Raw genomic sequence first — 69,201 nt, forward strand, 5'->3', positions numbered from 1 at the left:
TATATATATATATATATATATATATATATATATATATATATATGCGTTTTATCTTTAATAATTTGCATGTTAAAGATAAAGAGTGAAACTACACCGTTTAAATTTTAAGTAATGGTTTATAACATCTAGCAACACTTTCTATGAGAAATGTGTGTACCATATCTTAAGTTTGTAACCCTCTATATCCATTTAGCAATAAGTGTTCTATATGAAACCATACACTTAATTTTGACATTAATTTAATGACTTTTTTCTTCATTTTTTTAATCAAAATCTTTATATTATTCAATATTAACAATAAGAGGTTCTTATAGTATAAAGGAGATTATATATATGTGTGTGTTGAAAATTGGGCCAATTAGAGAAAAGAAAAGATAGAAAAACATTTATCTCATTCTAGTCTGTACATTTAGTATTTGATACTAAATAATTACGAGGTTTAATATGTGCGCATGCCCATCATTCTTAAATCCCATCTGCTCCTTATCCTTATCTAAATTTGTGAGTCATTTTGTAGCTTTCCAACAAGTGGCACTACTTTTCAGTCAATCATACATCTCAAAGAGTTCATCTAATACTTAAGTTGACAATTGAAACATTTCATTTTCATAAGAAAAAAAAATACTACTTCTCTTACTTAAAACTTTACATTGATAATAAAATATAAGTTTATATATATTTTGCTCAATAAATTCAGGTCATTTTATTTAGTATCAAATAAGCTGATACAAAACTTGACTAGAACAAGGGGTGTGGTCAAGACCTAGAAAACAGACAGGAAACAAACAATTCACTGTCAACATAAAACACGCTTAGACCAGCCTGACACCTTAACTCACAACAACATATGCTGGACACCATACAAAAGAAATAACAGGACATTCTCCTGCACACCGTACTAACAAAAGCATTATAAATATCACTACACCATACAAACCACAAAAATATATGACATAGCATAAAAACATCACTACGAACATAAAGACCTCTTCCAGTGTACAGTGACATTAATTCAATTAGTGAGGCTAGACCACCTCTTTTAGTGGGAGTGAGAGAGCATGAGGAAGGTGTGACAAAAAGAGGGAGAGATTCTTTAGATGAAGTCTAGTGATGGGTACCAGCTAGTTATGTAATGGAAAGGTGTTAGTGAGAGAGACAGTTATTGGTCTCTCTTGGGATGACCTTTATGCCTCTTAAACCTTTTGGAATGAGCATAAATAATAGATAGAGGGCGGAACACGTGTTCTTCAGCATGGGTATGGCCTAGACTTTGAGTCTGGTCCTCAATAATAATACATATAAATTTTTATAAAAGAAATTGTGAGAAAAAGGTCAACTTTATAAATATATTTTAAAAATAATTTTAATATAAAGTTAATTATTTTTATTCAATTTTAATCATGAAATGATAAAAATGCTCTTGAAATTATTTCAGACAAATTAAGCTCCGATTTCTCCCTTTCACCATCCACTCAAATTAAATGCTTTGTCAACCTTTTCTTGCCATCCAGGTCTCTCAGCTCACTCAACTCTCTTTAATTTTACCAGCATCACCATCACTCTCTGATCTATCTCTAGCAATCTTGGCATATCGTCATCGATCTATAAACCAAAAAGTAGAGATGACATCAAGGTATGGTATTGAATTACTTGGTTTACATTTACGGAACCCCAAAGTTGATGGACAATTGACGGAGAAAGAAACTTCCACCTACTTGATAAAATGGAGGTGCGAACTGCATATTTTGTGGGAAGTAAGGTTAGGATGTCAGATAGAATTGAACCAATAAAGCATTGATTCTTTAAATGTTGCTATTGCCTTCAAGCCGTCGAGTGGTGGTTTTGGTGTGCTGGGGGCGACTAGCCATTTGGGGATTTTGATTTTGAGTTGTTTTCGATGAAACTCAAACGGTTGAACTGATCACAAAGATTTGTAATTTCAAAATTCGAGCCTTAAGCTCGAATAAACTCAAGAATTTGAAAATTTTAAACTTAGGGTTTCATAAGGGAATTTTTTCTATTTTTAGACGAAACAAGTATTTTCGATACGAAAAAAATTACGTTTTGATTTATGAAATATGTCAAAAACACTTCAATCGGTGCCCATTCTTCAAAAAAATAAAAAGACATGGAAAGAGTCGAGAGAATTTGAAGATTTGCTCCTCGAGTTGTCTTAAAATGACTCCTTAGAGTGTTTAAAACCCCATGCAGAGTAATTTAAATGTTCTTACATGCCATACGAAGTTATTACACACCATGTCTAAATATCCTCAGTTGCTATACGCCAACCCTAACAATATTTAGTTCAAACACACAATGCATCATCACTAAGTTGCTACATGCCATGCGTAATCACTAAATTGTTATACTACATGCCTAAAAATCAATGATTGATACATGGCGTGTAACAATAACATTTGTCACCAGATCCTATATGCCATGCTTATATTACCAAATGTTGCTACACATCATGCCAACAAATAGAGTTATTACATGCCATGCATAACAACTAACAGTTGGCCTACATGTTCATGTGTTTGATCGAAAGCATCTTCTTAAGAAGCACTTGCATTCATCCAACAACTTTAAATTCAGATGCAAAGTTTTGAGACATTAAATCCGGAGTCTTGATACCCATTACTATGGATAAATGTATAAAGACTAAATGTCTCTTCAACCGCCTTCTTGGAAAATTGTTTCATTTTGTAGTTGCTCCATTTTGAATATTCATTTAATTATATGTTTTCTATCTAGATTCATCCTTTCAACTAGTATAAATAGCTATGTAATTCAGCACATAAGTGAAGTCATTTGTAAGTCATTTTCAAAATACAGTAAAGTTATATTAATTCCAGTTCACTAATATTTAGTGAATTCTAGTTCTTTCATATGATTTCTCATGTAAACCATAAACCATAAACCTTAAACACTCAACCTTAAACCAATGCAACGATGCAAAAATGGACACATGTCCAAATGATTAATCTTTTTGTCTCCTATTCCCACTTCTTCAAGCTTAAAGTAGTAATAGGAGACATGAAGATTAATCTTAGACATTGCGTCCATTTTGGCTTCGTTCTACTGGTTACCCTATATTAATGCTCCATTGCGTTGGTTCATTGATTCTGCGAAGCATTATTTTGTGCAAGAGATCGACGAAGAAGTGGCATTTGGGGATTTCTGGTTTCACATCTTCCTCCTTTGGAGTCACCATGATCAGTTCCTCCTTTTGTTTCACATTAGGGTTCTCGTACTCTTTAAAATTCATTTGCAATAAAATACAGATTATACTTACAATTTTGTTAATTTTTGGACAAAGACAATAAAATTAGAATATTTCATGAAATATTTTGTTAATACGTGTGATAAATTTATCCGTAAATTTCATCATTTTTATTTAGAAATCAATAAAATTAAAAGTACAGTAACAAATTCAATGAAATTGAAATATAATGATAAAATTAAATATTAACCTATAGTATAATTGCAAATTTAGCCTCAATCTCTCAGAACAAAAGAGGTTGGATGAAATAGCAATTTTTTTATTTAAAATCACTTTTGTTTTCATTTTCAATTTAAAAAGAGTAATAATGACAAGGCTCTGTCATTCTATGCTTGATTGAGGTAAGTTGTGGAAAATGCTGTAGCAAGATTGAAACCTTTCACTTCACTAGCTGTCCTCTTAGCTATCATACGTTTAGTGGGAAAAAGAAAGCTGTTATAACCGATGAGAATGCCGAAAGTAAATTCTTAAAGCAAGATCCATCCATTATCACTAATGAAAATTAACATGAAACTTACAAAGTATCTTTCGAGCTCTTTTTTTTGTCTCTATCTTTTGCTTAATCAACACGATTTGGTAAGTGCTAAGCACTAATTTCCTCCAGATTTTCCCCCTTTTCCCACTTTTTGTATGCACTGAAAATGACGAGCAGAATAAAGAATATTATCAAGAAATGATGGAAATAATTGAGCTTTGATAATGACTAAGCTTTACTTGATTAAAAGTACCATTTTGCACGACTATTAAAATTAAAATTTCAAAGTTAGTGGTGTTGAAATTGATCCTCTGTATGTAATGTTACACATTGAACACCGCCTTAAGATTGAGATGAGAAAAGCTTGTAATTTCCAAAAAAAATTATTCTTATAAAAAGTTCGATACAATAGATGCTTAACACGTTGGTTAAAGATTATTAAAGATATAATATTTAAAAAAAATTCTTAAATTAATAAAAAAATTCAAATAAGTGTTAAAAAGGTGCTGCCTGGAGCAGATGACTTACAAAATTGAAGTTAAAGGAGAGCAGAGCGGCACACCCAAAAGCATAAGTTGTGATTGCTGACGGTGGTGAAATTCCTCCGTAATTGTTTTGCTTATGTTCTAGTGACATAAAACTCGAGTGTCCTGTTATTCCTACTTAGGCTGTGATGAAAACTCGAAAATGAACAATTTTTGTAATTGTGAGTGTTTCGTTTTAATTAATTTAAGGTGATTTCATTTTTTTAAAGATAAAGGTGACTTCATTTAACTAATACTTTTTTTATTTTTTATTATATTCAATCAAATTTTTATATTTTTATTTTAAATCGAATAAATTTTTATAATTAATGATTGAATATATGTTGTTAGTAAAAATGTTATTTATTATTTTATATCATGTGACGTGTTATGCTGACAAGACATAATGGATGATGATAGGACATTTTGATGTCATATTTAAAGATTTAAATTTAAATTTATATTTATGAGACATCTTTTATGAATAAAATCATATAATTCGTTTCAGATTGGATTTTAATTTTTATAATAATATTAATAATAATCACTAGAGTTCAACTAAAATATTTTGATATTATGACAATGTCCGAAATTTTCACGTAAACCAAAGATATTTTATCGATAACTATAAAACTTAAAATAAAGGGACTAAAATATGGTTTATTTTAGCTTTAATGGCTTTCTTGAATGGAGAAAAATGTCTCCTGGATACGTGAGAGCAACGTATATACTTGTGATAGAAACAGTTGAAAGTTGTAAGGTCCAACATTGGATTCAACCATAACTAATAATTAATATGATGAGGCAAACAAGAACTCTGCCTATTTTTATTCTAGCAGTACAATTACACGCATAGCGTCATGAGTTAATTTTGTATAGGGTTATCACAAGGTAGAATTGCTTAAGAGATTAAATCTTTTATATCTCCAAGGGAGATGTTTCACTTTCAAATATTGTAATGACACTTGGTGACATTTTTAGAAATACTTGTTAAATCTTTAAGGGGAAGATCTTTTAGGAAATGAATGTCTTTATTTCATGCATTGTAATGGCTGTTGGTGAAATATTTATAAAATCTCATAAACTCTTTATAGAAGGTGAGCAATCAGTAGATTGTTGCGCTACCTCACTAGTAAACAGAGGCGGAGCCTCCTTATAGGATGACCCTCCAAAATTTTAAAATTTTTTTACATATTGTATAATATTTTTCAAATTTTTTATAAATTTTCTTAATGGCCCCCCAAAATAATTTTTTATTTAATAATTAATACAAATAAAGAATAACAAAATAATTTTATATGCTTGACTCAGTTTTAATTTTTTTAATTTTTTCTTTTAATTTATATTATTATTTATGTTTATTTATTTATATTTTATTTACTCATATGTTATAAATCTCTATGGATTTTTTTTTACAAATTTCTATGAATCATCAATCATGTTCTTTTTCTTTCTTTTTTATTATGTCATATGTAAATTTTATTTTCTACTTGTCATGATTTTCATTTTTCTGTTATATGGATTTTATTTTCTATGATTTTAATCTTTAAAAAAAAATAAATTATTATGTAATTCTCAAATATAAATTGCAGTGTTGCACTGTTGCTTAGAATTTCATCAATATATTATTTTTTATTCAAAATAACCAATTCATTCTAGCATGTATGTTATAAACTTTAAGTAACAAGGATATACATATAAATTAATAGAATGAAATAATTGTATTTCTTTCACTATAATTTTATTTATTATATATATATATATTTTATGGCTTTCAAAATAATTTTTTTTTAGTAATTAGTTTCAATACAATTTTTTTATTATATATATTTTCAATGGCTCTTAAAATAATTTTTTATTTAATAATTAGTTTTATTTTTCAAACTGTTTGATAAAATTATAGTCATTATGGTTAACATATTACTAGTTAAGCCCAACAAATAAATTCTAAATTAATATGTTAAACCTATCAATTTTTTTTTTTAAAGTTGGTTTACTAATTTAAACCTATTAAGTAGTAATATAAATCTAAGCCTATCATAACATATTATATTTTAACAGTCCAACCTAATAGCCTATCCTAATATATTATATCTCAATAGTTCAATCCAATGACCCAATATGTTAATTAGTAATTTAAGAGGCAAATAAAAAAAAAAAAGCGAGCTAGAACAAACAAAGTAAAGACGTAAGTCATTTGAGTTTAAAAAATTATTTTCTCTTTTACTCTTGTGAGCAAAGAATAAGAGAGCCTCCTTTTATAGTTTTACTCAGTCATATATATAAATGACACCAGCATTATAGTTAATGTTCATTTTTTTGTATGTCCAATATCTTTTGAATTTTATTTAATTTTTTAGATTAGTGATAATTGAATTATATATAAAGTTCTCTTTAACTATTTAACATCTCTTTCTGTTTGGCCCCCCTTTTGAAAATGCTCTAGCTAGCCTCTACTGGTAAAGGTACGTTTGTAACGAATCATCTAGAGCTATCCCTATGGCCGGACGATGGCTCATGTTGGTCCTTTTGTATTTATTTTAATATTAATAAAATATTTTTCTTTATGCGGCTCTTGTGATTGTGTATATGGCATTTTTTATGCTCTATAATTTCCCTGTGCATTGCCTTAATCTAATTTGTGGTTGTTATTAATGTTTATTAAGATATAATCGAGTTATTGGTTGGCTTGTGTGTAAATGTCCACTCAAGTGTTGCACGGACTATCACATACTTAAGCGAAGGAGTGTAGTTTATGATAGTTGGTATTAGAGCATGGGTGAGACGTGCTGAGTGAAACAACAAACATGATGACCACGTGGAGTGCACCAAAAGACCATCAAAGAATTGATGAGTTAGAGGTCGCGGTGGTGGCAATAAAAGCTTAGATGGTCTCGCGTGAGCAAATAGATGAAATTGAGACATTCTAGTGAGAATTGTTCGAGATGATGAATACCTTGAGTGATGAGACCAAGTATGTGTTGAGCAATTTGCAAGGCAAAATTGGAGAGTTAAAAGCTTAGGTAAACCTCTTGATTATTATTGAAAGTAATAATAGTGCAAACCTAAGAGATTGAGGGAAAAGGGCGAAAGTGCCAAAACCTAAGCGATACGAAGCGGCTAACGATGCATATGAGCTGGAGAACTTCCTTTTTGATATTGAATAGTGCTTTTGAGTTGTGCATATAGAATCGAAGGAAGATAAGGTGGCGATGACCGTAATGTACCTTGTAAGGGATGTAAGATTATGGTGGCGTTCCAAATTTGTCAATGGCGAGTGCCATATCCAGAAGTGGGCAGACCTTAAGCAAGAACTGAAGAACCAGTTTTTCCCTAAGAATGTAGAGTACATGGCTTTGCAGAAATTGCGAGAACTAATGCAAACCAGGGTCAGTACGAGAATTTGTGAGAAACTTCTTTACCTTAATGTTGGATATTAGGGGCATGATTGAGAAAGATAAGTTGTTTTATTTTCTCGAGGGTTTAAAGCCATGGGCAAGGACAGAGTTATACCAACAAAAGGTACAGAATTTGACTTCAGCAATGGTGGCTGCTGAACATCTTATTGATTATAGTAATAGTTCACATAAACGAAAAACCTTTCCATTGAGAATCACTAGCTCGAGCTCCAACAGTGGGGCGAAGTTCTTGAGAGTTAATAGACCTTAAGTGGGGGAGGAGAAAAGAGACCACTCATGAGGGACACACCACAAATTGAGACTGTAGGGTCAAATTGAGATTTTTTTTTTAAAATAGACAGATTACAGAAAATCATAAGGAAGGTTGTTTTCATTTGTACTTTTAAAGAAGCTAATTGTTTTGCAGATTCTTTAACCCAGCTAGGTACTGATCTATCTAGTGGTAAGAGAGAATGTAAATTGTTTCCCTTTTTTGAAACTGTTTGGTAATTTTTGGATGATGTTTAGCATTGAATGTTATGACTATCTTATGTCATTGAGATATCAAAACTTGTGAAGCTTAAACCTATAAATTATGTTAATTGAGAAAAAAAATATAGTTGAGCACTTTGATAACTATGCGAATAATGGTACGTTAAATTCAATGGCTCAACCCTTTGAACTCTTTAGTTTTTGTTGGTGCAAATGGGGTTTAGATGAAATTCAAGGAATCGAAAAAAATTGATTTCAAGGTGAGTCTTTCAATAGACGTTATCTTTAAGACTTATTTTACCCTTATCACTTAGTATGCAAAGGAGAATAATGAGAATAAATTTAGGGATACAATGAAGTCAACGTCTAATTTTGCTTTGCACTTTATGAGAGTAGACCACTAGATATATTCGAGGGTTTGCAAAGTTGATCGATCTTAGAGCTTACTTTTTATAGCAAGTAGATTATAAGGAATTTGAATTCTTTTGATGGATAATGGGAACTCAAGTGTTTATATTTATTTTCAAAACATAACACTTCTATTACGTTTTATTTTTTTGCTCTTATCTTATTTATTTTTAGTGTGTCAAAATGGTTTGTAGCAAGTCCTTTATGTAAACTTGCAAGTGTCTCTTCTCAAGACACAACCCTTTCATCAAAGCACCTTTTTGTCTTAAAGACACTTTTTTATTTTACAAGATACAACTTTTGGATAAAAGTATTGTTTCAAGAATTACCTTGTGAAAGGACTAACATACATTTCATAAGACACAATATTACAATATGAAAAGATAACTTTCCATTTAGAGAGAAAACTTTTTATTTTGGAAATACACTAACAGTTTTCCCCATATGCATGCTTATGGAAGATTGCGTTATCATACAATTAAATAATTTTTTTCCTAGCTCTTTCCAACAGAGGTCCTTTAATTTGATGAACATGGAAATAAGTGACTAAAGGTAAAAGGCTACAAAACAAAAAAAAAAAATTGGGTAAAGATTTCAAAAGTAGGATTTATATTATAGCCATTAGTTGGTACAACCTCATCAAACTTTTGATGTCATTGTTTAGGTGCTTGTTTTATTCACACAAGGATTTTATAAGCTTACTTACTTTCATTTCTTGACCAGGAAAGACAAACCCTTCCAATTGTTCCATATACATCTCTTCATCTAATTCACCATTTAGGAATGCCGCTTTAACATCCATTTGGTGAATTACAATCTTATGTATAGATGCAAGTGCTATAAGCACTCTAATTGTAGCTATTTTTACGTCCAATGCATATATATCAAAATAATCAATACCTTCCTTTTGTTTAAAGCCTTTGGCCATTAGCCTTGCTTTAAACTTATCTATGGTTCCATTAGCTTTCATTTTCTTTTTGAAAATCCATTTATAGGCTATTGGCTTGGGATTTGATGGAAGGTCTACCAATTTTCAAGTTTTGTTTCCCATTATCAAGTCCATTCATCTTGTATTGCTTCTCTCCAAAATGAAGCATCTCGAAACCTTATTGCCTTTTCATAATTTGAGCTTCATCTTCTACATTAAAGTAGTAAGGTAAGTATTCACATATTTCTTCTTTTGTAACTTCTACTAAGTACATGAGGAAATCAGGTCCATATATCTTTACCTTTCTAATTCTTTTACTTCTTTGAAGCTCAATAGTTTCCTCATCATTTTTCGAAAGTTTATCACTTTTCGTTACTAGTTCTTTGGATCTTGGGATTAAATTGAACCTTGTTTCATAAAAAATAGCATCCCTTGATTCTATGACTGTATTAATGGAATATGAATCATTGGGCTTCATCACAATGAAATGATATGTATCACTATGCTCAGCATGTCTTATAAATATACATTTAATTCTTCTTTCATCCAATTTCCTTTTCTTTGGTTCCAAAACTTTTACTATGGCTCAACATCCCCTAATTCTTAAATAATTAAGGTTTAGCTTTCTTTTTTTTCATAACTCATAAAATGTAGTTTTACTCATTTGTTTGGGATTATATTTAGTATATGGCAAACCATTAATAAAGTTTCATCCTAAAATCCTTTTCCCAAACTTGAATTAGAAAGCAAAACAGTGACCATTTTCGTAAAAACTCAATTCTTACGTTCTACTACACCATTTTATTTCGGTGTGTGTGGAGTTGTAATCTCATGAATAATACTAGTGGACTTGAAATACTTGGGATCATAATATTCACCTCCTCTATCACCTCATAAACATTTGATATACAATTCAAAATGCAATTCAATTTCATTTTTATATATTCTAAATTTTCCCATTATTTCATCTTTAGCATGCAATAAGTAAACATTGCAATATCTAAAGAAGTCATCTATAAATGTTACAAAGTATTTCTTTCCACCAATAGATGGAGTACTACACATGTCATAAACATCGAAATGTATTAATGCAAGCAATTTGGAGTTTCCTTCTACTTTAGGAAAAAAGCTTTTTGTGATTTTAATAACCATGCATGTCTTGCACATATAATTTTTTCCATCAATATTAGGTATCAACTTTAATTTTGCCATATCATGCATTTTTCATGAACATGACCTAATCTATTATGCCATAAGCTAGACAATGTTGCTTTACTATCATGAACATTAAATGAGTCATCAATATAAGCAGAACTAGTAGTATTCTTATTAATATTAAGCTTGAACATATTTTAACGGAGGTATCCACTACCCTCATATTGTCCACCTTTTGTAAAGATGAACTTATCCACCTTAAATACTAATTTGAAGCCATACTTATTCAACAAGCCACCTGACACAAGATTCTTTCTAACTTCCAATACATAATAGACATTGTTTAGTATAAGTATTTTTCTAAAAGTAAACATAAGTTTCACGGTGCCTTTTCCTTTCACTTGTGTAGTCGAAGAATTTCCTATGTACAGCACGGTTCCCTCATTAACCGCTTCCAAAGTATTGAAGAAACTCTTATCCTTACATATTGCACTAATGTCAATCCACCATGTTGCATCACCTTGGAGAAGATTGCATTGTTGATTTAATACACGCAAGTATACGTATTGAACAAGTAATATAGACAGTAAGTCTAGAATCGTATCCCATAGGGATTTTCTCTTAATTGTTTACTAAGTACTAAAATTATGACAGATCAATCTTATTCAAGTAACTCAATTTTGTAGACAATTAATCAAAACTAAATTCAATAAAAAACTAAACTAATTAACAAAAACTTAAAGTTCACTAGAGAAAGGCAATAGATTAAAATCTAGGATTATGGGTTCATTTAACACTTTATTTGACATTTGTTTCTCTCAATATTTACATTCATGGGTGGTTTTGCTAATTTAGAATCTAAACTTATATACAAGTTTCTATTGAAATGCTTGCACAAATATCTAACTTAATTGGGTCACTCTATGTCTGTAGTAATTAATTAAATAAGGTTCCTTAAATTAGTGTTCTAATTTGGTTATGTATAGAATTTAGGTGTATGTTTGCCCTAATTGCGAATCAGATCACCTAAATGATATGAACATACATTATTTAAACCTTAGTCCAATATAAAATTATTTTGTTGAGTCCCATTCAGATTCACAAATCGTTCAATTGTTGAACAGATTTGAATAAATAAAACCATACCCATTCATAGTAAATAAAAGAAAAACAAATATTCAAACAACATGTTGAAATCTACCACAATCATAGAAAGATAATTTAGCTCATAATATCTAATAAAAACATTGTTCAAAGAAAATTAGCCATTAATCAAAGTCAAAGAAATTAAGAAACACACAAAAGTAAAAAGAGAAACTAATAATTGAAGCTTTTCGATATTAATTCTCTCTCAAATTCTTTTTCTTTCTTGCTTTGTTTTTGGCTCTTTTTCTCCAAAACAGTTGCTTATCTTCCTCTCTTGGAAACCTTTGAAAAAGGCCCTTTAAATAAGCTTCAAAATCTCTAATTTCCAAATTCCCGTCACAATTCTAATTTCAGAATCTCGTCTGGCGCCATGGCTTTACCCTCCATGGCTCCGTGGTGTGGTGCTTTTGGGTTCTACTGTGATGCTTAACTTCCTTGTCGCACCGCGACACCACTCTCCTCAACGTGAAAACCTTTCACTCTTGAGTGCAAGTATGGGCTGTTTCACATCAGTAGCACCATGGTGCTCTGTTCTCTTGATGCACTAGTGCATCACGGCACTGCAGCCTTGAGCAACTTAAGGCCATGGCCTTCATTCCATTGTGCTGCCTTGTGTAGAACTACAGTAGTCTAGCTTCTTCTAATATGATTTTCACCTTGATTTGTTCCAAATTGGGTGAAGTGGTAAACATGAAAGTTGTAGCCCTATCTCTTAGATTTCCATTGACTTAAGAATCACATCAATTTAACTACTGTAGTTCAAGTTATGATCAAAACACTACAATATATACAAATGAAGCAATCACTATACTTATACGGTTTTTCATCCAATAAACCTTTCTCATCAAATTTCCTACAAGAACAATAAGAGAGCTTAACAATAACTATACTTAAAGTAATTTAAAATAAAATACCATAAAATTGAACTAAAAATAACTTAAATTAAACTAATCAACATGTAATTAAATTTAACTAAGAAAAACACTTAAAATACTAAAATATGAACTTAAAATCTCAAAGACCTAGTTACTTAAGTCTAAAAAATGTATTAAAATAACTCTATATAATAGAGTTATCAGATTGGCCTTTAAAACCATAGCCATAAACTTATTGTTGTTTACACCTTATGTCTTGTTTTTCAAAAGTTTACATTCTGCCTTGAAGTGTCCAAGTTTGTTACAATAGAAACATGGCCCTCTTTTGTTCCTTTTGATCTTATGACTTTTGTCATTCATACCAATGTAATGTTTTTTTTTTGTTGTGCGAGATCAGCTTGTTTGATGGTTTATGTTCTATCACATGAACATTTAAAGTCTCGAGATTCTTTTCATTAGAAATTTTTTCCTTTTCATCTTGCTTGACTTCTTGTTTTAGATAATTTTCTTATATTCGAAGATGATTACCTAGGTCCTCGAGAGACATTTCATCTTTTTTATGTTTTAGAGTTTTCTTAATGTCTCTCCATGAGGAAGGAAGTTTATCAATTATTAAAGATACCACAATAGGTCCATCCATTTTAAGATCATATTGCTTAAAGCTATTTAGAATGCATCCAAGCTCATGTAATTGCTCCATAACAGAACCATTTTCAACTATTTTGCAGTTATTTAAATGACTAACTAGAAATTTCTTGTTACTTGAATCTTCAGCCATGTATCTTGCTTCCAATTTGTCATAAAGTTGCTCTGCATTAGCCTCATTTTGGTATGCATCGAACAATGCATCCGGCATTCCTTTAAGAATGTATCCCATGTATATGTAGTCATCATTATCCCATTTTTGCCTTAAACGAGTTTGATTCACAAATTCTTCATTGGGTCTTGGTGTATCTAGAACATAATTAACCTTGAAAGTTGCAAGGAGGAAGCGCATCTTCTTTTACCATCGACTAAAGTTTACTCCTTCAAAGGAATCTAGCTTGACAATGTTGGTAGCCATCACTTTAAGTGAAGTCTTTTTGAATTCCAATGACATGAAAAATAAGTCTTAAAATTATTGGTGCAAATGGGGTTTAAATGGAATTTAAAGAACCGACAAAATTGACTTCAAGATGAGCCTTTCAATAAACGTTATCTTTAAGACTTATTTCTTTCCTACCACTTGCTATGCAAAGGGGAATAATGCAAATACCATTAGGGATACAATGAAGTCAACGTCTAACTTCATCTTGCACTTTACAAGAGTAGATCGTTAGATACACCCGAGGGTTTGTAAAGTTATTCGACCTTAGAGCCTACTTTCTGCCTCAAGTAGATTATAAGGAATTTGAATTCCTTTGATAGATGATGGGAACTCAAGTGCTTATGTTTATTTTCAGAATATAACACTTTTATTGCTCTTGATTTTTCTAACTTTGTCTTATTTGTTTTTGGTGTGTTGAAATGGTTGGCATGTAGACTTGCAAGTGTCTTTTCTCAAGTACACAATCCTTTCATCAATGCACATCTTTGTCATAAAGACACATTTGCAATTTACAAGATACAATATTTAGATTAAGGTATTATTTCAATAATTACCTTGTGAAAGAACAACCATTCATTCCATAAGGTAAATATTACAATATGTAAAGATAAACTTTCATTTAAAGAGACAACATTTTATTTAGAAAATATACCAATAGTTTTTCCTATATGCCTACTTATGAAAGAGTATGATATCATGCAATCAAATAATATTTGTTCCTAGTCCTTCAGTTTGATGACAATGGAAATGAGTAGCTAAAGGTAAAGAGCCACATAAAAAATAGAGTAAAGATTTCAAATGTAGAATTTATATTGAAAATTGAGAGAGAAGGTAAAGGTGCACGAGAGTAAAAATTAGTAAGAGAGAAGATCAAAACTCAAAGAAAACAAAGTCTCATTTGTTACTTTAGCACCTTAGAATTTCTTTTTGAAAAGTGATAGCTCTTAACATCTTCACCAACATGTTATTTCAAGTCTTTAACTTCTATTGCAAGAGACTCTCATGACATAAACGATAGGTGAGGGTAAAAAGAGCTTGTACAAGTTCAAAAAGGCACCATTACTGAACAAGGTTTTGGTAGCATCACTAAACATAGAACCTAAATTGCTTACCCAAGCTAGAAAGAAAAATGATGCGTTAAAGCAAAAACTTGGCAGCCTAAATAAAAATTGTGCCACAGAAGAACCAAAACAAAAACATCAAACCAAGCAACCTCTAAACAGGAAAGGGACAACAAGAAGTCATCCTTAAGTACTTACAAAGACTACTTGTAACACCAAGACAACCCTTAAAAAAGAACCAGCCTTTAGCAGCCCTAGAAAAACAAGGCTGGTAAAAAGAAAACACACCGAAGCAGTCTACACACAAGAAGATGATTACTAATAAGATGAAAAAGAGGTCTTTGAATTTAAGACCAACTCTACTAATCTAAAGTCTTTGTCCATAAAAGAAAGTAACCTGCAGAAGAAAGAGGCCCCTTAAGCTCTCAGAGGAAGATAACCAAGAATCATCACAGCATCTGTAAAACATCTCCTTCCACAAGTGACCCTAAACTCCAAACAGCATTGACCAACCAAAAAACCACCAACTTTAAAACTAACCTCCATCTTGTTGTAATTTTAGAGAAGAATTTTCCAGAACAATGAACCAAAGAATGAATAACAAAGTAAAGAGAAGAAAGAAGGATCGAGTAGAGAAGGAAGAAGGATCGAGTAGAGAAGAAAGAAGAATCGAGTTAAGAAATCTGAAAATTTGACTTAATTACCAAAACTTTTCATTTCAAGCTTATATATGACATTAACAATAAAACCACCTTAGGCTCCTCAAATGTAGCCTTGAGTTTTCATTCTACCAACTAATTAGGAAGCTTCACACAAAAATCCAAGCGTTGGATCTTGTGCAAGCAACATCTAAGAGAACAAAATATAAAACATGCTACAAATAGAAAGATAAAGAAGAAACGCTTGAACGACAATGTTTCAATCAACAAGGGAATTTAAAATAGTCCAAAACGACATAACTAACTTGTGTTCAAGTAATAAAAAAAAAAAAGTAAAGTTAAAACATAACCGTTTTGCACCCAATAACTATCATTTTCCTTCAATCTTCCGCTGCTTCCCTCTTTCCTTCCAAAATAACTTTCTCAACCAGATAAATCGAATTAATCTCTAATGCACCCTCTTGATCTAGAATCTACCATACTCCTAAGCAATTTATCAGATATTCAAACCTCTCATTGTTTAAACTTTTAGTCAGTATATTAGCTAATTGACTCTTTATTGGACAGTAGAGTAATTCTATTTGTTTATCTTTCACTACTTCTCTCAAGGCATGATATTTAACCCATGTATGCTTGGTTCGACCATGCAATATAGGGTTTGTAGCAATGGCAATAGCAAATTTGTTATCCGTATACAACGCAGTTTTGTTATCTTTGCTAAATCCCAACTTTGTTAGAATATTTCTTAGGTAGTGAATATAATTTGCAACTGCTGTTGTTACAATGTATTCAGCTTTTGCTAATGATTAAGCAAGTACTTCTTATTTTTAGAATTCCAAGAAAACACTCCACTCCCAAATGAGAAACAATATCCTCTTATACTCTTGGAGTTATCCATTGAACCAGCTTAGTCACTGTTAGTATACTCTTCTAGTTTGTCACTCTCGAATTTATAGTACTTCAGCCTAAAATCCAATGTACCTTAAGCATACCTTAACAATCATTTAGCAACTTTGAAATGTACCTCAGTAGGTTTTTGCATGAATCTAGATAGCAGGCTAGTAAGGTACATAATATCAAGTCAAATGATAGATAAGTATAGCAAGGATCCAATCATGCTTTTGTATACAGAACCATCTAACTCAACAGCTCCATCATTCTTACTTAGCTTATCACCAGTTGATAATGGTGTATGCACAAGTTCGCAATCATCCATTCTAAACTTCTTTAACAAACCTTTGGCATACTTAGACTGACATAAGAAGATTTGATTTGAGTGCTATTGAATTTCCATCCCAAGGAAATATGTCATAAAGCCAAGATCTATCATTTTAAACTCAGTCATCATTTTGCCTTTGAACTCATTCAAATACTTAGTGTCAGGTCCTTTGATTAACAAATCATCCACATACATAGAAACAACCATCATAACAAGGTTATTTGACCTTTTAACATACAAGGTAGGCTTAGTGAAGCTTTTGACCAGACTTTGATTTCTAAAATATTCATATATTCTATCATACCAGGCCCTTGAAGCTTGTTTCAAGCCATATAAAGCTTTGATAAGCTTATATACCTTATTTTCAGACCCCTTCATGTTACTGTATATAAATGTCTTCTGTTAATACTCCATTTAAGAAAGTTGACTTTATATTTAGGTGGAATATCTTTTAGCCTTCTTTCGCTGACAGAGCAACCAGTAATATGAATGTGTCATGTCTGGATGTAAGAGTAAATGCCTCAAAATAATTCACTGCTTATACTTGTGCAAATCCTTTCACAATAAGTCTGGCTTTATACTTGTTCACTGTACCATCAGGGTTTAGTTTAGTCTTATAGATCCATTTGTCTCTAATTACATGCTGATCACTAAGTTTGTCAACCAATTCCCAAGTTCCATTCTTCAATATCACACTTATTTCAGCATCCATAACCTTCCTCTAGTTGACATCTGCACTTGCATCAAAATAGTTGACTGTATTTGTAACAACTACATTACACTTATTGTAAATGTCTTGAAGTGTCCTAGTGCCTCTGACAGTTAACCTTTCATATTTAATATCAATGTCTACATCATCAAGTAACTAATTCTCATTGGCTTGATTTTTGCATACAGAACCTTCAACATGGTTATTTTCCTAATTCCATTTTTACCCTTCATCAAATCTAACATCCTTGCTAATGAACAACTTCTTGGTTTCAAGATTATAGAGTCTGAAACCCTTAGAGGATTCATTACAACCAAGATGAATTACTAGAATGGACTTATAATCCAACTTGGTTTTTTTCTCATCTAGAATCTTTGCATAACATATGTAACCAAAGGTTCTAAGATGACTTACAAAAGGTTTAACACCATGCCATAGTTCATATGGTGTTTTATGAATTAGTGTTGTATAAGTCAAATTCAATAGATAGTTTATAGTATTTACTATTTCTACCTAAAATACCCTTGGCAAGTCCTTTTCAAACATACAAACACTTGGCCATTTCAACTAAGGTCCTGTTCTTCCTCTCAAACACACCATTTACTGAGGTATATACGTCACAGTGAGCTAATGTTCAACTCCTAACTTAGTTAGAAAAGCCTCAAATTTAGCTGATGTAAATTCTGAGCCATTATCACTTTTAAGCTTCTTAATTAATGACTCAGCTTGATTTTCAACTTGTGTTTTAAACCTTTTAAATGCTTCAGGGCTTCTAGCTTTTTTTCATAAAGAATATCTAGCAATACATAGTAAAATCATCAATGAACAATATATAAAAGTTGATATTGTTCAATGGCAAAGTCTTTATAGACCCACATATGTTAGTGTGGACAAGTTCTAGCTTCTAAGATGTCTTAATCACCCTTGCTTTGGGGAATGGTTACCTGCATTACTTGCCACACAGACAAACACCACATAGTTTATAAGGTTTAACTATCTCAGGAAGTCCTTCAACAAGCTCATCAGAATACATTTTGCTCATTGACCCATAATTAACATGATCAAGCCTTTTATGCCAAGTTTTTGACATATTAAAGCTATTGTAACATGCGTTCAAGCTTGGTTTCAGCAAATTCATGGGGTAACATTTATTCTACATTCTAATTGTCAATAGTTTAGCACCATTAGGATAAAAAATGGTACACTTCTTATCTTTGAACAGTATAACATAGTTTTGGTCATCTAGTTGCCTTATATTTAACAGATTTTAATTAGCTTCAGCAACATAGTGCAAATCATTTATGAACTTAATACCAGAAGCTGTATTAACACTCATAATGCCAATACCAAGTATACTCAGATAAACACCATTTCTTATTTTCGCTCGAGCCCTAAAGCTCTTATCTAACTCACTGAATAAGCTCATATTACTTGTTAAATGATTGGAGCACCCACTGTCAATCAACCATGTATTGCTAACAACTATTTCTCCATATGTCTGAGCCATGAATAACATCCCCTCAACTTCACCAGCTTCTTTAGCTACAACAATTTTCCCTTCAGTAGATTTCTTTGCTTTACATACTCTTTCCACATGACCTAGTTGGTTGTATGCCCTACACTTTACATTTGGCCATTACTAGTAGTATTTTATGGTATGATTTTTCTTTTTGCAATGGGTGTAGAGGGGATACTTATTAGTGTTTTTCCCCAGCTTTCCATCAACAGTCTTGCTACCCTTGCTCTCAAGCTTCTTTGAACTTCCACCTTTGATCCATAAGCCTTTGGATTTAGTAACCAAAGCATTTTCAACAGGTTCTTCACATTAGAAAGCCCTTATTTGCTCTTGAGCCGATAAAGCACTAATCAATTCATTGATAGAAATCTTTGTTAGATATTTTAAGTCTTCTAGAGATGATATTTTAACTTTAAATCTCTCTGGAATGCTAACTAAACTCTTGTTCACTACTTTCTTATCAATGACTTCTTATACCAACTGCCTAGGTTGATTCACCAACTTCAACAACTTATTTGTATATTCTTGACTGTTTTCTTCCTCCCTTATCCTCGTAAGTTCAAATTGCCTGAAAATATTCAGACCTTGTATAGCCCTGGTTCTATCACTAGCTTGGTATTCTTCTTTTAAATTATCCCACACTAGCTTAGGATCTTCATAATTCATGATTTTAGCAAAAATTAACTCTGACATAGTAGATTGCAAACAAATGAGAGCCTTGTACTTTTTAGTAACTTCATCATTGTGTTGTTTGGTCTAAACTATGGTGGGATTAGTATGCCTCTGCACAGGAACTTCTTCATTTTCCATAACATCTTGAAAGATCAAAGGCTTTCATACAGGAACACATCTTCACTACCTAAAAAGGATAAGTCACACCAAAAAAGATTAGAGGAGTTGTAGCACTAAAACCAGCTATAACCATCTGATTTGAAGAAGAGAATGAAGCTTCAAGTAATAAACGATTCACAAGCCCCTCAAGACAATTGCTTTGATACCATGTTGTAATTCTAGAGAAGAATTTTCTAGAATAATGAACCAAAGAATGAAGAACAGAGTAGAAAGAAGAAAGAAAGATCGAGTAGAGAAGGAAAAATGATCGAGTTAAGAAATCTGAAAATTTGACTCAGTTGCCAAAAACTTTTCATTTCAAGCTTATATATGACACTAATAATAAAACCACCTTAGGCTTCTCAAATGTAGCCTCGACGTTTTCATACTACCAATTAATTAGGAAGTTTAGCATAGAAATCCAAGCATTAGGTCTTATGCAAGCAACGACTAAGAGAACAAAATATAAAACGTGCTACAAACAAAAGGATAAAGAAGAAACGCTTGAATGACAGTGTTTCAATCAACAAAAGAATTTAAAATAGTCCAAAACGACATAACTAACTTGCGTACAAGTAAAATAAAAAGAGTAAAGTTAAAACACAACCATTTTGCACCCAACACCTATCATCTTCCTTCAGTCTTCAGTTGTTTCCTGCCTTCTTTCCAAAACAGCTTTCCCAACCATATGAATAGAATCAATCTCCAACACATCCTAGCAAAGCCAGCAACAGCAACATCCCCCAAGGCCGTCATATAGGAGTGTCAACCCAGTTGAGGCAGCCAACGTGAACAATTATTTTGAACCAATGCGGCTTTTTTGGAAATGTAAGCTCCTCGAATGTTCCATGGCGAAAATCATACAGAATGAGTACTTGGTTTTTATACTCTAATAAGATTTCACCATTTTTCAAAATGCATAGAACTCTAACATATGAATTAAGGAAACAAGCCATTGTGTTATTATAGTGAAAGAGATCATCCGGTTGTAATGTTTGGGGAAAGTAAGTCCCAATGGTGAATTCTTTGATCCAAGACTCCTTCACACCATATTCCTTCATAACCCAAACCTCTAGTTGTTTATTATCATGATATGCACTAGCTGAGAGGCAACCTTGTAAAACCATCAGATTGTGCAAACACCTATCTAAACCACAACAATCACGCTTAGGTACCTCCTGAAATTGCTCTGTTGCGAGGTCAAAAGATATGAGCAAGCTAGCCATGGTGTATTTGTTAGGCTTAGAAAGCTAATTAAGCCTCCCATTAACCGTAGCATTTGGCGTCGGTCGAGTGAAATTATAAGGTATCATTCCTAAATTTCTCCAAGCAGGATCACCAACGGTTAGGACATGGACTTGAGATTGTATTAAAGTAGATGAAGCAACATTGGTGCCACCTCTTCTACTCAGTTGTCTTCGAAATACTATCCGTACCACCTTGTATTCATTTGTGGTTTGGTGAAAACTGAATCCAATGTGTTCCACCTTCGCTGGATAGTTAACCAATTTTGGGAGCTCTAAGTACAGCCCGGTAAAAAGGTTGCAAATGTATATGCCTCGCGAATCATGCATGCATAGCAAGCCATTGCATGAATCTAACAAATACATAGGCATAGGGAAATTGGGAAGTTTTTTTAAGATCACCTTTCCTTCGCCATCGTCAGAGAAATCTATAAAGTAAAGTTGATATGATGACTCAGGCCAATTGCTTTGGAAGATGAAGCTTTGACCTTTCTCAGCCATGTGTGAAAAATGCTTACTAACTAGATGCTGATATTGTATTAAGCTTCGCTAGGCTCGGCAAACCAACATTGACTGCAACAAAGACGTTACAAGGAGGTTGGATAGTATGCGAAGGATGATCTCCTAAGGAAGTTGCTCCATCATATTAGTTGCTAGTTGCTCTGTCTACACAAGTTTGCTCATTTCCATGATCAGCGAAGCTAAAGATATAAAAGACAAAATATATGTAGGTTTTCTTTTCTTCTATTATCACTATAATTTTCTTTAATAAATGATAACATTATTACATAGAGTTATCATACAATTTTGTGGAGCATGAATTGTACTTATTCTTTTAATTTTCAGCATAGTTCTTACCAAAGTTTCATACTTTTTAGTAGGAGTTAATTTTTAGGATGTTTAGTGTCATGAAGGCAATTTAATCTTCATTTGTGTTATCAAAACTCCCCTCAATGCAACCTTTGATCATTCAACTTTTCTTTGATTTTGAAGGAATGGTGGTTGAAAGTGAAGCTAAAGAATGGACCTCATCAACTTTGCACTTGGTGGCTTAAAGGAGGAGAGCATGGTGGCGAAAGGATCAAAGCTGCAGCAACAAATTGTCCAGGTAGAAGGATTTTTGCTGTAGCGAGAACCCATTCTTGCTGCAGCGAGAACAGAGCACAAAGAAGCAGAAGGATTTTCACTGCAGCGAGAATCCAATCTTGTTGTAGCGAAAATGAGGAACTTGTCAACACCATGCTAGATCAGCTTTAGCTTGCTGCAGTGATAATCCAATCTCGCTGCAACGAGAACATGTCAGAGAAGAGGAATATTCTGGGCTCATGATCCTAGGTCAAGGCTGAATGAGGGGGACTATAAATAGAATTCTTTGGCACAGAAAAAGAGGAGATTCGGCGGAGACATTTTTGTCAAGAGGAGTTGCAACAAAACGAGAAAAGAATGAAGATTCAAGGGGAGGAGATTTTAAAAGCTGCAACAGATTATTTTGCTCACTCTCTCTCATTTTGTAAAACTATGCTCTTATTGCTGTATCGTGTACTCTATTTCTTTGAAATGTTGAGCTAAACTCATTTATCTAGGATTATGGTTAACTCTATTATTCAGTTGGGAAATTGGTTGGTTGGGTGTTTATTCTTAATGCAAATCTTGGTGTTTATTCAAGCTGGAATCTATTGTTCATTTAATTGATTGATCACCAATTAATTGAGTTTGAGTATTTGGATGACACTTGAAAAAGTTAATCTAAATTAGACGTAGGCTTGAGTAAAGTGTGTTCAAAACACTAAAAAAAGAATGAATGTGAGTGTTTTGATGTGTAGTTAGGGTAGAAATACAACTAATTGCCACACTTAGTTAATTAGGAATTCCTTAACTTCAAGAGCTTAAATTATTTGTATCCTATAGACATATAAGGAGGCAAATAGATTAGGCAGGTGTGTAATACCTTGACAGAGGATTACACACAACTTAAGATCCTAGACTGATATCAAATTTCATTGAGATTAAATAACCAATCAAGACCAATTCCAAATGAAGTAATAGAGGACACCATGATCCTAGGTTATTAGACCATTGATACCATTTCCATTTATTAATTGCATTACTTAGAGTAGATTTTTGTTAATTAGTTTACCTTTTCTATTTAGTCATAGTCCAAAAATTTATTTCTTGGATAAGGTTAGCTTGTGTCAATTTTGGTAATTAGCAGCAATCATTAGACCAACTCCTTGAGGTTCGGCATCCCACTCATCACTTATTACTTGTCACGACCGTGTACACTTGCACGAAGTCTTTGCTAGTAATTTACATTCAATTTGAGCATATTTACATATTGCATAGGCAAGATTATTATTACTTTTAGCTAGCAACAATAAGATACAAGGAAGTTCTGTGCTTTCGGAGATGAAACCAAAGTCACCGGCGCATAATTTATTTGCACTTTGATACAAATAGATAAAACACAGACAAAGTCATCAATGATCACGCAATGTTTTAGAAAAGTATATAGTTGGTGTCGATTCAAGAAGACAAACAAAAGAAAACGTTGTATATATTCTATTTAGAATAGGTAAATTGTTGTATATTAACCTAACCTTAACTAGATTAAATATTATTCTGTCACAGTTGGTTGAACCGTACAAATTGGGCCTTTCAAAATATTTTTCACTATATTGGCTTTAATCAACATATAGGACACACAAAAATATCATAACTTTTTTTATTTTTGGCAAAAAACCCCAAGGTTCTCCTTTATCTTTCAATTCAGTTTTACATCGAGTCATTTCCAAACTTAGTTGTTACAATCAATTAGTCCCAAAACTCTTATATTCCAATGAGTCATTTCCAAACTTTGAATTAATTAAATGGAAGTTAGAATCAATGGTACATATCCCAATAGCAGAAGCCGAAAATTAATTGAGGGGAAGGCAATAAAATAGGGGCAACCGATTACAAGGTGCAGGGCGAATGATGAACACATCAAAGTAAATCAAAATAAATTTATAGATTATTATTATAAATAAGAAGCTCAGAACTCAAAGGAAATTAACAGCCATCTATGTCGTTACTTTCACAGCTTAGATATTAACAGGAGTGTCAAGCCAGTTAAGGCTGCCGACATGAGCAACTATTTTGAAATGATCCGGTATTTCTGGTAACGTAAGCTCCTTGAATGTTCCTTGTTGTGGATCATAAAGAACAAATGCTCTGCTTTTATAGTCTAATAAGATCTCACCACTTTTCAAATTGCATACGACTCGAACAAATGAATTAGGGAAACCGACCCTTGAATACTTCAAGCGTCGGAAGTTCTCTTGCTGCAATGTTTGGGGCAAGTAAGTCCCAATGTTAAATTCTTTGACCCAAGATTCCTTCATACCATATTCCTTCATAATCCAAACCTCTAATTGTTTATCGTGATAAGCACCAGCAGATAGACAACCACGTAGAACCATCAGATGATGAAAACACCTGCCTAAGCCACAACAATCAGGTTTAGGCATCTCCTGGAATTGCTCAGTTGCGAGATCAAACGATATTAGTAAGCTAGCCTGGGAGTACTTGTTAGGCCTAGAAAGCCAATGAAGTCTCTCTTTGACCATAACCTTTGATGTCTGCCAAATAAAACGGTAAGATATCTTTCCCAAATTTCTCCAACCCGGGCTTCCAATAGTTAGAATATGAAACTCAGATTGTATTATAGTAGATGCATCAACATTAGAACCGTCTCTATTTCCCAAACTTTTTCAGTATACTGTCTGGACCACCTTGTATTCTTTTGTGGTTGGATGGTAACCAAATTCTAAGTGTCCCAGCTGTGCTGGTGATTTAATGAATTCTGAAAGGTCTATGTAAAGCCTGGTAAAGGGGTTGCAAATGTATATGCCTCGGGAATCACGCATGCATAGCAAACCATTGCACGAATCTACCAAACACATAGGCACAGAGGAATTAGGAGGCCTCTTTGAGTTCACATTTCCTTGGCTATGATTAGAGAAATCTGTTAAAGTAAAGCTGATATGAGGCAGGCCAATGGCTTTGTAAGATGAAGCTTGGATCATTGTCAGCCATGTGCGAGAAATGCTCACTAACAAGAAGCGGATCTTGTATTAAGCTTTTCCAGGCTCGACAGACCAACTTTGATTGCACCAAAGATGCTATAAGAAGCCTCGATAGAATCCCAAGGATGATCTCCTGAGGAAGACGCTCCATCATATTTGCTGCTGTCTGGCTGCTGGTTGGTCTGTCTTGACAACTTTGATCTTTTCCATGATCGATCCCGTCTTTCATCATTAGCGACGGTAGAGATGCAGAAGACAAGTCATCATATATGGAGGTTTTGGACTTCGGGCGATCAAAAAAATGCTTTCGATGCATAATTTCACTTTGTTACAATTTGTTAAAACAAAGAGAAAGTCATCAATGATATCACCATATATTTTATAAAAGCATTCTTGGTCTTGTCCATACAAGACAAACATCATAAAGAGCCGTAAAAATTACGTAGACCACATATATATTGATGTATATTAACCTAATCTTAACTTTAGACTAATCACTTTTCGGCCATGTTTTCTGAACCGCATAAATTGGGGCACCTTTCAAAAGATCTTGCATTGTAGGCTTTAATCAAAATATAGCACCAACTGAAGGGGTTGTAAAGCTTTCGTTAAATTACAGTATTACCTTTCTGCTTATAATTAATAGAGCCTTTATCCTCTATATTAAACTTAAAACATTTTTCTTTTAAAAAAAAGTTGATAAATCTTAAAAATTAAAAGTTAACATCAATTTAAAAAATTATTAGAGTTAATAATTTAATAGTAAGATGTTTTTATTACAATTAATTAACTTGTAAAGAGTAAGGTATTTTTTTTTATATTAGTTAAGAGGCTGCTCTTCATCAGCAAGTGATACTAACGGTGATGACTGTAGTGGCAGCGCTGCCATCAACGGCCTCAATCCCCGTGTTGAACAAGAAGTTTAAGCTAAAGTTTTGAGTTTCCCCCAATGCAACCCAAATCATGAGTGCCCAACATAAAAAAAAGGGTCCAATTTCACCTTTGGATCGTTCTCTTGATCAGGTTCAATCTGCTGGGCTTGTTGAACGCAGCGTTGAATCTCCCTCACTAGGATCTAAAAGGCTTCCACCTTTTAAGCTTGACAACCAGCAAGCTCCTCAAGCATTGGAAACTATTAATGAACCTAGAGTTTTACCCATTTACTCCAATGAGAATGGGTCATCTCCAACCCTCCTTGCCCATTCAGCGTTCGTCCCAGCTGGAATCAAACTTGTGGTTGATTTAGATTGTAACCCGTGTGTTCAAGCCCTTCCTCAACTAAATTTGGCTTTTTCCCCGAATTCAACCCCAAGTAATTCTAATCACAGTCAGCATCTAACTCACCTAATATAGAGCAAATTTCTGTTGAAGGCACTTCTTCTTCTCATAACCAGGTTGAAGACTCCGAGTCTGTCTCTTTTGAAGAAGATTTCCCAGAGTTAGTCAAAGCTTGTTCAAAAGATAATAGAAACATCAAGAAATTGAGGGAAAACGGAATAGAGAAATTGGCATGTAACTCTTCTTACTTTGCCTCTAGTGCTAAGATTGAAGAGGCGGAATCAACTTGGGCAAGCAACTTAGCCTTGTATTTCGATGCCCGGATCAAGTTTTGATTGACAATTGTTGAACAATGTGAAAACCACTGCTCGGAAGTGAAGCTTTACAAATGATTTTATTATATCATCAGAAAATATTCTTTCGCTATTGATTGCTTTGAATTTCATTTTTTCACTTACTTAAATATTCATTCTTTTCCCGCTCATGATCTTTTTTGTAGTCTTTGCTTCGAGTGTTTGATTTTCATCGTTGTTTTGGTTGGAATTTCGTCTCGGTATCTTTTATGGCCCCTTTGCTTGAGGTTGTGCTTATTTCTCTGCCTAGATAGTCTTTTCCGGGGTTTTCTCCCGAATGCTCTTTGGCATTGCCGCCCTGGTTGGCTCTGCTGCTTACTGTTTTTTGCTAAGAATATCATTAATGCTCGATTGTGGTCTGCTGTTGTGGGATAAGGCCTGACTCTAGATTCTATGTTCTTAGCCTTCCTTGCTTTTTATCTACCCTTCTTTAATCCCTCCCAAGACAAACTTCAGTTTCATTGGCATTGCTGTTGTGCTGAAAAAAAAGAACTCTGACCTAAAACTAATTTCTAGGTCATTTAGGAAAAAAATTGGCCAAAGAGTCAGACCCAATGGCATTAATGTTTTCAACATATTGGTGTTTTATCACTCCGTTTTGATGATTTATGATGTTTTAAATCTCAAATTCATTGCTTAGTCTTGTGTGTGGGTTATTTGTAGCCTACTTTTTTCATGCTAAAGCCAACTCATTATGTGGCTTAGTTCTTTCCCGCTTGCTTGATGATTTTGGGTAAGTAGGCTTCTTGTTATCTCACTGCTTTATGCGGTATTTTAATGAAATGAAATCTTTTTTTTGGTCGAGCAAAAAAAAGATAATAATATAGTTCATGTGCAATTTACACGTTAACTAAACATTAGTTTAGATAAATGATTCTTTTTTTTTTCTCAGCCAAGAGAATATATTCATTAAAATCATTGAAAGAACTATATAGTGAGTTCAGCTAGTAAGACTAGGGATGAACTTCTGATACAAGCATAATTTGCAAAAATAGTAAGATGCATGAAGTATGCAAAATCATCAATCTGTCTTGGTCAACAAAACAACTAACAGAAATCAAAAGCATGGCCTAGACAAGTCATACATCAAATACCAGCCAAAAAAAAAAAAGAGAAAATTACAAGGAAAAAATGCATTTGGGAATGGATTAGGACTAGCTTGGAGCATTAAACACTAGTGAAGAACAAAAGAAACCCTCTGTCCAAGGATGTTGGGGTCACCTGCAAAGAAATCACCACCATGCAAAAAAGAAATTTGATTTTTCAACTCCATATTTGGCCAATGAGTCCATGAACGAGTTGCTTTCTTTGAAAATGAGATGAAAAGATATTGCAAGGGATAGTCGCAATGAGTCAATCTCGTTGAAGATGTACCATTTGTTCCACTGTCGTTTGTCCATATCTTTCACCCAAGCAAGAGCAATCTTATAATCTGATTCAATGGATAAGGGGGATGATGAGAGAGGGGAGGCTGAGATGACTCATAGGCCATAAAAGATGGAAGCTCTGCATAGTTAAAGTTTTGAGCACTAAGTGGACCAAAAAATATGCCAACCATAAACCCTTATGAGTTACGTAGGACTCCTCCACAACTTGTGGGGTCTGATTTATCTTTAGCGGAGCCATCAACATTAAATTTAAACTCACATATCGGTGGTGGATGCTAAGAAATCCTAATACAATGGTGTAATGGAGTGAGCTTCAGGAGGGAGTTTCGTGGGATATGCCACCAGCAATAATCATCAGTGGCATCGATCTTTTCACATGCTCAGGTCCAAAACATAGAGTGCATTTTGATTAGTAAGAGAATCTCATCCTCGTCCCCCACCTTTTTATTAAAAATAGTGTCATTGCATGCCAACCAAAGGGACCACAAACCAACATCGCAAATAGTCATCCACCATTTATAGGTGTTGCTCGCAAAAAAGCTATTTGACCATGACTAGATAAAAAAAGACAAAGTCCCCACCATTTGAGAACAAGACCTTATACATCTTAGTTAAAACTACATGAGAGTAGTATATGAGAGCAAGTCTCGACTACAAGGCCACACTAGGGACATCTAAGCTAATCAGTACTAAATTGAACACTTTAGGACACAAGAAAACCTTTGGTAGGTAAGGAATCCATGAGTGAGAGCCAAAGAAAGCATTGCACCTTTGGAGGAACGGGAGTTGCCAAATAGAGTTGAACCATACCAAATGGTTACTAGGATTAGCATCAAGAAATGAGTAGAAAGTTTCAACAGAGAAAGTGCCTTTAGAATTGTGCCTCCAAATGAGTTTGTCACCTTTACCTTAGAGTAGTGAAATTGAGGATAACTTTTGAAGAATCTCATCATAAATTTCCTTTTCCCCTAAGTAAAAGTTACATTTAAAAGATATGGACCATGAGCCACTGTTCCATGCATCAGTAACTTTCATTTCCTTTGAAACAACCAAGGAAAAAAGGTGAGGAAATTTAGAGCAAAGCGAAACATCATCAGTCCATTTGTCAAGCCAAAAGAATGTAGTTGCACCATCCCCCAAAATCCACTGGCATGCTTGATCCCTCATAAGTTCTCAGACAACCTCATTTGAAGTTAAGTTAATGATGGATCACCATATCAAAGACATTTTCCCCATGTTTAATGATGATGGTAACCAATGGGTATCTCATTTTTCATATTTTTCAACAATCAACCTCCTCTATAATGCATTTTCATCATTAACATAATGCCACCACCATTTTAGAAGGAAAGTCAAGTTTTTATGTTTAAGGCTTGAGATCCCCAAACCACCTTATTTTTCAACAATCAACCTCCTCCATAATGCATTTTCATCACTACTGTACCGCCACCATCATTTTGCAAGGAAAGTCAAGTTTTATGTTTAAGGCTTTAGATCCCTAAACCACCAAATCTTTTGGGCTTGCAAAATATGCTCCATTTAACCTTTGCTATCTTTCTATTTTCAATCGTTCCTCTTCACAATAAAACTAGCCTGGATTGCTTATGTTTGCTAATAACCCTTTTTGGTGCCTTGAAAATCGAGAAATAGTAAAGAGAAAGAGAAATAAATATAGGGTTAACGTGTGTTATTCTACCTCTAAATGATAGGTATTTAAGCTGCCATAGCACAAGGCACTTTTTGAAATTGTTGATAACCAAAACCCAAGTACTGAGGCATTGAGGATTTGTACCAAATGGGGTGCCAAAGTAAGGGAATGGAAGAGACTCTAACTCACAATGGAGAATGTTAGAGATTTCTTTGCCGATTTAATTAGAAGTACCCACGAGAAAGACATGATTTATAAAAGTTTATACAGAGACTTGAAACTAGCTAAAAGCAATGTAAAAGACAACGAACATTGAGCGCACCTTGTAAATTTTGTTTGATGAACATGACAATGTCATCCACAAATTAGAGGTGCGAGATAGTAATATTTGAGGCGATAAGTGTGATACAGCTATATAAATGAAGAGATTCAGCTCTAAGTAGTGACAATTGTAAGGTCTCCATTGCCATAATAAAAAGAACAAGTGATAGTGGGTCACCTTGGCAAAGCCACATCTCATTTTAAATTCAAGGGAAGGGCATCCGTTAATAAAAACAAAAACTTTGACTGTGGAGATGCAATGATAAATCCAACGTCGCCTTTTCTGACCAAAACTCATTGCTTTCATAACTAATATAAGACACCCCCAATCCACAAAATTAAAGGCTTTTCGAAATCTAGCTTCAATACAATCCCACCCTTATTATGTACTTTAAGCTTCATGTTGTAAATGATTTCATTGGCAAACATAATACCGTTAACAATTTGACACCCATTAACAAAAGCACTTCGATTATCACTAATTAGCTTGAAGTTAACTAACTTGAGCCAATTTACAAAGAGCTTATAAAGAATTTTGTAATTAGAACTCACAAGGCTATAGGGTCAGAACTCTCTAAATGAAGTGGGATTTTGTACCTTAGGAATGAGAGCCGTGAAGGTCCTTTTCAAGTTTACCGGTTATCATAAAATCCGCAATCATAACAAAGAGGTCATGCTTAACCATGACCCAATTTTTCTTGTAAAAGTTTAGGTTGAAACTGTCAAGGTCAAGAGCCTTAAAGCCATCACAACTCCAAACTATGTCTTTTAGTTCATCCACAGATGGGGGAGCCTTTAAATTAAAAGCATCATATAGACTAATTTTCTTGAAATGTAATTCTTGAAAAACAGGCTGTGACCATTGGGTGATGTTGAAAAGATTTCTGAAGTAATCATAAACAGTATTGTGGATGCCATTAAGCTTAAAAACCCAATAACCATCAACCATGACACTTGCTATGAGATTCCTACGTGATCGAGCTTTCGCAGTGCATTGAAAGAAATAAGTATTCTTGTCCCCTTCCTTAAGCCACTGAATCTTTGACTTTTGAAGCCATAAGGATTCTTTTTGCCTTGATGTTGTCCATAATTGATGCATCATGGTCCTTCTAGCCACACATTCACCCTCAATGAGGTCATGCAAGTTCCCAATCATATCATAGTCATCCATGAGATTTTCAAGCTCTAAGATTTTATTGTTTATATTGACAAAAGAAGCTTTGTTCTATTGTTTAAAATGAGACTTTAATCTGTTAAGCATTTTTTTTAAGTAAAAACCTGAAGAGCCATTTAAATTCATCTTTGCCCATTTTTTAATTACCATGTCACTAAAGCCAGGCAATGATGACTAGCAGTCAAGATAACGAAAGCTAGTCGCGGGCCCTAGTCAACAAATTCTAAGGCGAGAAAGATTGGATAGTGATCAAAAAGTTATCTCTTAAGCCTTTGTTGAGTAAAATCATGAAAAGACAAGACTCATTCGGAAGAAAGAAGAAAATGATCAAGTTTGCTCATTTTGAAATTTGAACTATACCATGTGAATTTCTTACCTAATAGTGGTAAGTCAGTGAGTACACAAGTATTAATAAAGTCATTAAAATCATTGATACCTGAACCAATAGAGTTGCATCGTTATCTTTCCTCGGCTTTCCAAACGGTGTTGAACTCTCCTGCACAACACTAATTCAACTAAAATTGGTTTTTGAGAACAAGAAGTTTCTACCAAAGAATACATTTATCTTCAAGGTTGCATGGGGCATAAATGTTTAAAATTACGCAAGGAAAATTTTTAGGAATCTAAGTTTCGCTAAACAGATTTAACCTATCATCAATAATAAAGGATGAAACGGTAAAGAAATTTTTATCCCAAATAGAGAGAATTCCACCAGCTTGCCCATATGTAGGGTTGATAAGCCAACCAAGATTCTAATGTCCTCAAATGTGCTTGAAATATTGGGAAAGGAAATCGGTACACTTTGTTTCTTGAATGAGTAAAAATTAGACTTTATGATGCTGATCAATTTACAGATAAAACTAGCATTTTTTGTATTGCCTAAGCCCCGGGCATTCCAACAAAGGATGCACATTGGTAAAAGAGAAGTCAACCAACCATTAACTTAATAAATATCCACCAGCCAAAGAAGAAAAGAAAGCCCAGAATCAAGGCAAATGAACAGAGTTAAACATAACATGCCAGAAATGTATCATCAGAAAAATAAAAGAACAACAAATCATCTCGAACCTTAGATAGGTAACTGTGACTTTGGAAGGTAAGTAAGCAAAATTGATTAACAAAAGAGAAAGGCTGAAAGGATTTACATATCATCAATTGAGAAGATGAAAAAATCTCAAAAAATTAATATGAGATTTTAAGTAAGGATTACCTTTGCGATGAGCCTTAGTGTCCATTTTCTTTATAAGCCTTAAAATACTTTGCTCAGAACCTTAAGGATAGTAGCCCACTTGCTTACCAATGTCCCAAGTAGCCTTAGCTTCATTGACAATAACATAGTTTCTGTTTTTGAAATCACCGTCTGATAAGAAGTCATTTGAGAAAAAGCTATCAAAGTTTTCAAGGAGGACTCTTTTGGTTTGTTTACTAATGGCCTTTTTTCAATATTGCTAATCCTTTTGGACCTTATTCTCCCACCTTTAACTACACCGGATATGTCATTAATGAAGGTAACCTTGCTTGTGATGTTAAATAGAGGGAGCTCATCAACTGTATCTACATCTTTCAAGTTGCTAGCATCTTAATCACAAGGTGTCGTGGAGCCCTCTAGAGTATCACCTGCGATAGAGTTGGTTTCAGGATTTTTGTTTGGGCCCTTGTTCAAGCTATTTTGACTTTCAGAATTTCCTTGCACAGATTTGGGTTATGAATACAGTTGAAAGTCTTGACTAGGTGAAGGCTTAAAACATGATGAAAAGTTGAGTGGACATACAGGCTCAAAGCTTGGTGAAGAGTTAATAGGACTTGCAAGCACAATAGGGAGATCAAGGCCCTTTTGTGTCAATGGCGAGCTACAAGAGGTATTATCATGTTGGATTTAAAAGCCCATATTTTTATCTAAGGCTAAATTTAGGCTTCAGTCACATGATGGGTTGGGTGAACAAATAGAGAGGTCGGGCTTGATAGTTGGGCTTGGAAGGGGAAATAATTCAATAGAGGTGAGTATGGGCTCTAGAAGGTTGGCTTGGTTCATGTGTTCTGAAACAAACCCATTGTTGAGCAGCCCATCTAAATCCACCCTTTTTTCCTTCATTATCTACGACATGAGGTTCATCATGTTCTGTAATGCAGCCACCACTAGAGGCAAATGTCTTTGACGAGATGTTATCTTCCTCTAAACATGGATAATTCTATGATATGGAGTTATTTGGACTTAATTTTGATAGTAATTTAGCTTAGTTCTTGTATTAATGTATAAAAATTAATAAGTTTTATTTAATTATTTTAAATTAGTTATTTTAGATGAGTCAATCTACTCTTAGTTAATTTTATGCTTAATTTGGTGTTAATGTTATTAAAATAGGTTGTTATTGATTTATTTATGCTTTTGTAGGTGTTTGGTGAAAGAAGAATTTTAATGGAAGAAGGAGAGCAATTTCAAGGTGCAAACTTCCAATGCACATGTTTCGGTATTTTAGCCATAACTTTCTCTACAGAGCTCTAAATGAAGCAATTCTTAAACCATTGGAAAGATGAGAGAAAAATATACAATTTCATGTTTAGAACTTTGCCCTGTTCGCTTGTAAGATGGTTAAAAATCTTGTCAAAGTTGACACACTGTAGAAGTCCTAGAGCAATTACAATTTCTCTTAATTAATTAGGCAAGGCTGTAACTCACATAGTCTGGTGAGGAATTCTAGTTGAAATTGACTTCTTTCTCCACCCAACTTGGCCTAACTTTAAAGCCGATAGAAACAACCTTTCGGAGGACTTAAAAAAAGAAAGAAAAACACTAGATTGATATTTGAGAGTCAAGTTACAGAGTCATTGAAGTTAAGAAGAATTTGAAGGATTCAAAGAGATTTGAAGATCAAGAATACAACTTTGAGTTTTTCTATCTTTTCTTATATTCTCTTTTTTTCTTGGTTTTGTTTTTAATTTTTTCATTTTATTCGATGATAATGTATGACTTGATGGGGAACTAAATTGTTAATTTAAGATTATGATTGAACTCAATATGTAGTCTGAATTATTTATCACTATTTACTTATGTTTAATAGATTTAAGTTGTTTATTTTATTCTGTTCTTAATGCTTCTAGTTGATTGGCCACCAATTAGATTGAATTGGAAATCTAAATTAAACCTTGATGAAGGAGATTTAGGTCGACCTTGAATAGAATAGCGTATGATCGAATACACTTAGTTGATTAGGTGGTTTGATTTGCATATAGGGTAGACATACACCTATAAGCCATACGTAACCAAAATTATAGCATAAACTTAATGAATCTTTCTTCAATATAATTTGCAAAGACATATAGTAAATTAATTAGGAGAAGTATTTTTATGAGAAACTCGACAAAAACTTGTAAATAATTTAGGACTATAGGTTAGCAACTTGATCCATTAAATTGAGTTAAGAGAGAGAAAGACAATATTCAGATGAACTATTGAGGGATATCATAAACTTAGGTTTTGGCAATTACTAAAAGTTAATAAAGTAAATTTGCTACTAGATTTTATATTAGTTTTAGTTTTAGTTATTAGTTTAATAGTTTCAAATCTTTCTTTTTAATTTTAATTGTTTAGATAAAATTATGGTGTGTTAATTTTAGTAGTTAGCAACAAAGATTAATTCAATTCTCTGTGGGATCGACACTCTACTCATCTCTATATTATCTTTACAATACATGCACTTGTATGAGTAGAAAATTGAACAACAAGTTTTGTTCGACTTGTAAGATGGTCAAAGTGGTAAACATGAAAGTTGTATCTTTTTCTCTTATCTTTCCAATGGTTTAAGAATTGCTTCATTTGGAGCTTTGTAGAGAAAGTTATGGCCAAAATACCGAAGCATGTGCATTAGAAGTCTGCACCTTAAAATTGCTCTTCTTCTTTCATTAAAATTCTTCTTTCATCAAATACCTACAAAAGCACAAATAAATCAATAAGAACCTATCTTAATCACATTAACACCAAAATAAGCATAAAATTAACGAAGATTAGATTGACTCACCTAAAATAACTAATTTAAAATAATTAAATAAACTTACTAATTTTTATGTATTATTACAAGAACTAAGCTAAATTATTATCAAAATTAAGCCCAAATAACTCTATATCATAGAGTTATCACACCCCCAAACTTAATATTTTGCTAGTCCTCGAGCAAAACATAAAAAAGAACCTAACTTACGAAAATCAAATTCAGTTAATGAAAAATAAATATAGTTACTACTACTAGTACTACAACAAGAGATAAAGTGCACCAACTCAGTGATTTCTTGTAATTTCCTCAAAAGTATGTCTATCAATAATTAACCTAAGAAAAAATATAGGCCTCATTCAAATTCATGTTTCAATTCTAATGCAAGTGTTAGTCCCAAGTAAATGTGCTAGAGCGGAGGTGAATAACACTTTTTGGTTCTTATAAAAATTAACTTCTAATTGGGGACAAATGCAAGATAAAAGAGAAATTTAAAAATGAATGAAAAACTAAAAACAAAGCAGACAATCACACCAGAATTTATAGTGGTTCGATTCAAGACCTACATCCACTATCTTGATTATTTAATCAAGGATTTTCGAAATCAATCCACTATAAAAGGTGAAATTCACAAGCTTTCACCAAGCTTTACAATGATTTTTACCAGGCTTAGCCAAAACTTTTCACAATAGTTTTTACCGGGATCAACTAAAACACAACACCTAACTTTTCAAGGCTAAGTTAGAACTTATGCTTAATCAAGCAATCCTAGTTTGAATCAATCCCTTAGAGTGACCCGCTCACTCTAAGAATACAAGGAGAGAAGTGATAAAAGTGTACCTATGATCACAAGGTTGATCTAAGTGGTACAAAGTGAAGTGCAGATCACAATTACTAAGATAGGAGTTGAGTGCAGTACATGAATAGAGAGTATTTGCTGGTTTTTTAGCTCTTTTGGACTTGAAAGCCTTAATTACATTTATAGCCTTTGGAAGCCTCTTAAATACTTGGAAAATTAGCTTTAATAAGTGGTAGGTAGTTTTTTACCGTTGGAAACAATTTTGTTGCAGTTCTAGCCGTTAATCTGTCTTCTAGTGCACAATTCAAATTTTCTAGCAGAATGTTCTTAGTCGACTAACTGATATCTTAGTCAACTAAGTTGTTTATATCTTCTGTTTTGTACTTCTGGCAGTGAGCACTTAGTCGACTAACTTCCTTCTTAGTCGATTAAGTTGGTTCGATCTTGAAGTCTAGATTTTTGGCAGTAGATTCTTAGCCGACTAACCCATTTCTTGATCGACTAAGTCTTTTCTGTTTCTCAATACTCTTGAGCCCGCCAACTTTTGATTTGAATTTTAGTTGACCAATCCTTTATTATTCAACTAAGGAGCTTTTGTTTTGTTGATTAATTGTGGCTTCTTATACATATAATTTTTGATATATCCCTTGGAATAATTTATTTATCATTGGCATACAATTCTTGTCATGCATACTCAAGTACAAATATTAGACACAAATGAATGGGAATGTTTTATTATCATCAAAAACTAATGGAGCTAATAGCAAGCACATTCGCAAATGAATTTTCGTGTGTGTGTGTGAAGTCTTTTACTAAGAATATCATGACATCCGGATGAGTTTATACCAACACAAATTTCAAATTAGTACTAGATTTTCATAGGTTTACTTTTCATCTCTCTTTCCACTAATGTAGACCAATACCAAGCTAGGGATCAATAGGACTTTGTAAATTTGTAATGTATGGCTAGGGTCAATGTATGATAAAGGATATTAATGTGGCTTAAAACTCCCTAAGCACATAATTATTCTAGGACCTATATATAGAGTTCTATTTTTCTTCTCCAAGTACACCTTTTCTTCCACATTTGAACTTTTCTTTCATTCACCACACTTCTTTTTTTCAACACATTGTTTTTCACAATTTCACACCCCCAAACTTATTTTCTTTGTATTATAGGTAGTGGGGTTATTTTTCATATTTTGAACTTTTTTTTCTCACATCAACATCACCTTTCCACCTTGTTCAACATTTAGCTCAATCTATATTTCCTAAAATAATAAACATGCTTAGGAATGAAGGTTGCAAAATTGAAAAATTAATTTTAAGGCTAAGCTCAATTATTATGTAGTTTAACAAAGAAAAGGAAAATTAAGCTCAAAAGGGTTATACTAGGGATAAAAATATAAAAAGGTTAGCTTTTTAGGCTTAAACGATCCAAAGATGGCCTAAATCATGTCCCTAGCTAAGTATTGCCTAAGATTTTGCCTCGAGACAAAATCAAGTAAATTCTAGAATTCATGACATAATCTAAAATTTACATTAATATAAACCTTCTTTAGATATTCAGAATAATTCAAAGGAAAAGATATAGTGCTCAAAATTGTGAAAATCACATTCTAATAATAATACTTAACAAAAAATTTAGCATGAATCCAAACAAAAACCTTATTCACCAAAAGCTAAAAATTCAAGACAACTAGTTATCATCATTGGATAAAAAAAATCATTGAAAAAATTTGCACAACTTTACTCTAGATTCCTAAGGTTCGCATAAATAATAAATTCATTTACCAACTAATCCTAAATTATTTATAAAAATAAATACGCATGCAAATAAAATTAGATCTAAAACTTCCACAGAATATTCATTATCAGAAAAATAACTTCAACACAACTTAGGCAATCAAGAACACAATCAGGAGAGAACTCACAAACAAACAAACGGAATATTTGATTACCCATTGCAAGCTGAATATGTTCTTGTATTTTCTCTGAAAAGGTTGTTGTGATGAGAATGGTTGCTCTGTTGAAAGAATTCATCTGTAACAATCCTTCATCCAAACAATGGTAAGTGCCCGATAGGCTCCTAATCTGATAAAAAAAGTTGTTGTTTCATACATGAACTGGTACCCCCGTCACTAATAACCAACGTCTTCTTTCCTTGAAAACCATGTTCAGTGACCATGGCTTAAAATCATCAAACCGAGTTGATAACAAAATCCAGTTGGAGTTTTTCAATAGCTCAAAAATTAATGATCGAGAAAGGAGATGAGAAAATGAAAGCTAGATAAATGCCTTACCTCATACCCAGTTTTGCCCTCACGTTTGATCGACTTTGATATTTTCTCTAGCTCTTTACAATTTTTGTTGAAACCCATAGCACAAATCTTAAGCTCATGAATGGCTTCATCCTCTATATGCCCCAAACAAAATTTCAATGTCTTGTTCAATGGTAGTGGAGATGGGGGGATAACAGGTTTATCATCAAATTGTGAGTGTTGACCCACAAGTGCATGGAGGTAAGACTTACTCTAGACACCGACATTTTGAGGCCCTGACGCATTATCTTTTTTTGATTTGGCAATACCGACTGTTTTGGGATGAATTGGGGTGAGGGATTTATGGGTTTTTAATGGTTTTTTGTTGTCTGCATTTGGCTAGGCTCACAACCAATGTTTGGCCAAAGATTTTAATCACATTCATCTTTTGGATCACCAAGCGAGCTTCATCCATGGATGGGAATCACGCAAATCCATACCTTATATTCCATTGCGATTACCTTTGAGGGGTGAAAGTTTCAATGACGTTGTCAAAGCCCATATTTTTGCAAATTGTTCTTAGCCAATGGTTGTTGGCACAAAGAGGGAGGTTTACAATGTGAATGGAGACAATGTGATTCTTTTGAGAGTTATTCCTAAAATTTGTCGCACAGTAAGGGAAAGCCATCACCATGCTTGTGGTTTGCTTAATCCTATACTTTTCCTTTTCTTAAGACCGCAACAACTTGAAAGGCTAGATAAATGGTCTTTATTGATGACATTGTTGTTCTTTCTCTTTTTTTTTTTTAATTTCATAGATGAAAATGGTCACATCAAATTATAAATCTTATCTTGTACACTTAGGAAGTTTATACTACCTAGAAATTTTCTAACCCACTCATTATTGCCTTTTTTAATTTTGAAAATGCTAATTATCATCCTACTCATTGCCTTGAATTTAGCAAAGTGCATGTGTTTAAATTAGTTTTTTTAAAGCAAATTTTAATTAATAAATTGACACGTATTACAAAAATATTAATACAAATCTACTATCATGAACTTGGAGCGATGTAAAAGTTAAATCTCTATAATAATTTCAAAATGGACACTCCGTTCTAAAAAAAATATTTTTGCTAGACACATAGATCCAACCATTAGTCAATCGCTAGTATTTTCATCAATTTGATGACGTGGCAAGAGTAAAATTATATTTTTACCCTTGATTAATTTTTAAATTTACTATTATATAATTTTATTAATTAGAAAAAAACCTCCCAATATGGGGAGCACCGGAGTGTCCATTTCGAACAAAGGGTATTTTAGTCTTTTCTTAATCTCTGTTAACGGTGTTTTCATTTTTGGGGCAAAATGTCTATTTCAAATACTAATGGACTCACTTGAAATTTTGACTAAAACTTAAGAGGGTGGGGGTATTTTACCTTAATTTTAAACTCAAAAGCACACAACAATACATGGCACTTTTGTGTCCTCTTTAAGAAGTAGCTCAAAAGTACTCCCCCTAACAACATTGTATAAGCCAAATCCCTTTTGTGCACAAATTCCCTCAACAAAAAAAAAAAATCATGTACCTAAGAAATCACCTTTTGTTTGATGATCTTAACGAGAAATCATGAATCCCACATCAAGGGAGGATGCAAGGAGACATGCACATTTGCTATGCACGAGAGTGAGATTAGACATTTAAGGGTTTACACTATTTTCAACCTGTGATACACATTTTGTGAGACAAAATCATGAGGTCAGTGGATCAAAATGGGCAATACCTTGTAGGTTGATGTGGACCGTGACAATTGGTATTAAAGCGAAATGAGACCAAGAACAAAAGAAGTGACTAGCCATCAACTAGAATCAGCAACAACTCTAATGGTTTAATTAAGGCAGTGAACAAGTAGAAACTCTGTTATCAACATAAAATCAAATCAATTTCATCTCACCCACACATTGCCTCAAAAAATTTAATCAATTTCATCTCACCCACACATTGCCTCAAAAAATTTACTCCATTATATTGGCCCAAATTGAAGCACCTAACATCCTCAAGTAGAATGGTCAAGAAGTTATGGCCACCATTATCGAACTTAATTAGTTTATCAAATCCCACATTCATGTCATATAAGAAATATATAACACTAGCACCAGGAAAAATTAATTGGCAGGGTGGCATTTTGAAAACTACGTGGGTAATAGTATGTTAAATTCAACGGCTTAATTAATTCTCTTTGTTGTGATTAAGAGGTTGATAACATGGGTTGATTTTTTATTGATCATTGGGTGATTAAGATGCATTGTTAAGGGGTGAGATTTTTTCACGACAATACCAGATGAAGAGATGGATTGGATAATCGAAATGTAGTGGGCAAGTTTAAAAAGAAAGTATCAAGTACCACAATCCAAACCGATTTGGTCAAAGAAGGAAAAGAGGTCAATGTTAGAATTCTTGAAGGAATAATGGTCCTTGTCATATTCAAAGAAGTGTGAATGATGGATACAATCCTTGAGTCCTACATGGAGTTATTGGAGACATGGTTTACATCTATTCCCCTAGTAACTTATGCCCATCAAGCTAATGATTTTGGTGCATGAGTAAGGTTTTCTGAAATATCGATTAAGGTATGGCATGCCAATACATTTTAAGGCCATCAGTGAATGTTGGGGTAAATTTATTGGCGTTGATAGAATTACACATAAGAAAGAAAAGTTAGACCAAGCTTTTGTGCTTGTGATGGTGAGTAGTAAGGCACTTATTCCTAATAAAGTCTATGTTGAAGTAGAAGGCAAAATACATAGTATTTTGGTCAATATTGTTGGAACGAAAGGCTATTATGGGTTGGAGTGTTACTTGAAAGGGAAATAGATCATCTATAAGGAAATGGAAAATCATTCAAAGGTGAAAGAGGGTGACGTTCTTGGCGAAGATAGAAGATGGAATAATGACGTTGGGTAAGAAAAAAGAGGTAAGAGGAAAGGTAGAAAAAAGAGAAAGTCAGAAGGGAAAGGTGAACTTGGAAGAGGATTTTGAATGAAAGTTGAGTGATGGAACTAGAAAAGGTAATACGATGGACAAAGAAAGGCTTGAGGTTTTTGTACTAGAGATCTTGTATAAGTTGAAAAGGCAAGATAGCGACGCAGATGAAGGTGAAAGGCTCAACAAAGTGGAGGCATATAGGAGTCTAAATAACAAGGGAGATGTTGACAGGAATAAAAGCAAGTCAATAGAGAGAAATTAAGGTAATTTAAAAAAAAAGAGTCCAATTAAAGCCTACTCCCAAGGGCCTAGACCAATCATAATGAGAATTAATGAGGTATTGGGTTTTAATGGGTCATTTGGTAGTGTAACAATCAATTTAAAGGCTACGGGTTGCAATGGGTTTGAAGGCCATGGAAGTCCAATTATAAAAATAAGGAGTAGTTGGGTTTGGACCAAAAAATTAAAAATGAATTTTTAGGTCAAGAAATTGATTTTTCCACTAAGGCCTACAATTCAAGAAGCAACTACCAAAATGGCAAAGTATGTGACTCAAAATCAGTTTTGGAGAACGAAGAACAATGATAATTAAGGGAAGGCAACAATTTGTGTCAAACTAGTCAAAGATTGAAAGAGCAAATGGATAGTGTAAATAGCAAAAAAAGGAGTAAAAAAGGTGACAGACCCATGAAAAGTGGAAGTATTTAGGTTGAGGAAGAGAAGAAAAACATGGAAGAAGGGGAAGATAATAGTGATGAGAAGGACAATAGCGGTGAAGGCTCATAAAGTGATGAAGAGGATAAAAAGAGATTAGGAAGGAAAATTGAAGAAAATTGGGAATTGATTAAGGTAAGGAGAAGTAAAAGAGGGATAAACCCATTAAAGAAATTTTCACTTAATTTGAGAAGTGGGCATAGTAATAGGATCAGGGGAAAGAATCCAAATAAAAGTTGGAATAGTAAAAGGAAGATTAAGATTGCAATGCCTGGATCAAGGGCAAACTATAGTAGAAAAAGCTAAGGAAAAGAGAGGTGGATTGTACAAGATGGGCAAAGTAGAGTTGGAAAATTAGATTTAGAGGAGGGGTTAAAATCGAACATTAATATCAGAAAAATGAATTCGGTGTTGGTGAGGGAAGTGAAGGAGATATGGGAAATAAGCAAAATATTAGGGTTGAACTTTCTGAAAGACAAAGAGGAGATGATACAAAGAATTGTTGAAGTCAAGGCTACAGAGGTGGGCAGCAAAACCCCAACTGATCAGAATGGTTAATGATGCCACGCAAAGTATGTTTTTTTTATGAATTTAGTGTAATTTTTCTTAATCAAGGTTGTTGCATAGAAAATTACAAGACTAGGGAGTCGAGAAAAAAAAACGTAGTTAGATAACTAGTGTCAAAAGAAAAGCCTGATATGTTATTTTTGTAAGAGACCAAATTAGAAAAGATTGATAGAAAAGACATTAGGGTGGTAAGCAAGAAGGGTCAATGTCAAGAAAAATTGGTAGGATGATTAGAGCTTTAAGTGGGATTTTTGCTGGAATTTGACTTCATGCTTAAACATGAAATTAATCAAGAAATTAAAAATATAATGTAGCGAAAAAATAAACTAGCATTTAATAATAGAAACAGTCAAATGCTACAGGATCAATGTTTGTATTTTCATGTAATTTTCAAATTAATTATGAATATTTATAAGTTTAAGAGTTACATACCTTGCTCTAGATATCGTAATCAAGAGCCAATTAAATCCAAAATCACTTGTGATGAAGCAAGCAACCTGAAAAGAGAAAAAGACAGTTTAAAATTCTACAATTGAAATTTTTACTTCTTTACCTTTAGGATTTGTCAAATCTTCAGCCACCCAAGTGATTGACTTCTAATAGTAATCCACACAATGACAGAATAAGACCTTCTCAAAGGTAGGATTTTACTTTGGCTAGCAAGTTTTGTTTCTAAAACAAGAAGGACCAAAAATTCTTGCTAAATCTTGTTTCTGTCAGAGAAAAAAATTATTTTTCTTTTCTTATTTTTATGAAACGGCTAAGAAATGGATGAAAGCTTAGAGTTTTAGTTGGCTAACATAATATATTTATATAGCCAAACTAAGTTGTAACCCTAGATACAACAATTGTATTTTAATTCAATTAAGCCCTTGTGAACTTAATTAATTTCCCACTTTATTTTGGTCTATTTTAATTAAGTCCAACTTAGTTGATTATCCTTATTTAATCTCAATCATGTCACTTAATGTGTGTAACCTATTAGGCTTCTAACATATTGGTAATAAATATAAATCCTAATCAAATATCAATTTGATAATTAATTTATATTTGTAAATCATGAGTGGCATCTAGCAATACATTATGAGCACCCAAATGTTAAAGAGTTAATTAAAGAATTTGATAAAGCCCTTCAGTGATAAACCTCTTAGTGCAATAGGGTCATTTCATCAAATATCCCGGATATTTCATAAAGAATGGCTCAGTGTCTATTTATAATATTCCATATTAGTTCTCATAATTTATGACTAACTTTATGAATTTAGAAAATTAACTTTTCTCAAATTCATCATGTTTTGGCCAAAGACTTTATACAAGTTAATCAAGAATTGAGAACAAGTGAGATACATCCTTTCATATCACTTGGGGTGATGAATTCTCTCTTGACCACTCATTCACCTTTGCATGCTTGATAGCATACCCAAAAATACCATATTTAGGCATCTGGTCACCTCTAGACCCATAAAAATGAAATCAAAGTATGTCATTTCCCATACAAGATGACCTAATGTCTTAAGTCTGAGGACTAGTTGCATGGCTATTACATGAAAACATATTCCATAGACATTTGAGTGAAAAACCAAATGGAGTTTTTATGGCAGGTCATGTTCAATGAACTTGTTCTTTAGCAAGCACCCAAATGTTATCTTTAAGTATCGCATATACTTCCATTTATGAGATCGATTGCTTACTTCTGAAGTAAGGAGGCTTAACATGTACTAGTCTTTGAGTATTATCAATGTCTTGTCTTGACAATACAATGACCAAGAACAATTTTAGAGCTTTGATGCATAATGATCTTATAATTGTAATAACTTTACAATTCTCTTACAAGGCCTTTATGTTCCATGGACTTTATCCAATTAGTACTTAATATAACTCTTTATTATTGCACTAACATGAAGAAAAACTTCTATCACATATAGTTATGTGATTAAGTATGCATTAAATAACAATATATATTCCTTGACCAATTCAATTTACTCGAGGGCATATACCAATAATTTTAAATGTACACAGAGAGGAATTCTTTGAGACTGAGCAAAGCTTTGAGTTGATATGGTACATGTTATTAGTGGGTATTTTAATAGGGGATATTGGAGGGGTAGTGAAAGGGAGGAAATGTTTTTGAACTTGTGCGACGAAGCCAAAAGGAGAAGCTGCACCCACAAAATGACAAACCCATTCAGATATGGGGTGATTACGAGGAGCCTTCACAGAAGCTGTCTTCAGAAGTTTGCTACTCCGAGGGGCTGCTTCGGATATCCTGACTTGAGTTGTGTTTAAATCTTGTGTTCTTGTGGGCTGTTATGGGTCGAGTATGTTTTTTGTAAGCCCGGTTTTTGATAAAGGGCATTGTTTAGATGTTGATTTGAATGTTGACGGTTTATGCTGCCAATAATTTTTCTGGGCAGCGGTGAGCTTTCGTAATTGTTCAGGTTCTTAAAGCCTATTCCAGGATTTTTATGCCATTTAAAGTCTTCGGCAAGTCATGCTAAAGACTAGAGGATGGCATAATGGTAGAGAAGGCTAATAAAATCAATGTTTTTCAAAAATCAAAATAAAGGGGTGAGATTTTGATTATACCACTGCCGATAGTTGCAATGTGTGAGCTGCACTAAGCTCTTAATTTAATGAAATTACAATTTGTTTAAGCAAAAAAAAAATTAATTCTCTTTTTAAGTCTTTAATCTCTTGCATGTCTGCTTATATGCCTGATCATTAAATTTATTTTGTTTCCAGTTGTTTCCAACAAAAATTCCAATTCGATTTGAGCATGGGAAGTAGCTTAAAACAAGAATTCCTTCTATATGAGCATGGGAATTAGCTTATCTAAGGTGAAGATCTCCAAAGCAGAAGTTGAAGATTGATGAGACAAAATCAATGAAACAAGGGAACCAATTACAAAGCACAGGGTACATGAAAGTACAAAAAGAAAGATTAGTGCTCAAAGGAAAAACAACAGCTGGAATTTGTTAATTCAGCACCTTAGAAATTAGCAGGAGGCATGTCAAGCCAGTTGAGGCTACCGACATGTACAATTATTTGGAACCAATTTGGCATTTCTGGAAAGGTTAGCTCCTTGAACGTTCCATGCTGTGAATCATAAACAACGAGTGCTCTGCTTTTGTACTCCAATAAGATCTCACCACTTTTTAAGATGCATAGAACTAGAACAAATGACTTAGGGAAATGACGCTTTGAATAATTGAAGGCCAAGATGTCTTCTTGCTTCAATGTTCGGGGCAAGTAGGTCCCAATGTTGAATTGTTTGACCCAAGACTCCTTCGTACCATATTCTTTCATAACCCAAATATCCAATTGTTCATTATCATGGTACGCAACAGCTGAGAGGCAACCTCGTAGAACCATCAGATGATGAAAACACCTGTCTAAGCCACAACAATCAGGCTCAGGTACCTCCTGGAATTGCTCAGTTGCGAGGTCAAACGATACGAGCAAGCTAGCCGTCGTATACTTGTTAGGCTTAGAAAGCCAATGAAGTCTCCCGTTTACCATAACCTTTAATGTCGGCCAAATAAAACGGTAAGGTATCATTCCTAAATTTCTCCAAGCAGGGCTTCCAATAGTCAGAATCTGAACCTCAGATTGAATTAAAGTAGGTGTAGCTACATACGAGTTACCTCTTTGCAACTGTCTTCGAAATACTATCTGGATCACCTTGTATTCTTTCGAGGTTGGATGAAAACCGAAACCCAAATGTCCCACTTGTGCTCGATACTTAATCAATTCTGGGAGCTCAATGAAAATCTGGGTAAACGGGTTGCAAATGTAAAGGCTTCGTGAAGTATTATGCATGCAAAGCAAGCCATTGCATGAATCTACCAAACACATAAGCATAGCGGAATTTGGAAGCTTCTTTGAGACCAACTTCCCTTCGCTATGAGCAGCGAAATCTATAAAGTGGAGCTGGTCCGGGATAGGCCAATTGCTTTGTAAGATGAAGCTCGGATCATTGTCAGCCTTAGCCATATGCATGAAATGCTTACTAATAAGAAGTGGATCTTGTATTAGGCTTCGCCAGGCTTGGCAAACCAATTTTGATTGCAGCAAAGATGTTAGGGGAAGCCTGGATAGTATATGGAGGACGACCTCCTGAGGAAGACGCTCCATCATGTTTGCTGCTAATTGGTCTGCCTTAACAAGTTTGCTCGTTTTCATGGTCAATTTCTTTATGATTAGGCGAAGATAGAGAACTAGAGATATAGAAGACAACTGATATATTATGCGGAGCTTTTGAACTTTTGGCGATCAGAACAAAGTTGCTGTTTGATAATTTGCAATATATAATTGAAGACTAATTAATAGGACAAAGAGAAAGTGATCAATGACAGAGTCCTCTAGGGTACGGTGTTATTGCGATATGGCATCGCATATTTCTCAATAGCTTATAACTATTTTATTTCACAAGACAGATGAATTCTCTTGGCTAAAATGATAAAATAATATCCAACCGGGGCAAGGTACAAAGAGATAAGTGAGAGAAAATGATGCGATCGGTGAAAATGATGTTTTTGACTTGGATTGAATGATAACTTAGTTTTGAGCATTTGAGCAATTCATGACTTGTTAAGAATCTACACTAACATTATAATGAAGAATTCATTTGTCCATTGTGCTATTACCGTAGGTTGGCCGAAAATTGTTGAATACCAACTTTTCTCTTTTGTTTAAAACAAAATTGCAATATTCTCTTTGAACCAACAACAAAATACATTAAATAACATATTCTTTTGCAGTTTGCTCTGAATTTTATGTTGAATTTTTTCCAATACATATTGGTTATTTGTTAGACATTCTGTTTTGTTTTTTTCTTTGACCAATTGATTGTTGATTATAAGTTACTTTAATTTGTTCTTAATTTATCTTCAATTAATTGATTATATATAGACATATATATATATTATAGAGTTAATTCGTTACTTTAATTTTTCACCTTTATTTCTTCTCAAATTTGGAAACAACATTAGAAAAAAAAATAAAAACAATGAGGCCGTTTTTTCCATATGATCGAGACGTGAAGTTAATGTTGTATAATACAAATTAATCTACCCTTTATTGCCTAATTATAAACAAAAAAGAGAAGACAAAAAATAAATTGAAACCAATTATATTTACCATTGATGAATTAATTTTTAACTTGTATGAGTAATAATATATTTCATGATTTAGCAAGAGAATAACAATTATAAGCCCTAAAAAAGAAAGGAAAAGTCAATAAAGGCTATTTATATCAAGATTTTGAATATCCCTAGAAATTATGTAACCAAAAGTTGTACATTAATGATGAGGAATAGGAATCTCCTACCCCAGCTGGTGTCCCATTCTTATTTTCATGTCCTTTTAACTTGTTAACATTAAATCAGGTGACTTAACGGCAGTCTTGTGTTAAAAAAACTATAAGCTGGAGCTTTTAAACAAAAAGCTGTGAATTAACACTATTAGGTAACGTTTCGGCATTAAATTAGAGAAAGGGCACCAATGAGACACTAACTAGGGGCAGGGGATTTTTATTCGCCGAGGAGATGTTATCTCCATTTATATAAAAGCAAAATTTTATTTATTCGGAAACCTAAAGATGCCTCCATATTAAATACTTAACCTGGTGCATTGGCTCCTACTTCCAAAGAGATTAACCAACGTAGAGGTGGGGCTCGCTTAGGCTGGGCTTGAACATGCTGACGGGTTCTGTTTGCCACTGAGTTTGGGACTGACATTGGTACATTGGGATGTTGCAGGTCCTTCAGGTCCGCTGTAGGTAATGTCAATGTCAGCGAGTTCCACTCCCTCGCATGGCAAACCGCTGCTGCAAATAAGCTTGACGGCTTGCTGAGTTGAAGAAGTGCCCCGAATGTTCTTGAAGCTAATGTTCCTCAGTTTAATACGTGATGGAAGCTGGATAAACAAAATAATGGTTTAAGTAATTGCTTAAGCTGAAATAATGGTGATTAACCCTTTTCACTTTTATCAGGATTGTGGTAAGTATACTTACCTTTAAATTGCATTGATTCCATGGGCAGTATTGTTGATCGATGAGGATAGGATTACCGACATTATTCATAGTAATATCTTCAAAAAGCATATCCGATGCAGTGCCAGGATAGGAGGCTGGCCAACTTTTGATTCTAACACCATTTTGAGTATTAGTGAGTGTGCAATTGGAGACTTGAACTCCAGCAACTGGTTGTTCATCTTGGAACTTTCCAAGACTGCCCACACTGATGCCATGACCTGGCCCGCAGGTTACTCCATGGACTATCACATTCTTGCTACCATCACCCAAAGAAACACAATCGTCACCGGTTTTAATGATTGTGTTAGTAATGTTGACCCCATCTGATCGTCCGATGTGGATTCCATCCGTGTTCAGGCTGTCTTCAGGTGCGGAGACGGAGAAACGTAAGAAAGAGATGTTTTTGCACCCCAGAACATTTACGTGAAACTGTTTGCTGTCTTTGGTAGTTATGTCTTGTATCATGGCGTTGCTCACAAAATTGAACCTTAAATTCTGTTTAGTTTTGGAGCGGCACAAGCACCACGAGAAATAAATTTCGTTGGTGACATAATTACTTTGAATTGGTAGATAAATTGGGTGAAATGTTTAATCTGCTAATTATTGCGATGCAGAATTAATGTTAGATATTGAAAAGTTATTCATGGCTCCCGTCTATGAATAAAAGCCTTTAGATAGCAAATAGAAAAGAAAACCAGTGTTTCTTTAATTTGACGAATTCTAAAAAGAGTTTGAAGGAAAAGAACAAATTCTAAGATTCCAACCAACACAAGGGCAGAAAACCTTACGATGGGAAGTGTGGCGCAATATTTGTTTTTAACACAATCGTTCTTGCCCCAAGTAGTCGCTCCTTGGCCATCAAAAACTCCACCGCCAGACACTGTAAACTGATCAAGGCGGTTGAAGACAACCCAATTAGGCTCCTTGAAAGCGCTCGGATCTACCGGAGCCTTCACGGTGCCCTGAACCTGAAGCTCAATAGGAGCCTTGCAAGGACCTTCCAAGGCTGCTTGGCTTAATAAGTACGTTCCTTCAGGAATCACAATTTTGCTTGGAGTTGTCGATTCACAGGCTTCTTTCCAAGCATCCAGCAAAGGCTATAAGGCAAAATAATAAGAATAATAATAATTAGAAGAAATCATTTTAGTACAAACTTCTATATGTTTCATCTTTGGAGAATACATTAGCTGCATTTTTGCTTACCTGCCTCAAATCTGTCTCCTCGTCAGCCTTTGCGCCATACTCGGCAACTACATCGAAAACATCAGATTGAGCTTTAGCAGTTGAAGTGAACAAAAGTAACAATGATATAACTCCAATATTCAACTGCACACTCATGGTTTTTCCCTAACAAGTATCTGGATTTCTTCCTTTTCTGGTTACAAATGATGATTTCTTGTGGAGCAACAGTGACTTCTTTTTGTTTGTGGTTCGAAGCCAATTATATAGAGTGCTTGTTAAAGCTACACCGAACCAAATTTTCAACCAATTGCTGTCTAACTTTATCAATGTACGTATAGGTAAAGTTGGGGCTTGGTTTACTTACTATTTTTAGCCCTTTCCTCTTTTATTTAACGTGGGGTACGTCTTGCGGTTTGCCACACATCAATCAAATTATACTCTATATGTTTTTAAGTGGCCAAAAATAATATAATAACAAATATGAAAGCTTTCACCCAATGATTTTTTTTTTTAGTTCTCAGTTTATTTGGTAATTACTTTTCATCTTTCTGATGATCTGCACTTGCCAAATCCTATAATATACTACATTTTAATACCAATGACAGAACTAGATAGGTGATGGTGAAAACTATGGTTTAAGTAAATAGATCATAGGACTAAAAAGCAAAATCCTTAATTAGGAGTCGTTCACATTTAGCGTGACTAGACCTCATCTCTTATGTGAGTTTAATTTCTCCTCATTTTTTTTCTTTTTCTGGGACAATTCATGATTTAGGTATTGAACTATTTTCGTATGTACTGAAGCCCCTAAATACTTATTCGGTTATCAAGTCTCCAATAAAAATAAAAATTGTTTTCATCTAATTATATTTTAATACGATAATTTATTTAATTAATCTAATAGGACATTAACCGATAAAAACCTTCATTGAGTGAATCATTTGACATATGATGAAGTAAAATTTTGAAACCAAAAGAAAAAGAATGCTTCAATCGTATTTAGTTTTTTTTTTTTTTGTATTTAAAGTAGAGTTCGACTTTTAAAAAGGAATGCTAGATAGCCCAACTTAACTCGAACCCAACCAGGCCTGACTTGATATATGGATATATTCAGCTCTAGTTTAAAGATCAAGAATAGGCCTTTTAATCGGCGAAAAGCCGAAAGCCCCTTAAGAAAAGATTTTTTCTTCGTTTTCTCCTTTTCTTTCACATTTTTTATCTTTCTTAATTTTACTTCCTTACACCAATAACAAGATCAGTGAGATTGCCAACGTTTGGTCAGATTTTAAAACCAATTTTTTTTAAGGAAATTGTGAGAAATGATCATTTATCTTCATAAGCTCATTTTAAAAATAATGTTCAATATAAAATTAATTGTTTTTATTTAATTTTAGCTATGAGATAATAAAAATACTCTTAAATCTATTTCAAACAAATTAAATGCTTCAAATTTTTCTCTCTAGCCATTCCTCTGCTATGCTCTTCATTTTTCAGTCTCGTCATCCAACTCTCTCTAATTTTACCACCATCATCATGTCTTTCTGTCTATCTCTTGTCATCTTATCATATCATTTTCGATATACAGACCAAAGAGCATGACATGGAAGGTAACAACATATTGTTAGGTTAATTAGTTTATATTCACAAAATCTTCTCTCTGTTTATCTCTCGCCATATCATGATCGATTTATAGACCAAAAAGCATGGCATGGTAAGCATCAACAAGTTTTTGGGTTTATTGGTGTTGAGTTTTTCAATTATTCTAGTCTGGTAGAATATGCTTTGGCATATAATAAAGTGATTCATGCCTTGACTTGTAACATCAGTAAGAAGATGGAAGCTTTGACGTGTAATATCTAGTGTTAACATTTCGTTTGTAAAGCTTTGGCCTTGGCATGTAATATCTATGATTCATGCCTTAATGTGTAATATCCGTAAGAAGAAAGAAGCTTTGGTGTGTAATATCTGATGCTAACATCTAGCATGTAAAGCTTTGGCATTGGTGTGCGACATTTGGTGCTGAAGCTTTGACCTTAGCATGTAACATCTGGTGTTAAAGTTTTGGTGTGTAACATCTTTTGTTAAAGTGTATAACATTTGCTTAGACTTGCAATGTCATTTTGTTTTCATTTTCTATTAGCATTGTTTCATTTTCTATTATTAAACATGACGTCTAACTTACTTCTTTATATTTCAATACAATATAAACTCTTAAAGTTAAAACGTGTGATGACTTTTTTTTTTCAACTGTCAAAATATTTTTTTGAATATAGCATGTAATAACAGCATTTTTAAACATAGCATGTAACATGTTCCTTATCTTTGTATTTTAGTGGGATATAAACTCTTGGAACTAAACACTTTCACGATAAAAATAAAGTTTAAAATCAAAAAGGAATTTGACAAATATATTGAAAAATTATTCAATGTCAACATTATTGTTGGGATGTGTCATAACGTGCCAGGTCTGGGAACCCGACCGCTAGACGTGGTGTATTTAGGGAGTCGCCACCAATCTTTTATTTTTACCTAGGTGCGATTGGTCACTTATTAAATTGGTTCTATTCGACGAAATCCTCAATTGATTTTAGGTTTGTTGAAAAAAAGATAAACTAGTCTACGTATTTTATTTAGAGTTGGGTTTGGGAGTATGACTACGCACGGGAAGGATTAGCACCCCTATAACGCTCGTTGTACGAACGATACCACTTAATCATATATTATCCTAACCCATTAATTTTATTTTTGTGCTTCTTTTATTTGATTTATTTAATTCATTTTTTATTCTATTAACAAATTAAAATGTTTTATTTGATTTTACGAATTTGACGTGCACGTGTTGCAATTGTGAAATGCATGGCATAAAATCAAGATAATGCCAAATGAAAACCTTTTATTGAGGGTACTTTTCAAATTCGCCCATCATACTGGTGGGATCCGGGAGTATTCTCTTACCTGAGAAGTACTCGGGAAATTCACCTTCGTAAATTTACTAGGTAGATCCCATCATCAGGATAGTCGTTTACGAGTAAAAACGGTTTTTTCATGAATGCAAATCCTAATACGGGCAAAAGCTTTTTATTAAAGATATTTCTCCGAACCCTCCACTGCACTAGTGGGATCTGGGGTATCTTTTCACCTAGGGAGTTTACCGAAGAAACTCACCTTCACAAGTTTCCTCAGAAAGTCCCATCATCGGGGCTTATACTCGTATATAGAATAATTCTATATGCCATGACATTTAACAATGTAGCAATGGTATGTGATGCACTCATAAATTCAATGTTCGTTTCTTATCTTTCAAAAGGTTTACTACTTTCCTTTGTGTGCATATTTATCATGAACAAATATTTTATATGTATTTATTGTTTTTGTATAACCGTTTCTATTTAGTCATATATTTTTTCTATGTAAGTATCTATTTATTTTACTTTATAAAACTCCCAAAAAATCATATTTTAGACCCAGTAATTTTATTTCATAATTACTATTTATATATATATGTATTTTATCCATTCCTTTTTGTATTATTATTATGATTACCTAATTTATTGTTACCATTAATTCTTTATTTCTTTTGTTTTTCTCTTTTTGACTAATTGGTAATCAAGTATATATAGTTTTTTTATTTATTTAAAATTAGGAACATCGAAATTCCGAATTAAGGCCCTCCCATCGTACTGGTGGGGCCTTAATCAAAATTCCTAACCTAAGCAAATTCATTCAGAATTGCAACTTATCGCGTTCTGAATGGTAATTCCATCATCGGTATTGTCCAAGCAGTAAAATATTAGCCTCACTATTAATACGATATATTTCACCTAAATATTCTATTTTCATAAACATCAACATTACCTTTATTTTAAATTATTATGAATATTATCCATTGGATATATATATATTTTTTCCAACTCAATTTTTTATGACTAAATATTTAATTATTTCTTTATATTTATCATATTATTTTTATTTTTATCTGCATAAAATCTATATATTTTTTATTAATTGTACATTTACATATTTGCCTAAATCCCTTACTGTTATTATTTTTATTTACAAATTTATTTATTCTACCAACCCAAATTTATTTATCTCTTTTTATGAATATTTGTCATTTCTCTCCCTATGATCTTCTACTTCTTTGCCTGCATCATCTATAAGAAAAGAAATACGTTTTCATTTTTAGACGTATTTTATAATATATATCTTGACTTTTATATTTCTTTCTTAAAGAAAATAAATTGGGCCTAGCCACATAAAACATTCACAATAAGCTCATTAACACAAACTAAGCAAAGATCCAAAAGTAATAAAAGAAGTCATCATACCTTATTTGGGCTCAAGTCAATATAACATATTGGGCCTAAGAAAAACTAATGAGTTTGTTTCAAGAGCCCACTCCCTTATTTCTTTCCTTTCTCTTTTATATTTTTTTTTTGTTTTTTAACCTTAGCCGCCCCACGTTTTCTTTTCTATTTTATTTTTATTTTTTTCTTTTTCTTTTCTTTCTTGCCCATTTCTTTCTCTTTCTTTCCTGCCCCTTCTTTTTTTTTCTCTCACTTTCTCTCCGGTAGCTCTTCCTTCTCTCTCTCTCTTTCTTCTTCTCTCTCCTTCCTTCCCTCTCTTTCTTTTTCCTTTCAGCTTTTCTTTTCCTTCCTTCTTTCTCTTCTCCATCAGCCTCTTCCCTTTCTCTTTCTCTCTTTTTATTTTGGATTCCCCTCTCTATCTCTCTCTCTCTTTCCGCTGGTGGCTTTCTTCTTTTGTCGTCGGTCTCCCTTCGTCGGTCTCACCCTACCCACACAAAAAATCCACTATTTTCTTCTTCTCACACCACAGAATCTTTTCCCTGTGAACCCATTTTCCAGATCTTTTTTTTTTTTGTAAAGACTAGCCTTTTTTATGCTTTTTTTTTTGTTTGTGATTGATGATTTTTTTTTATTATGGCTAAGATAGTCTGCTAGTAGAAAGTAGGGCTTTTGGTGACTGATTTGTGCTTTTGAGAAAAATAGGATTTTTTTGTTCTTGTTCTTTGATCCCCTCCCCTGGTTTTCAATCCGGCTTTTCCTTTTATGTGTGGGTTTCAAAGGCTTCAAAGTTTGATTGTCCAAAATTTTGGACAATCAGAAGCTTTCAAGTAAAAAAAATCCACCAAAAATTATCCCAAATCCTAACTGCCCAAGGAGCATTCAATGCTCTGCATATTGTTGACAATGGAGGCCAATTGTACTTCCAACCTCTTCTTTTTTTTAAAAAAAAATTGGTTTTATTTATTTATTTATTTTATTTATTATTAAGAAAGGTGTCTACAGTTGCCCCTCTTTGCTTATTCTTGAGAATCAAGAATAATGCAAAGACGTAAACACCGTATTCGGACTAATCTTGAAAAAAAGTTTGATTTAAGTAATTAAGGTTCTTAGATTTGATCTAGGCTTAACCTATCTCCAAACAGGTTTGATTTAAAGAAACAAAATTCCTCGGGCTTGACCTGAGTTCGATCTATCTCAAAATAGGTTTAATTTAAAAAAAAATTAAAATTCTTAAACTTGATCTAGGCTCAACCTATATCAGGACAGGTTCGAAAAATTAAAATTTTTAAGTTTAATTTAGGCACGACCTATCTCAAAATAGGTTAGATTTAAAAATTAAAATTCCTAGACTTAATTTAGGCTCGACTTATCTCAAAATAGGTTCGATTTAAAGATTAAAATTCCCAGAGTTAATCTAGGTTTGACCTATATCAGAATAGGTTCGATTTAAAAATTGAAATTCCTAGACTTGATCTAGGCTTGACCTATATCAGAATAGGTTTGATTTAAAAGTTAAAATTTCTAAACTTGATCTAAGCTCGACCTATATCAGAACAGGTTTGACTTAAAAATGAAATTCCTAGACTTAATCTAGGCTCGATCTATATCAGAACAGGTTCGATTTAATTCTCTAATACCAACTTAATTGGATTATCATGAAAATTAAAGACTCAAATCCCTCCATCAAAGTTTTACAACCTCAACACTTTAGGTTTGGTGAATTCCTACTTTCGGAGCTTAGAACATGAATTAATTTTGATTCTTGTTTTGAAAATGATCATGTGCATGGCTAGGCATGTATGCATGATTGAAATGATAGAATGCTTTCATGTTTATGATTCAATAAGGTTCCTAAACCCTTCTCTTGCTTCATCCAATTTTTTCACTATAGCTTTCAATCATCTTTGTCTGTGCCTTTCTTCATCAGCCGACATTCTTAATTTTCCTTAGGCACACCTTCTTTCCCTTTTTCATGTTGAGGTTCCCTTTTCTTTTTACCTCATTCTTAAGTCTTTCATTGAACAATGAATGTAATTTCTTGCTTAATTAATTTATTTTCTTACTAGTCATCATTCATTTCCATGACAATCATCATGTTGGATTATGTAATGGTGGAAAGTAGGGCTTGAAATATAGAAGGGAAGGAGAATTTCATATATATAAAAGTGCAAAAAAGATCAAAGGAAATTTACAAAGCAATGATTGGATCATTCAAATAATGAACACTCAGACCATTTAGAGTAGACAATCTGATCCTCAGATTTTGAAAATTGTCTTTGATTGATGTTCTAAGCAAATTCGAAGATTTTGGATTCCATGATTTCTCCTTGTTTTGCAAGGTCAATAGACTCCGTTTTCAGTGCATTTTTCGTACTCCGGTTTGTACTTCATTTAAGCCAACAGCTTTAGATTTTCATCCAAAATTTCCCTTTTTGGTCTCAAGTCGCCCTTTGCGGGTTTTCAACATGAGCCACCTCGTTTGGATTCGAGTCGTCCTTTTCAGATTTTCAACACGAATTCCTTTTATTTTTTGTTTTTATTTTTCATTTTACTTTTTTCATTTTTTCTCTTTTTTCTTGTTTTGTTTTTGTTTTTTTGAAGCATAGTATTTCTTTACCGCATCCGCATTTTATCGAATTATTCAAGTTTCTTCCATCCATGTTGGTTAAAATTAAGGCTCCTCTTGAAAAAACCTTTTTCACCACATATGGTCCTTCCCAGTTCGACGCCCATTTTCAACGAGAATCATTTTGGTTAGGGAGTATCCTTTTGGGGACCAACTCCCCTTCTTGAAAATGCTTGGGATGAACTTTTTTCTCGTATACCCGCATCATCCTTCGTTGGTACATTTGGCCATGACGAAGGGTTGCGAGCCTTTTTTCCTCAATCAGATTCAACTATTTGTGATGAGAGCGGATCCACTCAACGTCTTCCAATTCCATCTCCATTAACACTCTCAAGGATGGGATTTCCACTTCAATGGGTAGCACTGCTTCCATTTCATATACTAATGAATATGGGGTTACCTTAGTAGAAGTACGCACAGAAGTTTGATATGCATGCAGGGCAAAAGGAAGTTTCTCATGCCAGTTTTTATAAACTTCAATCATCTTTTCAACAATCTTTTTGATATTTTTGTTAGCTGCCTCTACCGCTCCATGCATTTTTGGACAGTAAGTTGTCGAGTTATGATGCTTGATCTTGAACTTAGCACAAACTTTCTTTACCATTACACCATTCAAATTACTTGCATTGTCGGTAATGATTCTTTTTAGAAGTCCATATCGACATATTATTTCCTTCTTGATGAACTTGCACATGACTTTCTGCGTTACATTGGCATAAGAAGCCGCATCTACCCATTTCATGAAATAATCAATGGCCTCTAATATGAATCGATGTCCATTAGAAGCCTTTGCAGTAATGAGCCCAATCACATCCATTCCCCACATTGAAAACAGCCAAAGTGCCATGAAAACGTGCAATAGGGCTAGTGGAGCATGGATTCTATCTGCATATATTTAACACTTGTGACATTTTCGAGCAAAGTTTATGCAGTCTAATTCTAATGCCAACCAATAATATCCAACTCTCATAATTTATCTAGCCAACATATGTCTATTAGCATGAGCTCTACAAGTTCACTCGTGGAATTCTTCCATTATTTTGTTGGCTTCAGCAGTATCCACGCATCTTAGGAGGATTTGGCCTTGACTTTTTCTATAGAGTACATTTCCATCGAGGAAGAAACCCATTGCTAACTTTTTAAGAACTCGTTTGTCGTTTTTCGTGACATTCTCAAGATATGCTTGGTGCTTGATGTATTGCACGATATCATAATACCATGGTTTACCATCAATCTCTTCTTTAACATTCAGGCAGTGTGCAGAGACTTCTAGGATTCCCCAACTAAAAGGGCGTACATCGACCGCTTCATTTATTTTGAACATTGCTACAAAGATGGCCAAAGCATCAACAATCTGATTCTCTTCTTGAGGCAAATGGTTAAAGCTAAATTTCTTGAACTGTTTACTTAATTCTGTAACCAACTTCTAATATGGAATCAATTTAAAATCTCTCGTTTCCCATTCTCCTCGCATTTGACATATCACCAAAGCAAAATCTCCATAGACTTTTATTGTGTCAATCTTCATGTCGATTGCTTCTTGTAATCCCATTACACATGCCTCGTATTCTGCTATGTTATTGGTGCAATTGAAATTTAATCTTGCAGTGGCCGGATAATGCTTCTCATTTGGAGAGATCAAGACTGCCCAAATTTCATGCCCCAAAGCATTTGATGCTCCATCAAAATAAAATTTTCAAGGGCTAGGTTTGCTAAGCTCTTCATCTATATGAAAAATGGACATAAGATCTTTATTCAAAAAATCAAAACTTACAGGCTCATGATCATCCGTGGCTCGGTTTGTGAGGAAATCGGTAATAGCGCTCCCTTTAATCTATTTATGGGACACATATGCAATATCATACTCAGACAGTAGAACTTGCCATTGTGCTATTCTCCTAGACAAAGATGGCTTTTCAAAAATGTATTTGATGGGATCTAATTTTGCCACCAACTATATTGTATGATACAACATATATTACCGGAGCCTATGAGCAGTTCATGCCAATGCATAACTCATCTTTTCAAGTGCAGAGTATTTGGACTCATACTCAGTGAACTTTTTGCTTAGATAGTATATGGCATGTTCTTTCTTTCCTATTTCATCATGTTGCCCTAGTACACATCCCATGGAGTTCTCGTTCACTGTCAAGTACAGGATAAGAGGTCTCTCGACTATTAGTGATACCAACGCTGATGGATTCGTGAGATATTCTTTGATCTTATCAAAAGTTGCTTGACATTCTTCATTCCACTCTCATGGGTCATGCTTTCGGAGTAGCTTGAAAATTGGATCACATTTAGAAGCGAATTGGGATATAAATCGAGCAATGTAATTCAACCTCCCTAAGAATCCTTTCACTACTTTTTATGTTTTAGGAGGTGGTAATTCTTGGATAACTCATATTTTTTCTAGGTCTATTTCAATTCCTTTTTTTTTTACTATGAAACCCAACAATTTTCCAAACGTAACACCAAAAGTGCATTTTGCAAGATTCAGCTTAAGCTGAAACTTTCCTAATCTCTTGAACAACTTCTTGAGATTAGTGGTATGATCCTCTTCTCGATAGGATTTTGCAATCATGTCATCTACATATACCTCTATTTCTCTATGCATCATATCATGGAACAAGGTTACCATGGCCCTTTGATAAGTGGCACCTGTATTTTTCAGTTCGAATGGCATGACTTTGTAACAAAACATTCCCCACATGGTTACGAATGTTGTTTTTTCCATATCTTCGGATGCCATCTTGATCTGATTGTATCTAGAGAAACCATCCATGAATGAAAATAAAAAGTGTCTTACTGTGTTGTCTACATGGGTGTCAATATATGGTAAAAGGAAGCTATCTTTCAGACTTGCTCTATCCAAATCCCTGTAATCTATACACATTCGAACCTTTCCATCCTTTTTGGGAACTAGGACTATATTAGCCACCCATTCAAGATACTTGGCCACCTTTAAGAACCCAACGTCAAATTGTTTCTTCACCTCATTTTTAATTTTTAGCAACATGTCTGGCTTCATTCGTATCAGCTTTTGCTTAATCGATTTGCACTCTGGTTTCAATGGTAATTTGTGAACAACAATGCTAGTGTTAAGACCTAGTATGTCCTGGTATGACCATGCAAACACATCAACATATTCACGGAGTAGCTCTTCCAACCTTTGTCGTTCATCAAGTGACAATGAAGTACCGATTTTAACTTTTTTTTTATCCTTTTCATTTCCCAAGTTAACCAGTTCCGTGTTTTCCTGGTGAGATAAAATCTTTTTTTTTCTCTTGTTCCAAAAACCTTGACAATTCCGAGGGTAAATCATAATCATCCAACTCTTCTTCATTTTCTAGTTCATCAATGCTCGGTATTTTTTTGAAATCAAAATTTTGATTGCTCTATAAATTTTCCTCATGTTCATTATTTTGAGACTTGGGAATAAGTGAAATTGGATATATATATAGGCAATCATTTATTGGCTAAAGGAAAAATATGGAGATGATATGTGCAAGAAAAGATGGTAACAAATGAGATGATGAAAACATTATGCTTGTCATTTATTTGAAGGATTAAAGTAACAGAAAGTCCATGTTAAGCATGAAACTACTCCTAATGCCCTTGGGCATAGGCATTTAGGTGAGTTTGTTCATTACATTTTTTGAGACTTAAAGATGATAGGCAATTCAGTGACTGTCTAGTTAGTCAGCTCTTCTTCTAGTGACATCGGATGCACCACAGGAACTTTCCCTTTAAGATATTTATCCTTGATCATGTGAATTAAGAGTTCTTCAAACGCTTTTTGAAGAGTCGCAGTAACCTCTTTTGGTGCTTCAGGATGAATATATCTCGTAGATCAGAAGGTTTCATAAAAGTAGGGGATTGTCTTTTTCTCGAATTCTTCCTTTCTCCCTTCGAACTGAGCCATCCTTTTCTTTTTCTTTGGGACTGCCAACTTTCTTTTTTCATCTCTGGTAGGCTTATACCCTAACCCAAACCTTTCCTTATTCTTGATCGGAGTCAACGATCTCCTGATCCCTTGTAAATTCTTTCCTAGTCCGAACTAACGCGACACCTTTTTTCAGCTAAATGCCTGATCTCCATGTTAGTTTCCCTTAACAAGCACGAAGTTGGTATTACTGATCCCTTTCCCACATAGGTAGCATTAACAAACTTGAAAGATCTCAAAAAGCATTATGAGACTTCTTCTATCACCTCTACATAGGAAGCAGATGAGGGTTGAATGGCCAGTATGTCTTCCTCCATAGATACACTTATCAATTAGCCTTTAGTTATGAATTTAACTTTCTAATGAAGGGAAGACGGTATAACTTATGCCTTATGGATCCATGGGTGCCCTAGTAAGCAATTGTAGGATGGGGCAATGTCCATGACTTGGAATTGAACATCAAAGATGTAAGGGCCATTATTTATCGGTATTTCGATATCGCCTACCACCTCTCGTCTGGTCCAATCGAATGCTCTTATGATCATGTGACTAGTCCTCATATAAGACATATCAACTGGCAACCTAGTTAAGGTAGAGCGAGGCATGACATTCAAAGCTGAACCATTGTCGATCAAGACTCTAAGTACAACGTGGACTTTGCATTTGATGGTTATATGGAGGGCTTTGTTACTCCCTCAACCACTTGATGGAATTTCTTTATCGCTAAAAGCAATAAAGTTCCCTACCGTGATATTCTCCACAATATGATCCAACTTCTCAACAAATATATCACGATCCATAAAAGTCTGATTTAAGACTTTAAACAATGCGTTCCTATGTGATTCTGAATTCAGAAGTAAGGATAAGATTAAAGTATGTGCAGGCATCTTAGTCAATTGTTCCACTACACTGTATTCACTATGCTTGATGAATTTAAAGAACTCATCTACCTCTTTGTTTATGACAGGTTTCTTAATCTTATCATCATGAACAATTGTGGGTCCACTATTTTGATCTTCAAAAAGGGTTTTTACCGCTTTTGGACTCTCTTCTCCTTGTTTATTCTTCCCTTTTTCAGTTTTTTCCATCATTTCAGGGTAATAGCATCGCCCACTTCAAGTTATGCCTCCCACACCAGTTAGATCTCCAGAAGACGCTTGGGAAATAGAGGAAGCCATGCCAAGAATATTACATTCATAGTTCCATGAGACAACCTTATCACTTTTGTATAGGAATGGAACAAGAATTTCAATGGTAATTCCAGTCCCGACAACACTATGGGAATTGCTAGTCATCGAGCTCTTTCTTTCTTCATACAAAATGGTGAGAGGTCTAAGTCTTCTTATAAGTGAGCTTGACACCTCTTTTAGTCTGGGGATCTTCACTTATGGCTCCCACTAGACCTTTTTCATCTTCTACATAAAATTTGATTAGTTACAGATCCATTAGTTTCTGTAGCTTACGACGAAAGTCATCACAACTCTGAATGGAATGTTCGGTGGCAACCATATGAAATTTGCAAGAGAGACCGGGATTGTGCCCTATTATGGCATCGTCACCTTTGAAATAATGGCGTTGACTTTGAGTAAAGCATCAAACACTATATTCATTGGAGTTTAGAGCTCGTCAACATTTCTTTTCACCTTACAAACTGCTCCATCATGTATAACATTTACTGTCGGTCTTGCATGATTAGGTAAAGGGTTTTCAACGACATCTGAACCTTCCTTCTTAGCAAAATTGATGAATCCTGCCTTGATGAGTGACTGGACCTTATGTTTCAATGCAATACAATTCTCTGTGGAATGTCCTTGAATTCCAAAATGGTAATCGCAATGCACATTCAAATCATACCATTTCGAAAAAAGAGGTTAGAGTGGTTTTTAAGGGGTTCAAGGAATAAGTCAATTTTCTATGAGTTGTGGCAATAATGTAGTGTAGGGGATTAGAATTGGATCAAACTAAGGTTTTTTTGGGATAGTTTTAGGTCATCTTTGACCATTACCTTAGTTGTTGGTTGAAGTTGCAAGTCTTGGTGTTGGAGCTTGTGGGAGAGCGTTGTTCTGAAACGCTGGTTGTAGGGCAGGTTGGTAAACATATGGATTTTGTGCGATGTTGCCTATGTTTAGATAGAACGGTTCGTATGGGGCGTATGGATGATATGGGTTAAAGCTATGGGTTTGTTGCCTTTCATAAGCGACTGCTTGTACATCCTTTTCCTTTCTCTTGGACATACTCCCTTTTTTCGAGCTAGCAACTTTATGCCCTTCAATTTTTCTATTTTTGATAGCTCATTCTATTATTTCTCCAAATAAGACCAAGTCTGCAAAATTTTTCATGGCATTGCCAATTAATCGTTCGTAGAATAGAGCTCGAAGTGTGTTTATGAACAACACAATCATTTCCTTATCAGTGAAAAGGGGTTGGACTTGCGTTACTGTATCCTTCCATCTTTGGGCATACTCTTTAAAGCTCTCACTTTGCTTCTTTTCCATGGTTTGTAATGACAACCGGTAAGGAGCTAATTCAACCACATGTTTATATTGTGCTATGAAGGCTCTTGCTAGTTTTTTCCAAGTCTTAACATGATTCCGATCTAGCTGTATGTACCATTGGGCAGCTAACCCAGTCAAGCTATCTTGGAAGAAATGGATTAGCAGCTAGTCATCATGAGACTGAGCAGCCATCTTTTGATAATACATGGTAATGTGTGCCATTGGACACTTCGTCTCATGATATTTTTCAAATTCTGGAACCTTGAACTTGGCAGGGATTACTACGTCAAGCACTAAGCATAGTTCAATTGCATCCATGGTACCAAACCTATTAACTTTTTCAATAGGACGAAGGCGTTCTTCCAACAATCATACTTTTTCTCGACTTTTGCATTTTCCCCTGTCTGTGATGAACTCTTTCTTAATTTCTCTTGCTCTTTTGGATTGTCTAAATTCGGGGCATGAATTAGTTCAGCAGGATTTGTTTCAAAATTGGACCTAAATTACCCATGAATCGGTTGATGACCTATTGGGGGTGGTACATTGTAATGTCACTTGCTGGTGAACCCTTTGAAAAGTTTGGGCATGGGGTGGAGTGAACCCCGAGGGATAAGGTGAATCATCTTAGGTTGTCAGTGTCTTCTGTTTGTGGGTTTTCTGACGAAGCTGACTTTTCGAACACTCTTTTTCCTTTACTTGAACTTGTCATCAATTCCATCATCTTTGCTAACTATTCTTTCATTTTTTCTTCAGCTTTTTCCATTTTATCCATTCGATCCCTTTGCTCTTCTTACATGATCCTTACTCGTCGACGAGTATTATGAGCATGCTGGTCACCAATTTTAGGTTGTCGAGCTATCTTGGAATCCTTATTTTTAAACCATAAACATGAATTAGATGCATTTCTATTTCATGAATGTGATGAAAAAAGGGGAATATTCTCAAGTTTTTTATTTTATTTTTTTATTTGTTTTCAAAGAATTAGGAATTGATCATGACAAGAGTTAAATTATTGTGCTTTTTTTTATATGCCTTTATAGAACAAATTATGCACATGTGATGCGAATGAAAAATATTGGCCATCCAACAATAATTGTCGTGAGGAATTCTGATTTATAATGACGATGTCGTAGATGTAACCAAGATTTGTTCAATCAACAGTTGTTGTATGGCCAATATTTCCCTATATGCAATGATACAGATGGGTGCATGACAAATGAAAGAAAGAGAAAAAGAATATTCAAGTCAGTACGGTGAATTAACTTGCATTAGAAATAAAAACAATAACTATTGTCATGGTTATTTATCATGTCGTTAAACGTAACCTACTCCACAATTTCTTATTATTTTTGGTGAAGAATTTAAAGTAGAGGATGTACAAGGAGTTCCTTCATGTGTGCCTAATTCAAGGTCATACTTTTTAGCGCATGGGTGAAGCTTTACTTAGGGAAAGGGTACTTATAGCATTCTATATGTTGAGTTTGGTTTTGCACACGGCTAAAGGTTCCCAAATTGTTCCTCACTGTTGTCCACTCAGACTAGTAAGGCACTCCAATCCTCATCCATTACAAGCTTCAAACGGACTAGATTCAATTTGAATGGGAGTGTTCACTAGCCCATGCGGAGGTTATCACCTCATGAGAACATAGCTACTAAACTCTTTCCTAATAAAAGACAAAGCCCGGGTAGAAGGCTTATGCGTGAATGCAACATGTGTCGTGTGTGAGAAGGAACGTACCAACCTTTGATAGGCAATCTCACATCCCTCCATAATTATGAAACAATTAATGCACAAAATCATAATGTATAAAACAAATATTCAAATTTAAAGGAAACACTAAATTATCTAGGGCTTAAAATAACCTATGATTAATTATGGCTCAACTCTCTTTCTTTCCCATTAGAGTCGCCAAGCTGTTATAATGTGCCAGGTCTGGGAACCTGACCGCTAAAAGTGGTGTACTTAGGGAGTCGCCACTAATCTTTTTTTTTTTTTACCTAGGTGTAATTGGTCACCTATTAAATTGGTTCTATTTGATGAAATCTTGAATTGATTTTAGGTCCACCGAAATAACGATAAACTGGTTTAAGTATTTTATTTAGAGTTAGGTTTCGGAGTATGGTTACGCACAAGGAAGGATTAGCACCCCTATAAGGCCTGTTTCACGAACGGTACCATTTAATCATATATTATCCTAACCCATTAATTTTATTTTTGTGTTTCCTTAATTTGATTTATTTAATTCATCTTTTATTCTATTAACAAATTAAAATGTTTTATTTGGTTTTACGGATTTGACATGCACATGATGCAGTTGTTAAATGCATAGCATAAAATCGAGATAATGCCAAATAAAGACCTTTTATTGAGTGTACTTTCCAAATCCACCCATCATACCGGTGGGATTCGAGAGTATTCTCTCACCTAGGGAAGTATCCAAGAAATTCATCTTCGTAAATTTATTAGGTAGATCCTATCATCGGGATAGTTGTTTGCGAGTAAAAACGATATTTCATGAATGCAAATCTTAATACGGGCAAAAGTTTTTTATTAAAGATATTTCCCTGAACCTTCTCATCGCACTGGTGAGATTCGGGGTATCTTTTCACTTAGGGAGTTTACCGAAGAAACTCGCCTTCGCAAGCTTCCTCGGAAAGTCTCATCATCGAGGCTTATACTCGTATACAGAATATTTCTATATGCCATGACATTTAACAATGCAGTAATGGTACGTGATGTACTCATAAATTCAATATTCGTTTCTTATCTTTCAAAAGGTTTACTACTTTTCTTTGTGTGCATATTTACCATGAACCAATATTTTATATTTATTTATTGTTTTTGTATAACTATTTCTATTTCGTCATATACTTTTGCTATGTAAGTACTTATTTATTTTACTATATGAAACTCTTCAAAATCATATTTTAGACCAACTAATTTTATTTCATAATTATTATTTATATAGTATTTTATCCACTCTTTTTTGTATTATTATTATGATTACCTAATTTATTGTTACCATTAATTCCTTATTTCTTTTGTTTTTCTCTTTTTGACTAATTGGTAATCAAGTATATATATATTTTTTATTTATTTAAAATTAAGAACATCGGAGTTCCTAATTAAGGCCCTCCCATCGTACTGGTGGGGCCTTAATCAAAATCTCTAACCTAAGGAAATTCATTCGGAATTGCGACTTCTTGCGTTCCGAATGGTTATCTCATCATCGATGTTGTCCAAGCAGTAAAATATTAGCCTCACTATTAATACGATATATTTCACCTAAATATTCCATTTCGATAAACATCAACATTACCTTTATTTTAAACTATTATGAATATTATCCATTGTATATATATATATTTTCCAACTCTATTTTTTATGACTAAATATCTAATTATTTCTTTATATTTATCATATTATTATATTTTTTTATCTGCATAAAATCTATATATTTTTTATTAATTGTACATTTACATATTTTCCTGAATCCCTTACTCTTATTATTTTTATTTACAAATTTATTTATTCTATCAATCTAAATCTATTTATCTCTTTTTATGAATATTTATCATTTCTCGCCCTATGATCTTCTACTTCTTTGCCCTCATCATCTATAAGAAAACGAATGCGTTTTCATTTTTTGATGTATTTTATAATATATATCATGACTTTTACATTTCTTTCTTAAAAAAAATAAATTAGGCCTAACCACATAAAACATTCACAATAAGCTCATTAATACAAACTAAGCAAAGATCCAAAAGCAATAGAAGAAGTAATAATACCTTATTTAGGCTCAAGTCAATATAACATATTGGGCCTAGGAAAAACTAATGAGTTTGTTTCAAGAGCCCACTCCATTCTTTCTTTCTTTTCTCTTTTATTATTTTTTTTGTTTTTTAACCTTAGCTACCGAACAATTTCTTCTCTTTTTTTTTTCTTTTTCTTTTCTTTCTTGCCCGTTTCTTTCTCTTTCTTTCGTACTCCTCTTCTCTTTTTTTTTTCTTTCACTTTCTCTCCAGCAACTGATCCTTCTCTCTCTCTCTCTCTCTTTCTTCTTCTTTTTCCTTCATTCCCTATCTCTTCTTTTCCTTTTTCAGCTTTTCTTTTCCTTCATTCTCTCTCTTCCCCGTCGGCCTCTTCTTCTTTCTTTCTCATTTTTTTTCGACTTCCCCTTTCACTCTCTCTTCCAGCCAGCGGCTTTCTTCTTTTGCCGTGGGTCTCCTTTCGTCGATCTCACCCTACCCACAGAAAAAATCCACTCTTTTCTTCTTCTCACACCACAAAATCTTTTCCCTCTGAACCCATTTTCCAAATCTTTCTTTTTGGTAAAGACTAGCCCTTTTTATGCTTTTTTTTTTGTCGTGATTGATGATTTTTTTTATTGTTGCTACGATAGTCTGCTGGTAAAAAGTAAGGCTTTTGGTGATTGATTTGTGGTTTTGAGAAAAATAGGATTTTTTTGTTCTTGTTCTTCAATCCCCCTCCCTAGTTTTCAATCTGGCTTTTCCTTTTATGTGTGAGTTTCAAAGGCTTCAGAGTTTGATTGTCCAAAATTTTGGACAATCATAAGCTTTCAAGTCAAAAAAAAAATACACCAGAAATGACCCCAAATCCCAGCTTCCCAAGGAGCATTCAATGCTTTGTATATTATTGACAATGGAGGCCAAGCAAGCTTCCAACTTCTTCTTTTTTTAAAAAAAAAATTTGGTTTTATTTATTTTATTTTTTATTAAGAAAGGTGTCCACAGGATGAAATGAATTTGAACAAAAAAATATTATCCAAAATCTTCTAATTTGAATAATTAGCTTTTAGTTTATTTTATTTGTTAAATTTCCTATTATCATAAAAAAATATAACATGTAACAATTTTTTTTCAACATAATATATAATAATATTTTTATAATATGTGAACTTGAATATTAAGAGGTTTCATTAAAAATAATTTTATTTAAAATTTTTTTTCTTGACTACAAATAGTTCACATTAAAAAAAATTCGAAAACACCTTATCTTCGAAAATTAAAAAAAAATATCTCTTTTTTTTAAGTCCATCATTTCATTGAAAAAAACTTCAAAAAATACAACTATATAATTTGTGTCACGACTCAAAACTCCCATCGAGCCCGTGACAACCACCGCGACGTCCCGATAGGCACTTATTACCCCGAATGCCGATCGAAATCCCGTAAGGCTTAGCATCAGCTTCCGCATCTCCCTAGTGAGCGACAGTTATTAAATCTCACATTTCAAGAAATTATAAGTCACTTTTAAATTAAAACAGTAAAATATTACTTTCTGGCTCACAGTGCATTTTCGTCATTTTTCTTCGAAAATACCGAAACACGTAAAAAATATGGTATAAAAGCTAAATATATTCATACACACTTTAAATCTAATAACTGAAGAATAAAATTACTTTTACAGTGACACATGGGCCTTCAACTGACTAAGAAGATGTAGGGCTACGAACCCTTACTTTCTAGGATGCAACTGCGAGATTAATTCTCGTCTTAATCAACTATCAACAAACTGTCCTGAGCCTAAAAAATATATAGGAAAAAGGGGTGAGATTTTGTAATCCCAATGAGTAATCAGATACCACCAAAAGTATCTAAAGCCGAGTAAATAGAGACAATAAAATATCTCATCCCAATATGCATTTCATAACTTAGAAATTTATTCCATCCCATGAAAATAATTATAATTCAATTAAAATGATTTTCAAGGCTTATGTTTCTCATAAAATTTGGCTCATGCCAAAACTCATCCTCGGAGATACTTGATCGTCATCAAAGTATCCACTCGAGTCCGCCAAGGCTGTTAAAATGACTTATTCATATAAAACAGTCGTCCCTTGACGTTGGCTGAATCTCACTTTCACGTGGTGGTAAAGCGTGAAGTGGACTTAAACCCCTCCATAAGAGTTACCCTACGCGTCTCTCCCACAGAGGTAAAATAAATTAGTCGGGTTTACCGAGCCCCTCTAATAGGATGGTCCACGAAAACCCGCCACTGTAGTGTAGGTCAGCCCCACCATAATCATAAAATAGTT

General features: G+C 33.7%; 3 protein-coding genes and 2 pseudogenes across 3 annotated transcripts; all 5 read right to left on the bottom strand.

The window, feature by feature from the left end:
• Positions 20,519-21,694, bottom strand: LOC18612410 (annotated as a pseudogene).
• On the bottom strand, positions 24,049-25,389 carry LOC18612411 (annotated as a pseudogene).
• LOC108661317 lies at positions 30,661-31,233 on the bottom strand. The gene has a single exon (XM_018117288.1). The coding sequence runs from the start codon at positions 31,231-31,233 to the stop codon at positions 30,661-30,663; it is 573 nt and encodes a 190-aa protein (XP_017972777.1).
• On the bottom strand, positions 45,538-46,740 carry LOC108661325 (F-box protein At3g07870). The gene has a single exon (XM_018117294.1). The coding sequence runs from the start codon at positions 46,729-46,731 to the stop codon at positions 45,538-45,540; it is 1,194 nt and encodes a 397-aa protein (XP_017972783.1). The 5' UTR covers positions 46,732-46,740.
• Positions 48,193-49,948, bottom strand: LOC108661649 (polygalacturonase-like). The gene is made up of 4 exons (XM_018119230.1): positions 49,787-49,948; positions 49,372-49,680; positions 48,563-49,078; positions 48,193-48,465 (listed from the first exon to the last, which is right to left on the bottom strand). The coding sequence occupies exons 1-4, from the start codon at positions 49,919-49,921 to the stop codon at positions 48,229-48,231; spliced, it is 1,197 nt and encodes a 398-aa protein (XP_017974719.1). The 5' UTR covers positions 49,922-49,948; the 3' UTR covers positions 48,193-48,228.

The sequence above is a fragment of the Theobroma cacao genome, chromosome 1, assembly GCF_000208745.1.
Source record: "Theobroma cacao cultivar B97-61/B2 chromosome 1, Criollo_cocoa_genome_V2, whole genome shotgun sequence".
NCBI classification, from domain to species: Eukaryota; Viridiplantae; Streptophyta; class Magnoliopsida; order Malvales; family Malvaceae; genus Theobroma; species Theobroma cacao.

Excerpts from the sequence above, each read along its gene's own strand:
- LOC108661317 (XM_018117288.1), bottom strand. The coding sequence starts at position 31,233 with ATGGATGACTATGATATGATTGGGAACTTGCATGACCTCATTGAGGGT.
- LOC108661649 (XM_018119230.1), bottom strand. The coding sequence starts at position 49,921 with ATGAGTGTGCAGTTGAATATTGGAGTTATATCATTGTTACTTTTGTTC. Across the intron at positions 49,681-49,786 it reads AGGAGACAGATTTGAGGCAG|CCTTTGCTGGATGCTTGGAA; the intron begins GTAAGCAAAAAT and ends TTTGCCTTATAG. Across the intron at positions 48,466-48,562 it reads GGAATCAATGCAATTTAAAG|CTTCCATCACGTATTAAACT; the intron begins GTAAGTATACTT and ends TTGTTTATCCAG.
- LOC108661325 (XM_018117294.1), bottom strand. The coding sequence starts at position 46,731 with ATGAAAACGAGCAAACTTGTTAAGGCAGACCAATTAGCAGCAAACATG.